This window comes from Chiloscyllium plagiosum, unplaced genomic scaffold (genome assembly GCF_037043375.1).
Source record: "Chiloscyllium plagiosum isolate Xiang-an unplaced genomic scaffold, Cpla_swu_hap1 HiC_scaffold_22, whole genome shotgun sequence".
NCBI classification, from domain to species: domain Eukaryota; kingdom Metazoa; phylum Chordata; class Chondrichthyes; order Orectolobiformes; family Hemiscylliidae; genus Chiloscyllium; species Chiloscyllium plagiosum.
This window is the reverse complement of record NW_028270160.1, coordinates 62,965,942-63,038,030: the sequence shown is the minus strand read 5'-3', so window position 1 is coordinate 63,038,030 and position 72,089 is coordinate 62,965,942. Positions and strand designations below refer to the sequence as shown.

The 72,089-nt window shown below is 41.8% G+C and overlaps 3 protein-coding genes across 6 annotated transcripts in view; 1 reads left to right on the top strand and 2 right to left on the bottom strand.

The window, feature by feature from the left end:
• Window positions 1-11,553, top strand: part of herc4 (HECT and RLD domain containing E3 ubiquitin protein ligase 4) — a 107,048-nt gene extending 95,495 nt beyond the window's left edge. For 2 of the 3 annotated variants that reach the window (XM_087999123.1, XM_087999122.1), the window contains exons 22-24: window positions 1,592-1,775; window positions 9,280-9,382; window positions 9,504-11,553. In XM_087999123.1, coding sequence (XP_087855249.1) covers window positions 1,592-1,775; window positions 9,280-9,382; window positions 9,504-9,712 — 496 coding nt within the window. In that variant the 3' untranslated portion in view covers window positions 9,713-11,553. Of the gene's footprint in view, window positions 1-1,591; window positions 1,776-9,279; window positions 9,383-9,503 lie in introns of those variants that run through there. The other variant, XR_015760967.1, reaches the window with a different exon arrangement.
• Window positions 11,554-21,793: 10,240 nt separating this feature from the next.
• Window positions 21,794-30,287, bottom strand: cox5b2 (cytochrome c oxidase subunit 5B2). Its single transcript, XM_043712273.2, has 4 exons — window positions 30,151-30,287; window positions 29,297-29,367; window positions 25,812-25,911; window positions 21,794-22,030 (listed from the first exon to the last, which is right to left on the bottom strand). The coding sequence occupies exons 1-4, from the start codon at window positions 30,257-30,259 to the stop codon at window positions 21,918-21,920; spliced, it is 393 nt and encodes a 130-aa protein (XP_043568208.2). The 5' UTR covers window positions 30,260-30,287; the 3' UTR covers window positions 21,794-21,917.
• An 11,034-nt stretch (window positions 30,288-41,321) lies between these two features.
• Window positions 41,322-62,479, bottom strand: sirt1 (sirtuin 1). Of its 2 annotated transcripts, none has more exons than XM_043712271.2 (8): window positions 62,278-62,479; window positions 59,048-59,289; window positions 57,226-57,378; window positions 52,229-52,376; window positions 51,281-51,360; window positions 49,700-49,886; window positions 46,836-47,426; window positions 41,322-44,073 (listed from the first exon to the last, which is right to left on the bottom strand). In XM_043712271.2, the coding sequence occupies exons 2-8, from the start codon at window positions 59,258-59,260 to the stop codon at window positions 43,748-43,750; spliced, it is 1,698 nt and encodes a 565-aa protein (XP_043568206.1). In that variant the 5' UTR covers window positions 59,261-59,289; window positions 62,278-62,479; the 3' UTR covers window positions 41,322-43,747. The 2 variants fall into 2 exon arrangements, with proteins under 2 accessions (XP_043568206.1, XP_043568205.1); XM_043712270.2 differs by having other exon boundaries at window positions 62,284-62,479.
• Between the last annotated feature and the right edge of the window lie 9,610 nt (window positions 62,480-72,089).

The window sequence follows — 72,089 nt, the reverse complement described above, 5'->3', positions numbered from 1 at the left end:
CTTCACCTTGTTCACAAATGTTCTGTTAATTACAATAATTGTATAAATGTAAGCAGTCACTAAAATAATGTGTTGATATTTGGCTGTTTAATTTTACTAATTTTTGTTATGGATATTATCAGTTTTAAATGTATTCAAATGATAGGGAAAGGCAAATGATAAATGTTTTACTTCACTGCATTCTCACTTGCCCTTGGAAATTTACATATAGTCAGGAGACAAGTGTACTATATTCTGGGGATGTTTAAGAGAGTGAGTGAGTAGTGCACTTAATGTTGTTTAAAAGGAGTACAAGAACTCCTCCCCTGAGCTAATCAGGACACTATCCTTTACGTTTGCCTTTATTTCTCAGTGATCTATCTTAAGCCTTTGGATTTTTTGAGCTGGCTCTCCAAGCATCCCATCTCTACCAATCTTAGCTCAAGTAATTGAAAAATACAATCTAACTTTAATTCAAAGTTGGTTACTTCAATGTGTCTGCTAGTTAAAATTGAAATTATGCAATGTGTGTTTGCTGTGTTCTTAACTAGGTCATTTTAAGTCCAATAATCCTTTGGAAGCACAGATTTTGAGTATTGCTGGAAAAAAAGACATGCAGATAAAGCTTTTCAGCTTGCACTTATCAGGACAGACTCAAGAGTGCCGAATGACAATTTATTCTTCATGAGGAAGGCAAATCTGACTGCTTGTGATGTTGCCCAGGTGAAAGCACCAGGGCGTATCTCAAACATTTGAGCTACTATACAATAACAGCCACACAAGTGGTGGTTTCCATTAATAGGATGCTTCATAAGACACAAACATATCTGGACTGCCCACAAATGAGCAATGTCTGAGAATTTTAGTGCCAGTGTGATACCAGATCTGTAGGTTGTTCATTCCAACGACTGGCAGATTGTATCAAGCAGCACATCCCTTCAGCTATTTGGAATGAGCAGGGAACTGCCCATAGTCAACCAATTCTTGCTTGTAAAACTCAATCTAATTTGAGTTTATTCTGTGTTTGGGTAACATTTTTTGATAATTACGCAATCAGCCAATTTGTGCGTTATCAATTGGGCTCACCGTGTAGTTCATTTATAATTGCTAGAAGGTACCTGTGTATTCATACAAAGTAACCAGTCCTTTAGGCAAAGGAACATGTCTAAACCATCAGTGGGACCTTTTCAATGATGATCAGGTGATCTCTACCAAATCTTTCTTTCCAGAAATGTGGTCACTACTGCTGAGCACTGACACTAACTGGTTCAGATTTTAAAGAAAATCTAGTGGCAATCATTTGTAATAGGAAAGAGATGATACCATCATCTATTTGCCACTAAAACTTTGGCAGGTAGAGATTCAAATGTGCAGTTATGAAGTTTGCAGCCACTAGGCAGTCTAACATCTCACCTATTCTTTAAATGTTTTCACACCAATACATATTGCACAGTTTTACAAGTCCAGTGGGCTCAAAATTAAAATTTGAATTGAGATCTTTGAAAGCTTCTTCATGAAAAGAGAAATAGTCTGCTTACATAGATAAACACAGACACTACTGACAGCATTTATACATAAGCCACTTTAAGAAATGTTGCTTGTATGCTTTCAGACAGGAATTTGTGGATGCATATGTGGACTATGTGTTCAACAAGTCGATTGCTCCTTTATTTGACGGTTTCTATGAAGGTTTTCACAAAGTGTGTGGTGGAAAGGTACTTCAGCTCTTCCAGCCTAATGAATTACAGGCGATGGTGATTGGAAATGCAAATTATGATTGGAAGGAATGGGAAAAGGTGAGTATGACCATTCCATAAAAAAGCACGTTTGCTCAGTGGCAAACTTTTGTAATTTTCCAATGAAAATTTGGTGAGGAATGTAACAGATTTATTCAGTACTATTCAAATAAAATTCTAACTTTGAATAAGTGTAGTACTACCAAATAGCATCACTGCTTTTTATCTGATGTTTAAATACTAAATGTGTAATGCTTGGCAATTGCTAATATCCACAACATGTGTTTGAAATAGCACAAAGATGTTGTGGTTGTTGGTGGAAGTCAGTCATCTCAACGCTAGAACATCACTGCCAGACTTCAGGGTAGTCTCGTCGGCCCACTCATCGTTTTCAGTAACCTTCCCTCCAAAGTAAGACCAGATGTGAGAAGTTCATTGATACACCATGTTAAGCATCATTTGCAATTCCTTGAACAGCCCATTTCCATAGCTGCCAAGATTTGGACAATGTTGAGAGTGTGGTGCTGGAAAAGCACAGATCAGGCAGCATCCAAAGAGCAGGAGAATCGATGTTTCACGCAGGAGGCGCTGATGAGGAATGAGGCTGGGAGCCTTGGGTGTGTTGAGATAAATGGGAGGGTGGTGGGACTGGGGAGAACGTAGCTGAGTGCAAAAGGTGGATGGAAGTGGGGGTAAAGGCGTACGTCGGAGAGGAGGATGGAATGGATGGTTGGGAAGGAAGGAAAGAAAATGGACAAGTAGGACCGGTCAAGGGAGCGGTGCTGAGTTGGAGACTTGGGACTGGGATAAGGTGGGGACAGAGGAAATGAGGAAACTGGAGAAACTCACAATGATCCCACGTGGTTGCAGGGTCCCACGGCGTCAAGTAGAAAGGATTTGGCAATGGAGGCGGCTTATGGCCTGCATGTCCTTGGTGGAGTGGGAGGGGGAGTTAAAATGTTCAGCCACGTGGCGATGGCATTGGTTGGTTTATGGGGGTGTCCCAGAGATGTTTTCTGATATGATCTGCAAGTTGGCATTCTGTCTCCTCGATGTAGAGGAGACCACATTGGGTGCAATGGATACAGTAGGTAACATGCTTAGAAGTACAGGTAACTTTCTGTTGGATGTGGAAAGATCCTTTGGGGCCTTGAGTGGATGTGAGGGGGGAGATGTGGATGCAGGTTTTGCACTTCCTGCTGTAGCAGGGGAAGGTGCTGGGGTGAGCTGGTGGTGGGGAGGAGGGGTGGGGGGGGGTGGATTTGACAAAGGAGTTGAGGAAGGAATGGTCCCTTTGGAACGCTGGTAGGGGTGGGGCCCAGTACCAAAGGTTGGGCTGTTAATGACAAGTAACATTAAAGCTGCATGTGCCAGGCAATGACCATCTCAAACAAGAGGGAATCTAATGCTCTCCCACCAGTCCACCACTCTCAACATGATAATGATTGCAATTGACCAACGGCTGAACCTGCCATATGCAAGAGCAGGTCAGAGGCGAAGAATTCTATGGTGATTAGCACCTTCTGTTGCCTATGTCTGTCCATCATCAACAAATTACAAGTCATGAGTGGTGGAAAACTCCCTATTTGCCTGGAGATGTGGTTCCAACAACACTCGAGGCTTGACACCATCCAAGATAAAGCAGCCCATTTGATTGGTACCCCATCCAACAGGCCCTTACCAGCCATGTATATGTTTTACAGTGCAGCAGTTTGCCAAGGCTCCTTTGGTAGTACGTTCCAAAGCTGCAACCTTTGCCACCCATTAATAAAAGAGCAACAGTTGCATGTTAGTACCACTGCTTGTATTTCTTCATTAGACCACAAAACCACCCAACTTAGAATTATTTCACAGTTCCCTTACTGTGGCTGGTCAAATTCCTGGAGCTTTCTTTTTACTGCACCTCATGGACTGCAGTTCAAGAAGGTAGGAAAGTTATCTTTTCAAGGGTAATTAAGGATGGGCAATAAATGCTGACCTTGCCACTGACGCCCATGACCGTGAATGAATTGAGAAAGATATACCTCATCGTAAAATATCTTATTAACTTTAAAAGGAATTCTCGGTCTGTACCAGGTGGTTCTTAAAACACAGTATCTATTCTGCTGGTGATGATATCTACTCAAGAAGCCTGGACCTATTCTGCACCACTTGGTATCTTTAAATTGATCTGATTGATCACCATCTGATGGCTGTGGTCGTTAATTAATTTGAATTGATGCTAGCTGATGCCATCATCTGACTGACAACATCTTCTGCCTCTTGCATTAAGATACCACACTAACTGGTTCAATCTGTGACTTCATTAGGGGCCAAACTATTGCCTTACTAGTGCTTCCAGTTCTTGTGTTCTTTTAACAAGCCATCTTCAACAGCAACACCTTGCAGTGAATATAAAATACATATACTGTATATAGATATAAAATTCATCTAATGCAGCAAAATTTCAAAAGGCACTTAAGAATATTATGAATAAAAAATACTTTTGGCACTGACAGAGAGATATATATCAGGACACGCAACCAAAGTCCTGGTCAAAAATCACATTTATGGACAGTCTTTCTGTTTCTGTTCTTAAAGGAGAAGATCAAGGCAAAGGGTTTAGGGCAATACCACAATGGTGGAGTAATGAGAATTGGAGAGCCAGAGGAGCGCAGAGATCTCAAAGTTCCATATACCATTTGGTACCAGCACCGATGGCTGAACTGGAAATGAGATTTTGCTGAAAGACTTTGAACAGTTAAATGCCAAATTAAAAAGCAGAGCCTTCAAGATGATCTTTGGATTTCCATGTGAGTCACAGGCAAACTGGCATAGGGTAAATGAAGCCAAAGGAGTAAATTGTGTGGCTTGAAAATTGGTGTGTGTGGAATGGGTTACAGTTTGTGTGACATTGACCAGAACAGGGTAGAAGGAAGCTGTTCTGGTGGGATGGGCTTCACTTGAACCTTGCTGGAACCAGTGTCTGACCAAATCAAATAATTAGGTCTGTAGAGAAAGACCTAAATTAATAGCAGGGGTGGGTAACTGTTTGGCAGGGGAAAATGTAGGCTTTCGAAGGAAACAAATATAGTATCACAGAACAGCTATTTAGATAATACCCAGAGTAGGACAATAAGGGACAGTGTACAGACATAGAAAAACAGTAAATAGGGTCAAAAATTGGAAAATAAAATCGTAAAAAGACAAAATTAACAGCCCTTTACACCAATGTAAATAGTACTTGGAGCACAATAGATTAATTAACTGCACAAATATGTGTTAACCCTATGTTACAGATGTGATCTCATAGCCATTACAGAAACATGGTTACCAGGGATCAAAGCTGGGAACTGAATATTCAGGGGCATGAGAGACAGAAGGAGCAGGTGATTTGGTAGCATTGTTGGTATGGGATGAAGTAAGTACGATAGCAAGAAATGATCTTGAATCAGAAAATGTAGAATCCAAATGGGTGGACATAAGAAATAAAAAGTGAAGACACTGTCAGAGAAGTCTTTCAACCCCTAACAGCTATACGGTAATCAGAGAATGCATCAGTAGATAATGAGGGCATGTAAAAAATCTGTACATTAATCATGGGTGACTTTAATCTTCATGTAGATTGGGATAGTCTGGTAGAGGAAAGATTCATAGTGTTCAGAACAGACCTAGACCACTATGTGGTGGATCTGGTAATATGTTCTGAGGCAGGTGTAATAAATAATCTGAGCAACATCCCCTAGTAAATTGTGATCCTAACATGTAGAATTTAGTATTTAGTTCATGAGGGAGGAGGTTGGGTTGTTAAATGGATTGGCAACTATTATAGTGTATTCAGATGAGGTAGAGGGGAATAGAAGGGGAGGTGGAGTCACAGTATTGATCAAGGAAACAATTATGAGGAGAGTCGATATCTTGCAAGGATCATCCAATGAGGTCATATGCGTCGAAGTGAAAAGCACAAAAGAGGCAAACAAGAGTATTGGGTTTTGCCCGAAACGTTGATTCTCCTACTCCTCAGATGCTGCCTGACCTGCTGTGTTTTTCCAGCACCACACTCTCGACTCTAAGCTCCAGCATCTGCTGTCCTCGCTTGCACCTATTGGATGCATATCTAAGCCCCCAAGCAAATTCCAGGCCTGTCAGTCTAACTCTATGGTGAGGAAGTTATTAGAAAGAATTTGAGGGGCAGAATTTATCTGCAGTTGGAGAAGCTGATTACTTGGAGATAGTCAGCATGGAATTGTTAACGGAAGGTTGTGTTTGACAGATATGATTTTTTGAGCAAGTTACCAAGTATGATGACAAGGGCACTGCATTTCTTGTGGTTTAAATGGATTTTAGCAAGACTTTTGATAAAATCCCTCATGGCAGACTGGTCAAAAAAAGAACGTGTGGATCCTTGGGTTCAGAGTGGCACATTGGATCCGAAAATAGCTGAGGAGCTGGAAATAGAGGTGGATGATAGAAACATGTTTCTGTGACTGACGGAGTTCCATGTGGTTTGGTGTTAGGGGACTTTTTGTGGTGTAAATCAATGATTTGTACTTAAATGTAGAGGGTATGACCAAGATGTTTGTAGATGTACTAAAATTGGTAGGGATGAGTGGCATTATGGCTCAGTGGTTAGCGCTGCTGACTCTCAGCATTAAGGACCCACGTTCAATTCCATCCTGTATTGAGTTTGCACATTCTCCCCATGCCTATGTGAATTTCCTCCGGGTGATCTGGTTTCCTCCCACAATCCAGCATTGTGCAGGTTAGGTGGATTGGCTATGCTAAATTGTCCATGGTGTCCAGGGATGTGCAAGCTAGGTGGATCAGGGTTACTGGGATAGGGTAGGGGGTATGGATCTGGGATGGGATACTCTTTTTAGATGATTGGTCTGGACTCAATAGACCGAATGGCCTGTTTCCACGCTAGAAATTCTATGAAATAGTGAGACTGATGCAGCAATACATCAATAGATTGGTCATGTTGGCAATTCAGTGGCAAGTAGAATTCAATCCGGAAGAGTTGGGGAAATGTACTTGGGAGAGCTAAAAAGACAATGGACCACGACATGGTAGGACCTAGGAAAGTCATGAAAATTAGAGGGAACTAGTTATTCATATTCAAGGACCCTTGAAAGTAGATTAGAGGGTTTTTTAAAAAGGGATATTTGCCTTTTTATTGGCCAAAGCATAAAATAAAAGAGTAGAGAAGTTATGTTGAATCTGTACAAAATGCTGCTAGTGGTTACTACATTACAGGAAAAATGTGATTGTATCCAAGATGCTGCAGAGGAGATTTACCCGATGCTGAATGAGCTGGAGGGTATGAGCTATGAGGAAAGCCTGAATTGACTGGGATTGTTCCCCTTGAAGCAAGGACCTAATAGAGATTATCTGGTCATGAAGTAGATACGTAGACTGTTGCTTACCTTGCAGTGGTTTCAAATAGGAGATGGAAATGTGTTGCTGGAAAAGCGCAGCAGGTCAGGCAGCATCTAGGGAACAGGAGTATCGACGTTTCGAGTTTCAAATACTAGAGCAAGGATGCAAATCATCTGGCTGAACTTCAGGAGTGTTTCCAGAGTAGAGGTTATAGCTGGAGAAAGAGGTTGGTGGTGGAGACTTCAGTCTTTGTCCCTCCTTTTAGTTTTGAGATGAAGGAAATGTTTGCATTCTGCAGCTATTTTTTGGCAGCAAAAACAACAAATTGCAAAATTTAGATTTGTGTACCAGACCAATTTCAGTAAAAGCTGAAAATATGTTGCTGGAAAAGCGCAGCAGGTCAGGCAGCATCCAAGGAACAGGAGAATCGACGTTTCGGGCATAAGCCCTTCAGGAATGAGGAAAGTCTTTAGCAGAGGGATTGAATTCAAGAGTCGTGAAGTGATGTTGCAGCTGTACAGGACTTTGGTTAGGCCACAGTTGGAGTACTGTGTGCAGTTCTGGTCGCCTCACTTTAGGAAAGATGTGGAAGCTTTGGAGAGGGTGCAGAGAAGATTTACCAGGATGTTGCCTGGAATGGAGAGGAAGTCGTACGAGGATAGGTTGAGAGTTCTCGGCCTTTTCTCGTTGGAACGGCGAAGGATGAGGGGTGACTTGATAGAGGTTTATAAGATGATCAGAGGAATAGATAGAGTAGACAGTCAGAAACTTTTTCCCCGGGTACAACAGAGTGTTACAAGGGGACATAAATTTCAGGTGAAGGGTGGAAGGTATAGGGGAGATGTCAGGGGTGGGTTCTTTACCCAGAGAGTGGTGGGGGCATGGAATGCGCTGCCCGTGGGAGTGGTAGAGTCGGAATCATTGGCGACCTTTAAGCGGCATTTGGATAGGTACATGGATGGGTACTTAATCTAGGTTAGAAGTTCGGCACAACATCGTGGGCCGAAGGGCCTGTTCTGTGCTGTATTGTTCTATGTTCTATGACATTAAACTGCTTTCTGATTCTTAAATGGATATTTTGCAGTTAATCTATTTGCAATCTATATCTTTTTATACGTTTTTTATTAAATAATACTATGGTTATGGTTTTTACAAGTCAAACCCATGTCCTCCAACAACTGGAAAGACAAAAGCAGAAGGCGCAGTGGAATATTTCTATTAGTGTCACTGTTTCAACATCCTAGCTTCTAATTGTGTTCCCATTCATTTATATTTTCTGTGTGACTGAAGAAACTTCCGGAATCTTTTTCCAAAACTGAAAAATGTGAAGATCTATCATGTGTTCTGAAGGGATGAATCTCAGCGTTTAACTACCTCTCTTCACAATCCAGCCCTCGGGGTCAACCTTTAGCCCTGATCTGAACAACTTCCTACAAGGCCTCAGTCACACCTCAGTGTGATGGAGTCCTGTGTCCTGGCCAGAATTTATCCCAATATGATTTTTTTTTTGGAAAAAAAAGATGATTTGGTAACTTTTTTGTGGTGTTTTTTGAGATGCTGCTATGTAAATGGGCTATGGCATTTCCTGTATTTCAATAATTCAAAGTCTTTCCATTAGTTATAAAGCACTTTGGAGCATTCTGTGATATGAAAGATGTGTAAGTAAATGATTGTCTGCCTGTGTGGAATTCCTCAGGTAACTCATTTCCATTAGATATTTCTCTACATATGATAATTGTGCTCTCTACCTTATGAGCACATTCCTGATGAAGGGCTTTTGCCCGAGACATTGATTTTCCTGCACCTCAGATGCTGCCTGACCTGTGCTTTTCCAGCACCAGTCTAATCAAGACTCTGATTTCCAGCATTTGCAGTGCTCACTTTTGCCTCTCCACCTTATAGCCATATGTAATTCAATATACCCTATATACTTGGACACCTTTACCTCAGAGGACTGGAGGAGCAATCATTGAGTATATTCGAAACAGAGATGTATAGATTTACAAATTCTAATCGTATGAAAGGATATGGGAATAAGGCAGAAAATTGCATTGAGGTTGATGATGAACCTTGATCAAAAGTGATGAAGTAGGCTTGAGGTCTATTCCTTCTCTGTTCTTAACCTAATAGTTGTTTCAAATTGATTCAGTTTGTAACTAAACTTCTTGGTTTTGCAAATAAGCAGCTATGTATGTTTTCTGTATAGAATACTGAATATAAAGGAGAATACTGGGCAGAGCATCCTACCATCAAATTATTCTGGGAGGTATTCCATGAACTGCCTTTGGAAAAGAAGAAGCGTTTTCTGTGTAAGTCTTTAAACTAACTAACTGACTTACTGTGGAACTCACCTGTTTGTGATTTTGTGTTTTTATCTTCTCTGCTCACTGAATCTGAAAATGACACTTTTTTTTTGCAATTATTTTGCAGTGTTTCTAACTGGCAGTGATCGTATCCCAATTATTGGGATGAAGAGCCTAAAATTTATCATTCAGCCAACTGGAGGTGGGGATGAGTATCTTCCAGTTGCACATACCTGCTTTAATCTTTTGGATCTACCAAAATACACTGACAAAGAAACCCTTAGGACCAAGCTAGTTAAAGCCATAGATCACTATGAAGGCTTCAGTTTGGTGTAAAACTGGCAACTCTTAATTACACATCTTTTGCTTTTTATGTTCAGTAAAAAGCAGCATCCTTGGAAACTACACGTTTAGCAAGAAATACTGTGTTGTGAGAAATTGAACTGAACAATTACAGTGTTAATTTTAGCAACTTGTATAGAATCATGTACACTTGATGCTACATATTAAAATTATATTTACAGATTATGGGTGAAATGATCTACAGTGATAACATCAGAAGAGTCCTTCATACATTGCCTTATTGATACAATGTCAACTAGGGTATAGGGAGACTAGAGTGCAGATGCATGGGAAATTCACCGAAAATCTTTTCATTACTTGTTGGCGAGTGTAAATTAAGTTGTCTGTACGATTACATTGTTGGTAAATAGTGTTAAGATTTTTGTAATACAATCATTTTTTGGTACGTAGACAAAACACTGAGAAAATATACATATGGCAGCACTGGCATGCTGTACATAACAGCATGTGTTAACAAAGTCTACTTCTAAACCCCTTGTTCATACCTCTTCAGTGCTATAAATTATCATATACATAGTGATTGAATTATGGCCCGAAGTTAAATTAGACAGATTCTTGGCCAAAGGAATTTTAATCAGTCTAAGCCAAGATGCAAAAATAAGTGACAGACATAGTGTCAAGGATGTGTACAATCCAAGAAACTTGCCACAAAACAACTGGAGGGATCAAAAACTAAGATTGCAATTTAAAGGGACCCTCTTCTTCCATAAAATTAATTTGCATTACAATTTTGAATCTTAGAATTATTTTTGTAGGACTCCATCACAACAAAGGGGTAACTTTAGGTGAAGGCAGAGCTGCTGGGTAAAGAAATAGCTTAAAATTATTTTTGTAATAGATACAGACGTAAGATTTAAAAATTTTGGATTTAAACCTAAGCCAACACTCCAGTGTCTTTAATGTCACCTGATCCAGTAGTCTTATGTGACTAGCACTGTTTCAATAGCCATTGCTGTCTTGTAGAATTACAGAATAAAATATTTCTACCATAAAAAAATGCAATGTATTTGTTCATAGGGTGTCTTGGCTTGATTTTGAAATGTCAATATTCTGTAACTTATTTTCTAGTTACTTTTGGAAAGTTATTGAATTTTATCTTGCTCCATAAAAGAAATGTTACAACCTTGAATTGAAGATTTCATTTTTCAGTAAAGATAGTAAATGCCTTAATTAAGCTTGTGTGTATTTCTCTGAAAACAATTATATAATCATTAAATTTCCTGTTGTAATGCTGTGATTTTAGTGAAAATGTGGCATCAAGAGCTAGAAGTGGGCCATTCCATACAATGTGTATTTAGCATTAATGCCTGTGGACATAAGGTATTTGCATATGAGAGAATTGTTGTAGCTGCATGCATGGAAGTGTTCTCTGATTTCAAATAATTAGATAATATTATGTAATGTGAGAAGTAATATTGGCAGACCTCAAAATATAAATATTCTGCTTGTGAAATCTCCCAATTTTCCAATTTGAGTAGTTTACTTGTCCCAAAAATGTGCTTTATGCAGTTTGATATCAGAGTGAATTGCATCTCCACAGCTAAGTCTGAGTTATGAGAAATGCTGAGCAGTTTGGCTGAGAACTTGTAGCATAATATATGCCGATGCATGGGGTTCTGTATTTGATTCCTGAGACTTGTATAGTAATTTGTGAAAAGCTGCTTTCCTTTAAGCATTTAGTATTTTTATTACAATAAATGTACCAAAAATAGATTCCAATTTTGTTACTTTTTAACCAGAAATCTCAGTGCCTCAATGTTCATTTACCATTCTATTTTGTAGCGTTTGGGGATCAATAAAGGGGATGCTGTGTTTTTGTGGTGGTCATTTTGATTTTTTGATATGTTGCTGATAGACGCAGACTTAAACCAATACATTGCTTTCTGTTAAGATGTCTCCATTTAGTCCTTTTCTTTCCAAAATTGTGGACACGCTCATGATCAGAAAGAATACCAAGTCTTTGACAGGGGTCCTGAATATACGAGAACAGCCTGGAAATCTCTTTCCCTTTATCCTTGCTTTTGATCTTTACCCCAACAGATGGGTCACCCATAATCAGAAGCTCCAAGGTGGCTTTAAGAGTTTTTGTTTACTACTACTGTTTATTAATAAATCTGCAAAACAATTTCAACTATGCTTTGCTTTCCCTACAGTAACATTTAAATATATTGCAGATGCATTAGTTTATTTTTGGAAATTTGCATAGAGCATTATGAATAAAAAGTAATTGCACATTGTCCTGAGATAGAATTTTCTTGTTCTGTAATACCTGAAAGGTTAATGGCTGTCATACAAGACTCAAATGCTTATTATTCTGAAATTACCTCATTAGCATAATTTCTTCTGGGTGAAGGTAGTAAGTGTTCTCGTACTAGTTCTTCTAAACTATCCTGGGACCAGTGCTCTGGCACATTGTATAACTAAGGCTGTAGAACTTTAATCTAAATAATGAGGGGACTGATGGGAAATGAGGTAAATTAACAAAAAAGAACAAGGCAACAGGGCTGTATGGCAAAAAGAGGCAAGCATATATAAATTTGAGTGTAGCAGAAGGCCGATGTTTCTAAAAAGAGTATACTATCTGAATGTATGTGACATCCTTAAAATGGATTGTCAGCTGAAATACAATAAAATATGCATGACCTGACACCATTACAGAAACATGGCTGCAAAGTGACCAAGGCTGAGATCTGAACATTTAAGAGGACTTTACATTCTGGAAGGACAGGAAGCCAAGAGAGAGGATTAGCTCTCTGAGTTGAGGTATATAATTTATACAAAAACAAAAAATCATCTTAGTTATAAAGCTTAAGATGTGAAACCATTTTAGGTTCATGCTTCATATATCTAAGTCATTTATTGGTGTAGTCTCTGTCTCCATCAAACTGCTGTAAGAAAGTATGCAGGAATATTGGGGGACTAGAGAAAATGCTCATAAGCATAGATTATTATTAGGTACATGGTGTGGATAGGTACGTAGCATTGTTTTCAGGACAATTTCTTGGATCAGCAATGTCCAGCAAAAACAGTGTAAACTATTCTGGACTTGATAATGTGTAGTGGAACAGAACTTCATAATAATGGAGCATCATGGAGCATCTAGGTAGCAGGATCATAATGGTTGAAATTTGAATTCAGCTTAGTCAAAGACAATAACGATTTTTAAAAACAAAATCTTTTCAAGGATGCTCAGCCAGCTGTATCAAACTGGGAATTTAAGTAGGACAGGTGGTGTACTGGCAGACTAATGTAAGAGATTTCAGAACACTCAAAGATAATCCACGAGAAAGACTTTTAAAAGGTTGCACCATATGTTGCTAATTAAGCAAGTTCAAATGGTATTAAATTGAAAGTAACAGCATATATTCCTGCAAAGGTTAGCAATACTTAGGCAATACTAAAAATCTGAATGATTAAAGAATTAAGAAACATGAATATGACAGAAAGCTCGCTAGAAATACAAGTTCCTACAAACATTTATAAAGGAAAATGATACCTAAAATGAGAGTTTTCTTAATACTGATTACGGAATGGGAAATAATGAAAATAGAGTCAGAGTTATACAGTACGGAAACAGGACCTTCAGCCCAACATGTCCATGCTGACCAGGTTTCCCTTGCCAAACTAGTCCTATTTTCTTGTGTTTGGCCCATATCCTTCTCCACCTTTCCTATCCATATACCTGTCAAAAATGTCTTTAAAATGTTGTAATTGTATTCACCTCTACCACATGCACTGGCAGCTCATTCCATGTACGCACAACCCTCTGTGTGACAACAATCGCCTCTCCGGTCCCTTTTAAATCTTCCTCTCTCACCTTATGTCTATGCTGTCTAGCTTAGACTCCCCTACCCTGAGAAAAAGACCTTTCTATTCTTATCTATACCCCTCATGATTTTATAAACCTCTAAGGTCACCCCAGACCCCCCTCCACTCCAGGGAAAAATATTCCCAGTCTCTCCTTATAACTCAAACCTTCTAGTCTCAGTAACATCCTTGTAAATCTTTTTCCACCCTTTCCAGTTTAATAGTACACTTGCAGCAAGGTGACCAGAATTGTATACAGTACTCCAAGTGTGACCGTACCAGTTTCTTGTGCAGCTGTAACATGATATCCCAACTCATGGTCTGACCAATGAAGGCAAGTCACCAAAAGCCACCTTCATCACCTTGTCTACCTGTGATGCCACATTCAAGAAACTATGTGCTTGCACCCATAGGTATCTTTGTTTGACAATACTCCCCAAATACTTACCATTACACTAAGTTCTGCCCTTGGTTGTCTTAACATAATGGAATACCTCGCATTTATCTGAATTAAACTCCGTATGGCATTCCTTGGCCCAGTTGATCAAGATCCCATTGTACCTTAAATAAATTATCTTGACGTCACTGTAGAAGATAAAGAACAACCTAGAAATATTTGTAAATCAAGAGGTGAAAGGACAGAAGGATCTTAAAACAATTACAATCACCAAAACTATTAGAGTCATATAAAATAGAAACAGACCCTTCGGTCCAACCAGTCCATGCTGACCATAATCCCAAACTAAACTAGTCCCACCTGCCTGTGCTTGGCCAATTTCCCTCCAAACATTTCTCATTCATGTTCTTATCTAAATGTCTTAAACGTTGCAACTGTATCTGCATCCGCTACTTCCTCGAAGTTCATCCCACACACAAACATTCTCAGTTTAAAAAAACATCAAATTGCCCCCAATCCTTTTTTAAATCTTCCTCCTCTCCTCTTTTAAAAAAATATGGTCCCTAGTCTTGAAATCCCCTATCCTAGGGAAAAGACCCTACCATTCACCTTATCTATACCACTCATTATTTTGTAAACTTTCAGCCTCCTACACTGCAATGAAAAATAAATCTTAGACTATCCAGCCTCCTCTTAAAACTCAAACCCTCCATACCCAGCAACATCCTGGTAAATCTCTTCTGAACCTCCTCCAGCTTAATATCCTTCCTATAATGTGGGCGGCACGGTGGCACAGTGGTTAGCACTGCTGCTTCACAGCGCCAGAGACCCGGGTTCATTTCCCGACTCAGGCAACTGACTGTGTGGAGTTTGCACATTCTCCCCGTGTCTGCGTGGGTTTCCTCCGGGTGCTCCGGTTTCCTCCCACAGTCACAAAGATGTGCGGGTCAGGTGAATTGGCCACGCTAAAATTGCCCGTAGTGTTAGGTTAAAGGGGTAAATGTAGGGGTATGGGTGGGTTGCGCTTCGGCGGGTCAGTGTGGACTTGTTGGGCCGAAGGGCCTGTTTCCACACTGTAATGTAATCTAATCTAATAGGGTGACCAGAACTGGATACAGTACTCCATAGGTGGTGTCATCAGTGTTCTGTGCAACCTCAACATGATGTCTCAACTCCTGTACTCAAAGGTTTGAGCAATGTATTAAATGCCACCTTAATCAACGTTTCTATACGTGATGCAGACTTCAAAGAATTATGTACCTGAATCCCTTACTCTACTAAGTTCCAGTGGACAAAAACCTAGCCTATTCAATTTTACCCATTAAAACAAATTGTCCATTTCAAGTATTAGTCTACTCAACTTTCTATAAATTTCTTCCAATGCATTTACATCGAGACCATTACTCCAGATTTGCCTTTGAAAACGAAATTATGATGGCCTTATTTTTGTATTAACTTCCCCTTGCAATAGGATTCTATTAGCTTCCTTAATTACTTGTGTCTGCATACTAACCTTTTGTGATGTATTCATTATGTTGACCAGATCCTTCTGCAGTTCAGAACTCTGCAATGTCTCAGCACTCAGTTGACGCATTGAATTGAAGAGTAGGGAGGTGATGCTGGAACTGTATAAAATGTTGGTAAGGAGGAGGGATGTGATTTCACTGGATAGCCCAGTCCAGCCAGCTTTCCCTTCATTAACTTTGTCTGCACTTCAGCCAACAAAGACCCCTGTCATACAATCCTCCACCTTCTTCTGTCAGACAGAAGATAAAAAAGATTGAAAACATATACTGACATAATGAAAAACAGCTTCTTCCTCACTGTTAAGACTTATGAATGGACCTCTTATACATTAGATCTTCCTCTGCACCTTCCCTGTTGCTGTAACATTATATTCTGCATTCTGTTGTATTGCCCTGATGTTATGTAAGGTACGATTTGGCACGTGACAATATTCCAATCATTCTGCTAAACTGCAGTGAGTCGTGTCCTGTTCAGCCTCTGCTCATAAGAGGGATCATCCTAGTGAACCTTCTCTGAACTGCCTCCAGTGAAATATCTTCAGTGAGGGGATGAAAACTGCCCACCGTATTCCATCTATGGTATTAACAGCACCTTGTACTGTTACAATAAGACTTCCCTATATTCACTCTCCAACCCCCTTGAAATAAGGGCCAAAATTCCATTAGCCTTCCTGATTATCTGCTGTATGTGTGTGCTAGCTTTCAGTGTTTTGTGCACAACAATAAGTCCCTTCATATTGCATTTCCTCCATTTAAATAATATTTTTTTACACACTGTTGCAAAGTGAATAATTTCACCATTTCCCACATTATACACCACCTAGGAGGGGAGATGGTGAGATAGGGAGATGCAGGGGTAATGGAGGATAAGGAGTAGGAGGTGTGGGAGATGGAGAATGGGGAGGTGAGGATGTGGAGTGTTGGAGGGGGGAATTGACTTGATCACCAATTACCCTATCCCCAAAACCTGGAATCAACACATCCTCCCCAAAGTTTCACCCTATGGTCATGTGAAGACAGAAGCACATTGTGAAAAGGATTGGAAAACAGTAGCTTAGAAGTTAGTCTGAGCAAATCAGAAAAGCTTTAACAAATTTGGGTTTTTTTCACTCTGTTCTAATGCTCTTCATCTTCCACAGGAAGGCAGAGTAGGTTCTGTAACATGTAAATTTACCTTAAATGATGGAGTTGGGACAGCTGATGTTACAGGTAGTGTCAGAGGATCAGGCTTCACTCACTCACCCTGTGCGTTCCAACTCTGTCACTCCTGGTTATAGTTGTTCTCCACATATTTTCCCCTTCCTTTAAATCTTACTCTCTTCATTCTCAGAACTGCTGACTCTGCTTGGGATCGAGTTCCTTTGGGGAGGAGTCATCAGACCAGCTGTTTGGTGAGGCAAGTCAGGGGAATAGAGCATTCTCACCTCAGCAGTGCAGAGTATTGATTGTGGCTCAGTGGGTACCTCTTTTTCCTGCCTCCTCAATTGTGGGTTCAAGCCAAACTCCAAAGACTCAGGTGCATAATCCACTGCAGAACTGCAGAAGTGTGGCACTGTCAGATGTGTTGTCTTTCAGATGAGAAGTAGTCAAGAAGGTGGATGTGGCTCTGTGATCCGATGTGAAAGGGAGATGTATTGCCCTCTTGTTCTAGCCAATGTTTATGTCAACTGACATCACTAAAAGTAAACTAGCTGCTCATTTGTCATATTCCTATTTGTGGGAACTTCAGAAAAAATAGCTGCCATTATCTTGCATTGTAACTTGAAGCATGCATTAAGCAGTGACTGCAATTCATTGAACTGGGAGGTGTATTGACAAGGGGTGTGACAACTGCTCCATAAATGAACACGTGTTCATCATGAGGATATTCTTGCAGGTACAGGACTGTCACTGTATAACACTGATACACTGGGGACTGGCCTATTTCTGTGTAAGAAAGATCTTGGAGTTCAGTTTCACAGTTCTCTGAAAGTGGAGTCACAGGTAGACTGAGCAGTGAAGAAGGCTTTTGACGCACTGACTCTCATCAGGGGACTGAGTATTGAAGTTGGGAAGTTATGTTACAGTTATACAGGACATTGGTGAGGCTGCACTTGGGGTATTGTGTTCAGATTTGGTCACCTTACTTTAGGAAGGATGTTATTAAACTGGAAAGAGTGCAGAAGAAATTTACAAGGATGTTGCCTGAATTCAATGGTCTGAGTTTTCAGGAGAGGTTGGACAAGCTAGGATTGTTTACTTTCGAGTGTAGGAGACAAAGGGGGAATCTTATAGAAGTGTATAAGGTTATGAGAGGCATGGATAGGATGAATGTATTCAATGATTTACCCAGGGTTGGGTAATCGAGGACGAGAGGAGAAATAAAAGGGAACCTGAGGGGCAGTGTTTTTACACAGAAGGTGGTACGCATATGGAATGAGCTGACAACGAAAGTGTTTGAGGCGGTTACATTAATAACATTGGATAGAAAAAGATTAGAAGGATATGGGGCCAAGTGCAGGGAAATGCAGTTAGCGTGGATGGACAGTTTTGTCAGCATGGACCAGTTTGGGCCAAAGGGCCTGTCTCCATGCTGTAGGACTCGATGATTGGAGTACATTACTGGTGGGTACAGGTCTGTCACTGTATAACACTGCGGTACATTACTGGTGGGTACAGGTCTGTCACTGTATAACACTGGGGTACATTACTGGTGGGTACAGGTCTGTCACTGTATAACACTGGGGTACAGTACTGGTGGGAACAGGTCTGTCCCTGTATAACACTGGGGTACAGTACTGGTGGGAACAGGTCTGTCCCTGTATAACACTGGGGTACATTACTGGTGGGTACAGGTCTGTCACTGTATAACACTGGGGTACAGTACTGGTGGGAACAGGTCTGTCCCTGTATAACACTGGGGTTCATCACTGGTGGGTACAGGTCTGTCACTGTATAACACTGGGGTACAGTACTGGTGGGAACAGGTCTGTCCCTGTATAACACTGGGGTTCATCACTGGTGGGTAGAGGTCTGTCATTGTATAACACGAGTACAGTACTGGTGGGAACAGGTCAGTCTCTGTATTACACTGGGGTACAGTCCTGGTGGGTACAGGTCTGTCACTGTGTAACAATGGAGTACATTACTGGTGGGTACAGGTCTGTCACTGTATAACACCGGGGTACAGTCCTGGTGGGTACAGGTCTGTCACTGTATTACACTGGAGTACATTACTGGTGGGTACAGGTCTGTCACTGTATAACACTGGGGTACAGTACTGGTGGGTAAAGGTCTGTCACTGTATAATACTGGAGTACAGTACTGGTGGGTACAGGTCTGTCACTGTATAACACTGTGGTACATTACGGGTGGGTACAGGTCTGTCACTGTATAACACTGGGGTACATTACTGGTGGGTACAGGTCTGTCACTGTATAACACTGGGGTTCATCACTGGTGGGTACAGGTCTGTCACAGTATAACACTGGGTTGCATCACTGGTGGGTATAGGTCTGTCATTGTACAACACGATTACAGTACTGGTGGGAACAGGTCTGTCACTGTATAACACTGGGGTACAGTACTGGTGGGTACAGGTCATTCTCTGTATTACACTGGGGTACAGTCCTGGGGAGGTACAGGTCTGTCACTGTATAACACTGTGGTACATTACGGGTGGGTACAAATCTGTCACTGTATAACACTGGGGTACATTACTGGTGGGTACAGGTCTGTCACTGTATAACCCTGGAATACATTACTGGTGGGTACAAGTCTGTATGTGTATACCACTGGGGTACAGTACTGGTGGGTACAGGTCTGTCACTGTATACCACTGGGGTACAGTACTGGTGGGTAAAGGTCTGTCACTGTATACCACTGGGGTACAGTACTGGTGGGTACAGGTCTGTCACTGTATAACACTGGGGTACAGTACTGGCGGGTACTGGTCTGTCACTGTATAACACTGGGGTACAGTACTGGCGGGTACTGGTCTGTCACTGTATAACACTGGGGTACAGTCCTGTGGCGGTACCAGGTCTGTCACTGTATAACACTGGGGTACATTACTGGTGGGTACAGGTTTGTCACTGTATAACACTGGGGTACATTACTGGTGGGTACATGTCTGTCACTGTATAACACTGGGGTACAGTACTGGTGGGTACATGTCTGTCACTGTATAACACTGGGTTGCATCACTGGTGGGTATAGGTCTGTCATTGTATAACACAAGAACAGTACTGGTGGGAACAGGTCTGTCACTGTATAACACTGCGGTACATTACTGGTGGGTACAGGTCTGTCACTGTTTAACAATGGAGTACATTACTGGTGGGTACAGGTCTGTCACTGTATAACACTGGGGTACAGTCCTGGGGCGGTACAGGTCTGTCACTGTATAACACTGGGGTACAGTACTGGCGGGTACAGGTCTGTCAGTGTATAATACTGGGGTACATTACGGGTGGGTACAAATCTGTCACTGTATTACACTGGAATACATTACTGGTGGGTACAGGTCTGTCACTGTATACCACTGGGGTACAGTACTGGTGGGTACAGGTCTGTCACTGTATTACACTGGAATACATTACTGGTGGGTACAGGTCTGTCAGTGTATAATACTGGGGTACATTACGGGTGGGTACAAATCTGTCACTGTATTACACTGGAATACATTACTGGTGGGTACAGGTCTGTCACTGTATACCACTGGGGTACAGTACTGGCGGGTACTGGTCTGTCACTATAACACTGGGGTACAGTACTGGTGGGTACAGGTCTGTCACAGTATAATACTGGGGTACAGTACTGATGAGTACAGGTCTGTCACAGTATAACACTGGGTTGCATCACTGGTGGGTATAGGTCTGTCATTGTGTAACACGAGTACAGTACTGGTGGGAACAGGTCTGTCACTGTATAACACTGTGGTACATTACTGGTGGGTACAGGTCTGTCACTGTGTAACACTGGGGTACAGTCCTGTGGCGGTACCAGGTCTGTCACTGTATAACACTGGGGTACAGTACTGGTGGGTACATGTCTGTCACTGTATAACACTGGGGTTCATCACTGGTGGGTACATGTCTGTCACTGTATAACACTGGAGTACATTACTGGTGGGGACTGGTCTGTCACTGTATTACACTGGGGTACAGTACTGGTGCGTACAGGTCTATCTCTATAGAACACTGGGGTACATTACTGGTGGGGACAGGTCTGTCTCTGTATAACAGACTAAATGCACTTAAGCCACACATCCCTGAACACTATGGGCAATTGAGCATGGCCAATTCACCTAACCTGCACATCTTTGGATTGTGGGAGGAAACCAATGCAAACAGGGAGAATGTGCAAACTCCAAACAGACAGTGACTCAAGGCGGGAATCGAACCCAAATCCCTAGTGCTGTGAGGCAGCAGTGTAACCACTGAGCCACCGTGTTGCCAATACAGATTCCACTTGCCCAAGTGCCCCATCAACCAGTGGTCACTCGATGCAATCACTTCTCTAATCTTATTTGCCTTCTGCCGATGTGCAGATGGCTCAGGTAAGAATCCAGAGATTGGTTTTGGAGGTTCTGCTTTTTAAAACCTGGGGGTTTCGCTCCTCATTGATGATGCAGAACTGCTGTCTTTGTGGTACCTACATGACAACTGATCCTCCCACTCCAGCAGACAGAATGTCACAAATCCTAACACCAGGCAAGAATACAGCCAGCTGAACTGGCCCTCGAATGCGGAGAATATCAGATCCTCTTACTGTCAGTAGACCCTACTTCCTTTACAACTGAATGATTTCCTGCAGTACAGTGCCACGATCAATTGGCTCATCCAAACAAGCTGAAAAAACATTGCACCTGTTGAGCAATAACGGTCTGAGGCTCCTGTGCCCATACCTGCCTCACCAAGTATTCTCTGAACACTGACCAAACTAGAAGACACAATCTTAAGGGCTGTGACAACATCTTGGTACAAAGAATCCAGGGAATCAGGATCCTCAGTTGTTTAGTCCGTAACCCAGCCTCCAGCTCTGAAGCTCAAGTATGTCCAGCTCAAAACCACTGCAGGAACATTTGCCTGGATGATACTGGCATCCAGGAGCTCCCATGTACTGCAGCTATGACATGTGCTCTGCCATGCTTAACATGTTGATTGACCCAGTGAGTGGGATGGATTGTCCTGGCAATTTGGGAACTTTCAGGGGGTGATCCACTTGTCACCTGTCTATTTTCAACATTGCTGGTACATCAAATACAATAAAACCTCCTTCAATGCAAGAGATCACAATACCTCAAACCAACCCAGTGAACAGTCAAAAATAATTACTTTGTAATTATAGGTCATTATTCAGTGTTTATTTTTAAAGTGCACATAATCCAGTATTTTTGTTTCTAGTGATAAAGACATTTAAGTTAAAACAGATTATTGAAGAAAATCCATAGCACATTAACAAAGATCTAATGAGGAAGTTCGTGATGCTCAAGTTTATAGTGAGATCCGCAGGACGGACAACGCTGGGGGCTCCCTGAATGCAGCCAGAACCAAACAATTGCAGTGTTATCCTCTTCACCTGTAGTTAGAATAAAGAGTAAAATTAGACTTCTGCTAATTGCAACACTTGCATCATTTGTCTGTAAAGTTATGGAGAGCATTGTCATTTTAAATTTAAAAAAGCACTGTGGCTCAATGGTTAGCACTGCTGTCTCACTGCACCAGAGACCCAGGTTCGATTCTAGCCTCAGGTGACTGACTGTGTGGAGTTTGCACATTCTCCCTGTGTCTGCGTGGGTTTCCTCCAGGTACTCCGGTTTCCTCCCACGGTCTAAAGATGTGGAGGTCAGGTAAATTGGCCATGTTAAACTGCCCACAGCGTTAGGTGCAATAGTCAGAGGGAGAGGTGTCTGGGTGGTCTACTCTTCGGAGAGTCAGTGTGGACTTGTTGGGCCGAATGGCCTGTTTCCACAATGTTGGGGAATCTAGCCATCTAGTCAAATAAAGATGACAAGTGGATCATTGACTTTGACCTCTGGATTCTGTCTTGGTCCATGTCGGTCATATTCTGTACAGTCAAGACCTAAATGTCTCTGGAAAGTCATAAGTGTAATGACTGTGGATAGAGTACTCTCCCATGAAGAGGTATACTGGACAGGATGACCACTTGCAAATGTACAGCTACCATCTGGCTACTGAGACATGTTTAAGACTTCTCTCATCTTGAGAAACCAGAGTACAAAAGAAACCAATTTATCACTAGTAGCGAGATGTCACCATTATCCTCCACATTGTGGCGGTGGTTTCCAAGAAGAACATCTGAGTGGACAATGGAAACTTTGATCAGTCATACGATTGAAACGTACTACAGGTAACATTATTCCAGAGAGAGACATCAGTCTAGAGACGAGAAGAAAGGGGAGGACTGCAGTTGCTGGAGATCAAAGTCGAGAGTGTGGTGCTGGAAAAGCACAAAGATCAGGCAGCATTTGAGAAGCAGGGGAGTCAATGTTTCAGGCAAGAGATCTAAATCGATGTGTTTATTGATGGCGTTCTGGTCAGAATGCCATGCCTCGAAGAATTCTCTTGTGTCTTTGTTTCGCCCGTCCTAGGATATGCGTGTTGTCCTAGTCAAAATGGTGTCCTTCTTTGGCTGTATGTATAGAAAGTAGTGATAGTGGGTCATGTCTTTTGGTGGCCAGCTGGTGTTTATGTATCCTGAGGCAGGCTTCCTGCTAGTTTGTCCGATGTAGGTGTACAGTTCTTGCACGGTATCTTGCAAATGACATTAGTTTTGCTGGTGGCTTCTAATGGATGCTATAGCTTCATTAGTTACTGCTTAAAAGTGTGTTGGTAGGTTTATGGGCTACCATATGCCAAGGAGTCTGATTTGTCTGGAAGTCATTTCTGAGATGCCTTTGATGCAAGGCGGCGTGGCTATAATTTTTGGTTGCATTGTGTCTGCTTGTTAGAGTTGGTTCCTGTGGAATCAGTGGATTGTGTTTGTTGGGTACCCGTTTTTCTTGAAAACGTTGCATAGATATTTTTCTTCTGCTTTTTGTAGTTCTTGGATGCTGCACTGTGATATACCTCATTAAAATAACATCTTCACATTCAATAATAAAACCTACAACAAGTCTACAGAACACCTCTGGGATCCCCAATATCAGGGCTCATAGCGAAGCAGTAATGCAGAGATTTGAACAAGCTGCCCTCCCATCTATCCCGCCCAAACTCAGGGTCCGCTACGTAGATGACCCTTTGTCATCACATAACAGAACAAATTTGAGGAAACATACACCACCATCGACAATATCCTGATGGGTATAAAACTCACAAAAAGAGAACAAGAACAGACTCCCATTTCTGGACATGACAGTTGAACGTACACAGTTAACAGAGAGCTTCAAACCAGCGTCTACAGAAAAAACAACAGACATGGACCAAATACTTAACTTTAGAAGCAAAGCACCCCAACACCCACAAACAGAGCTGCATCGAGACATTATTTCAACAAGTTCCATCACACTGCAGCACCCAGGGACTATAAAAAGCAGAAGAACAATATCTATACACTGCTTTAAAGAAAAACAAGTACCCAATAAACCAAATCTGCCCATTGCACAGAAACAAACCCAAACAAGCAGGCAACGCAACCAAAGTCTATCGCCACACTACCTTCCAAAGGCATCTCAGATGGCTTCCAGACTATTCAGACCCTTTGGCGTCCACAAACCGCAGCCCCAATACACTGAAACAGTAACGAATAAACCTAAAGGATCCATGAGATACCAAAGATACAGTGCAAGAACTATAAAAAACATCACATCAGACAAACTAGCAGGAAACTTATCACTAGGATACATGAAGACCAACTGGCCACCGAAAGACACGACCAGGTGAATTGGCCATGCTAAATTGCTCATAGCGTTAGGTGCATTAGTCAGAGGGAAATAATGGGTCTGGGTGGGTTACTGTTTGGAGGGTCGGTGTGGACTGGTTGGGCCGAAGGGCTTGTTTCCACACTGTAGGTAATCTAATTTAATTATCACTCGTTTCTATACAGGCAAAGGATACCATTTTGACTCGGATAACACACACCACCTAGGATAGGCAAAACAAACATTCTGGATTAGTGGTGCTGGAAAAGCACAGCAGTTCAGGCAGCATCCAAGGAGCAACACACACGTGAAGTCTAACCAGAACTCCATCAATAAACATCGATTTAGATCCTATCTACTTTCCCTTGAAACAAGAAAAAATGACATCACCCACCTTAAGAAACCAAGACCTATAAAGAGAGGCGGGACATACCACCAATGTTTCAGAGACTCTCACTGATGTCACCTAGTATGGTGACAAAACATCTGAAAACAAACCTTCAAGCTCAGTGAGCAAACTTAGAGTTATGGATTTACATGTTAAACATTTTAAAATTGGAAAAAATACTTACCAGAAAATACTGTGTTTCTTATCTATTCTTTAAAGTCCAAACACCAAGTATAAAACACAAACAGAACTAGTAGCCAAAAGGTGGCAAGGATAAAGGGGAAGGTTATCTTGCATCTCACCTTATCTGTCACATACTATTTAAGAATTTCATTTGAAAGTTATCTTTGGAGACACTGATGCAGACAATTGGTACATAGCTAGAGTGGGGAACAACTGAACAAGGTCCTGAAAAACAAAGGTTTGAGCGAGGATCTGGGATTAGAGAAGGTAGCTCCAGTTGAACAGTTAGTGACAGCACAGCTAGTTGAGGAAGAATGGCCTCCTGAGCCATTACTGCAAAATGGTTTTACGAACTGCTCTTGGCTGTTTCTGAGATAATACAGCATTCCCCACAACTATTCAAACATTAGTTGCAATAATAAGCAACCATAACAGCGATTCCACATGGCCCCCTCCACTGACAGGGTGGCTTGCTGGTATGGGTTCAGAAAGGACATCAACTGGACATTTGCCCCAAGCTAGATTAGATTAGTGTGGAAACAGGCCCTTCGACCCAACAAGTCCACACCGACCCGCCGAAGCGCAACCCACCCATGCCCCTACATTTACCCCTTACCTAACACTACGGGCAATTTAGCATGGCCAATTCACCTGACCTGCACATCTTTGGACTGTGGGAGGAAACCGGAGCACCCAGAGGAAACCCACGCAGACACGGGGAGAACGTGCAAACTCCACACAGTCAGTCGCCTGAGGCGGGAATTGAACCCGGGTCTCTGGCGCTGTGAGGCAGCAGTGCTAACCACTGTGCCACCCACAAGCTAAGATTTGATTTTGGTGATGCATTACTCAGCTACTAGAGCAAAAGGTCAATTCAAGTAAATATCTTCACTAAAAATCTAACTTACAGATGCAACCAACAAGCCTCTTCTCAGTGATTGAAGGAACGATATGAGGATCCTCTTTGGTGCCTGCATACTCTTTAGGTTTGAAGATACTGTAGGGATCCTAGGGAAAAAATTAATTGAAGAGATTTTAAAAACTTGAAATAAAAGTAAAATCAGAGCAACATGATATCTAATGGGTAGAAATTCTGTGAAGAAAGCCTGGAGATTAAAATTGCACTGTTATGGTTGGCAGCTTTTTCCAACTAATTCTCGAATATTTAATTCTATTTTAAAATCACTTTCACGAGTCTTGATTCCTCATCTTAAAAAAGACTATTTCAAACAAACTGGAATTCCTCACTGCAGTTACCCTATCCTTTATCATCTAGTTTACAAATCAAAATAGTTTACAATACCACTGATCAACTGTAGGTGCTTAAAAAAAATAAAATCTTATGTACACACAATAACTTTCCACCTTTACAAAATACATTTCCACAAATAGAGCTGATCCTTTGTAAAATCTCATGAGATTCCAGGCTTTTTCACCCTTCATGGGATTTGATATCCTTTTATGATTTTCTTAGCTGTCTCTATTAGACTCTATATAAAAAAAAGAGATGCAAGCTACTGAATAGAAGACCCCAAACTTCACAAGGAATATCTGGTCCTGCTGAACCAATCGCAACACATTGTTTGAGCTCTCCATGACCATCACAAACATTATCATGTTACACTGTTAAAAGTACACAAGGTACAGCAATTTAACATGCAGTGGGCTGGCATTTCCTTTGGTGATCCTGACCGTATTCTCTAACCACGATATTAAGACCTGCAGAAACAAGGCAAAATACTGTTAGATGTTCACATGCACTATGTACACAAAACCTGGGCAGCACAAGAACTGTGAACCTTTGTAAACCAAACACCACTGGTGAAGACTGACATGATCGCATGAGAGCGCTACCAAAATACTTCAAGTTGACTAAGACTGAGAAACAAAAGCCTCAGACTTTTCAAAGGATTTAATGCTAACCCTTTTAAAAAAAAAGAAAAGTCTTGATCAGGCCTCAGGAGTGTTGTTGAACAAAGAAACCTTGGAGTGCAGGTTCATACTTCCTTGAAAGTGGAGTCACAGGTAGATAAGATAGCAAAGGCAGCATTGGATATGTTTTCCTCTATTGGAGAATGCACTGAGTCACATTGTACAACTCTAGTCTCCCTCCTCCAGGAAGGATGTTGTGAAACTTGAAAGGGTTCAGAAAAGATTTACAAGGATGTTGCCAGGGCTGGAGGATTTGAGCTATAGGGAGGGGCTGAACAGGCTGGAGCTGTTCTCCCTGGAGTGTCAGAGGCTGAGGGGTGACCTTATAGAGGTTTATAAAATCATGAGAGGAATAGATAGGGTAAATAGACAAGGTCTTTTCCCTAGGGTGGGAGAGTCCAGACTAGAGGGCATAGGTTTAAAGGTGAGAAGGGAAAGATTTGAAAGGGACCTAAGAGGGTAACTTTTTCATGGACAGGGTGGTGAGTGCATAAATCGAGGCTCGTACAATTATAACATTTAAAAGCCATCTGGATGGGCATATGAATAGGAAGGATTTAGAGAGGTATGAGGCAAGTATTAGTTTAGGATATCTTAGTGAGTTTTGAGAAGATTTGTAGCTCAGGTTGAGGTTTTGGATGTAGGTTTGCTCGCTGAGCTGAAAGGTTCATTTCCAGACGTTTCATTACCTTACTAGGTAACATCTTCAGTACACTTTATGCAAAGCAATGCTGAAACTTCCTGCTTTTATTTATATGTTTGGGTTGGTGATGTCATTTCCTTTGGTGAAGTCAATGCCTGTTCTTTTTCTCAGGGGGTGGGATCCAACTCAATATGTTTTCTGATAGAGTTCTTGTTGGAATGCTATGCTTCTAGGAATTCTTGTGCATGACTGTTTGGCTTGTCCTAGGATGGATGTATTGTCCCAGTCAAAGTGGTGTCCTTCCTCATCTGTATGTAAGGATACTAGTGAGAGAGGGTCATGTCTTTTTGTGGCTAGTTGGTGTTCATGTATCCTGGTGGCTAGTTTTCTGCCTGTTTGTCCAATGTAGTATTTGTTACAGTTCTTGCACACTATTTTGTAAATGACGTTAGTTTTGCTCATTGTCCATATAGGATCTTTCAAGTTCACCAGCTGCTGTTTAAGTGTGTTGGTGGGTTTGTGGGCTACCATGATGCCAAGGGGTCTGTGTAGTCTGGCAGTCATTTTAGAGATGTCTGAGGTACGAGAGAGTGGCTAGGGTTTCTGGACATGTTTTGTCTGCTTGTTTGGGTTTGTTGCTGAGAAATCAGCAGACTGTGTTCCTTGGATACCCATTCTTTTTGAACACACTGTATAGATGGTCTAGTCAGCATGGATGAGTTGGACCAAAGGGTCTATTTTCATGTGGTACACCTTTATGACTCAGTTAGACTACTGAGCATTTGAAGAGGGCTGTCAAGACTTTAGTAAATTGCATCTTCCACCCCACCTAAAAGGGAGCAGACTTCAATGATCTACAGAAAATGGGAAGTCAGGCTGTTCTCCTTAATATAGAGCAGCTTTAATAGAGTTCAAATTCCAGAAGAGTTTTAACAGAATATGTTAGGAGAACAGGCAGCACAGTGGTTAGCATTACTGCCTTACAGCACCAGAGGCCCAAGTTTGGTTGCACCCTTGGGTGCTTGTCTGTGTGGAGTTAGCTATTCTCCCAGCGTCTGCATGGGTTTCCTCTGGATGTTCCAGTTTCCCCCCACAGTCCAAATACGAGGGGATTAGGTGGATTAGCCATTGGAAATGCAGAGTTAATGAGATAAAGTCAGGGTGGGATGCTCTGCAGAGGATCTTTGGACTCAATGGGCCATTTGGCTTGCTTCCTCACTGTAGGGATTCTATGATCCTAAGTTGTGGTTGGGCAGAAAAGCTAGTTGAAGCAAAATGGATAAAATGGTAACTTCATAAAAAAAGGGAATTGGATAAATATCTGAAAAAAACAAATTTCAGGGCCATGGGTGGAAAAAAAAAAGGAGTGGGTGTTAACTGCAGCTCATTCAAGCCTATGCTTTGTGTTGTGTATGAATATATGAGACAACAAGCAAATTTTTCTCTGAAATGAACACAGACTTATCACTTTATTTAAAATAGAGGGCAATAATTAATGTAACTGCTCAAAATATCATCTACTAAAGTCAGCTTTTGTAGCACAGTGGTAGTATCCCTACCAAGGGCTAGGAGACCTGGGTTCAATTCTCACCTGCTTCAGAGGCAGGTCATAACATGACAGAACAGGTGAACTGAAATCACAGCAAGAAATCAAATGGTTTCAAATCAGTTCCAGCAAATGGAACAAAATTAAATCTAAAATTATTTTCTGATCTTATTCAGTATGTTTTTCAACATCATAAATGAGTTATAAAACTTGAGACCATACAGACACATTATCAGCTGTTTTGTTTTACTTTTAAAATAAATTGAGCCTACCATCCCTTTCTTCATAGCTTGCAATGTTTTCCGCTCAAGCCCAGTTGATTGTTCTTCATCTGTAGGAATACCTATTGTAGAAAATCTAAAGTAACTTGCAATATCCTTACAACACTGCCTCAAACTGAGTAGACCATGAAATGCTCTCTTGCATGTGGTTATGCAGTCTTCAAACTAACTCTGGGCCACAATTTTCAATTACTTTATTACCCACTGTTCTTTAACATAAAAGAAAGACAACTTCCCATGAATCAGGTTGTAGAATGTTGGATTCTGAAACAAAACAGCTTAAGTGGTTTCCAAAACATGGACTTTCTCTCAGCCTTTTATTCCATTTAATTTTAAATCATGTCAAAATGATTCCAAAAATAAACAGCTGCAAATCCTCTCTGCCAGGTGTAGGGACTTATCTGGTTAACTCAAGAGAACCATCACAATCATAGCATTTATTAATCTTGAAACATCTCTAAAGGCTTTACAATTTTAAATGCATTTGTCCTGAAACCTTGTTTTCTATTCAACTACCCTCTACCCCCCCCAAAAACAAACAAACAAACATTACACTGGACAGCGGATATTTGACTTTAAGTGGGAAGGCAAAGCCCCTATTAGATTGAAAGCTCCCCCAGGTGACCTTTCACCTCCCCCCCCCCCCCAAGAGAGATACCAACCCACATTCCTCAGGGAATAGTTCCGCCTGCTCCCCCTCCCCCATCCTCGGAATGGACCATTCCACAGCGGGAAGGTCACCCAGGGGTCACAGTCAGCGCGGTCTCACGGTCACACTCGTACCCTCTGGCTCCACCCCCAACGCCCCCCGAACTCCGCTGGTGGACCCCAGGAAGCTTCTTTACCCGAGGTGGCCATAGGCCTAACGACAGCGATCCTCGCTGCCCCCAGCCGGCTCAGGCCGGTACCGAGCCCGCGGATCGCACACAACCGCCCAACCAGAGTCACGGCCATTCTAGTGACGAGTGAGTGACCGGGACCGCCCTTCATCCGCTTAATACCCGGGGGTGGAACGGAACGCTGATCGACAGCGGAAACAGCCAATCGGGGAACGGGATGGGTTCCCCAAAACCGTGGTGGACGAGGCTAACCAATCAGAGAACGGATCGTAGCAAGGTCATTGGGCGGGGGGGGCAAGTCAGTGGGGGGGTAAAAGATAGTACACTGATGGACAGTGAACTTGGCCAATTATAAAACGGTATGTGGACACAATGTCCGTGAAACTCACCAATCAGAGCGAGGAGGATTGAAGGCAATGATAGACTGGAGGATGCCCTAATCGGCGTGAGGAAGGTGGGATGAGACAATGATAGACAGCAGGAATCCACCACCCAGAGTGCGGAGGGCGGGGTGAAACAATGATAGACAGCGAGGTGCATCCATTAAATTGAGGAAGGCCGGATGAATCAGTGATAGACAGCTGACTGAACCAATCAGATGGAGACAGGAGGGTGGAGACAAGGTCGTCTGAACCACACACCAATCAGAGCGATGAGGGTGGGATGAGACAATGATAGACAACAGGATGCACCAATCAGAGTATATCCGAGAATGAGTACTGCAGGTCAGAGTCAAGAAAGTGTGTCGCTGGAAAAACACAGCATCCGAGGAACAGGAGAGTGGATGTTTCAGGCATAAGGCCTTCAGCAGGAGTGTTGTTAAGATGAGGTTTGACCCGCTGGTCTTCATTGTTCAGTCCTTTGCCCAAAAGGAGTTGGGAAGTCATGTTGAGGTTGTACAGGACATTGGTGAGGTCTGTTCTGGAGACTGTGTCCAGTTTTGGTCACCTAGTTACAGGAAGAATTTACTAAGCTGGAGAGGGTGCAAAAGGATGATGCAAAAGGATGATGCCACCAAGTGTGGGAGGTTGAGATTTTGACATTGTCGAAAAGTCCCATTGATGGTTATGAAAGAGCATGATCAGTTTGAACTGGAACTGACCAACTAAATTGCAGTAGTTTTTAAGTTAACTTCACTCAATCATGTGAGTTAATTCTGGCCTCCCTGCTATAGGAAAGATGTTGTGAAACTTGAAAGTGTTCAGAAAAGATTTACAAGCATATTGTCAGGGTTGGAGAGGTTGAGATTTAGGGAGAACCTGAATAGGCTGGGGCTATTTTCTCTGCAGCATTAGAGGCTGAGGGGTGACCTTTATTGAAGTCTATAAAATTGTGAAAGACAAAGATAGGGTGCATAGTCAAGGTCTTTTTTGCCGGGGTGGGAGAATCCAAAACTAGAGGTCATCAATGAGAGGGGAAAGATTTTAAAGGGACCTAAGGCACAACTTTTTCATGCAAAGAGTGGTGCGTGTTTGGAATACACTGCCAGTGGAAATGATGGAGGCTGGTACAATTACATCATTTAAATGACTTCTGGATGGGTGTATGAATAGAAAGGGTCTAGAGGGATATGGGCCAAATGCTGGCAAATGGGACCAGATTAATTTAGGATGTTAGGATGTTTATAAAATCATGAGGGGTATAGATAGGGAAAAGACACCTACCATTAACCAGAGGATGTGGGATTTCAAGATGAGAGCAAAGGGACTTTTAAAAAGACATGAGGAACAAAGTTTTTGTTTACACAGGGTAGTTTACTTATGGAATGAAATTTCTGACACAGTTACAATGTTTAAAATACATGGTGGCATAGTGGTTAGCACTACTGCCTCGCAACGCCAGGGACCTGGGTTCAGTTCTAGCCTCGGGCGACTGTCTGTGTGGAGTTTGCACATTCTCCCTGTGTCTGTGTGGGTTTCCTCTGGGCAGTCTGGTTTCCTCCCACAGTCCAAAGATGTGCAGGTTACATGAATTGGCCATGCTAAATTGCTCACAGCATTGAGGGACATTGTAGGTTAGGTGCATCATTCTGGGAAAATGTAGAGTAAAAGGGTCTGGATTGGGTACTCTTCGGAGGGTTGGTGTGGATTTGTTGAGCCAAAGCGCCTGTTTCCACACTATAAGGATTCTATTCTATATTTGGATAAGTACAAGAATATGAAAGATTTGGAGGGATATGGACCAGGAGCAGGCAGGTTGGATTAGTTTAGTTTGGGATTAAGTTCAGTGTGGACTGGTTGGACCGAAGGGTCTGTTTCCATGCTGCATAAATCTGTAACATTATAATTGACCTCATGAAGTTGAGGAAATGAATTAGAGGCTCCTGTTGCTCTATCTGAATCTAAATCTGAAATTCTACTATGTTGTGATTCCCATTCCCTAGAATATCCTAAGCACCAAGATGTTTTATTAATTCCAGTTCACTACACATCACTAGATCTAAAATAGCCTGTTCCTCAGTATGATATGCAACATACAGAAACAATCCCAGATGTGCTGTACAAACGTATAGTCAGCATGCAGTTAAAAATCACCCATGACAAATCTTACATTTGCCTTCTTACCTGCCTCTATTATTTCCCAATTTATCCTATGTTCTATCATGAGAGAACTCTTTGAGGCCCATAGATTACTCACACTCGTGACCTCCACCCCTCGGCATACCTTATTTCCATTCAAATTGATTCCATATTATATTCTGTTGTACCGACATCACTACTAACCACAATCATCCAAACTGCATAACCTCATATTTTCCTGTGTTTATTCCATCTGCCAAGATTTTGCCCACTTGCTTAACCTGTCTATAATCCGTTGCAAACTACAGTATTTTTGTCATCCTCACCGTTTGCTTTTCCATTTGTTTTTGTCATTTGCAAACTTGGCCACAGTATGTTCACATCCCTTGTTCAGGTAATTAATATATAAGTAATTTTGACCCCAGTACCAATCCCATGGTAGGCTATTGCACAGAATATGGAGGCATGGGATTGAGGGTGATTTAGCGGTTTGGATCAGAATTTGGCTAGCTAAAAGATGACAGAGGGTGGTGGTTGAGAAATGTTCATTCCTGGAGCTCAGTTACTAGTAGGGTACCGCAAAGATCTGTTTTGGGTTCAATGTTATTTGTCATTTTTATAAATGACCTGGATGAGGGCATAGAAAGATGTATTAGTAAATTTGCGGATGACACTAAGGTTGGTGGAGTTATAAATAGTGCCGAAAGATGTCGCAGGTTACAGATAAGCTGCAGAGCTGGGCTGAGAGTTGGCAAATGGAGTTTAATGTGGAAAAGTGTGAGGAGCAACTTTGGAAGGAGCAACAGGAGTAAAGAGTACTGGGCTAATGGTAAGATCTTTGGTAGTGAAGATGAGCAGAGAGATCTCGGTGTCCATGTACGTAGATCCCTCAAAGTTGCCACCCAGGTTGATAGGGTTGTTAAGGAGGCATACGATGTGTTAGCTTTTATTGGTAGAGGGATTGAGTTTTGGAGCCATGTGGCCATGTTGCAGGTGTACAAAACTCTGGTGTGGCCGCAGTTGGAGTATAGCATTCAGTCACCACATTATAGGAAGGATATGCAACCTTTAGAAAGGATGCAGAGGAGATTTACTAAGATATTGCTTGGTATGGAGGGAAGATCTTATGAGGAAAGGCTGAGAAAATTGAGGCTGTTTTCATTAGAGAGAAGGTTGTAACGCCACTGTTTAAACAGGGAAGTAGACAAAAGATGGGGAATTATAGACCAGTGAACTTAACCTCTGTAGTGGGGAAGATGCTTGAGTCTATCATCCAGGAAGAAATAGCAGGGCATCTCGAAAGAAATTGTCCCATGGTTTCATGAAGTGCAGGTCATACTTCACAAATCTTTTGGAATTTTATGAAGACATTTCAAGCAAGGTAGGCAACGGGTCCCAGTGGATGTGGTGTACCTAGATTTCCAAAAAGCCTTTGATAAGGAGCCGCACATGAGGCTGCTGCATAAGATAAGGATTAATGGTGTTTGGGGTAGAGTATTAGTATGTATAGAGGATTGATTGACTAGCAGGAAGCAAAGAGTGGGAATAAATTAGTGCTATTCTGACTGGCAATCAGTGACCAGTGGTGTGCCTCAGGGAACAGTGTTGGGACCACAGTTATTTACAATTTATATGGATGATTTGGAGTTGGGGACCACCTGGACGGTGTCAAAATTTGCCGATAACAAGATGAGTGGCAGAGCAAAGTTTGCAGAGGAGTGTAAAACGTTGCAGAAGAACATTGGCAAATTGAGTGAGTGGACAAAGGTCTGGCAAATGGAATACAATGTTAATAAATGTGAAGTCATACATTTTGGTAGGAGTAACAGTAAAATAGATTATTACTTGAATGATAAAAAGTTGCAGCATACTGATTTGCAGAGGGACCTGGGTGTCCTTGTGCATGAATCACACAGGGTTGGTCTGCGGTACAACAAGTAATTAGGAAGGCAAATGGAATTTTGTCCTTCATTGCTAAAGGGCTTGAGTTTAAAAGCAGAGAGGTTATGTTACAGCTATACAAGGTGCTGGTGAGATCACACCCCAAATGCAGATTTGGTCTCCTTACTTGAGAAAGGATGTACTGGTACTGGAGGGGGTGCAGAGGAGGTTCACTGGGTTGATTCTGAAGTTGAGGGGGTTGGCTTAAGAGGAGAGACTGAGTAGATTGAAATTATATTCATTGGAATTCAGAAGAATTGGGGGGGGGGGGGGGGGGGAGTGATCTTATAGAAACATACAAAATTATGAAGGGAATCGATAAATAGAAATAGAGAGGAGGTTTCCACTGGTGGGTGAGACTAGGACAAGAGGGCATGGCCTCAAGATTAGAGGGAGCAGGTTTAGAACTGAACTGCAAAGGAACTTCTTCACCCAGAGGGCTGTTAATCTATGGAATTCCTTGCCCAGTGAAGTAGTTGACATTATTTCAGTAATCGCTTTTAAAGCTAAGGTAGATACTTTTTTGAAAAATAAACGAATTAAGGGATATGGTAAAAATGCAGGTAAGTGGAGGAGCTGAATCCATAAAAAGATTAGCCATGATCTTATTGAATAGTGGAACAGGCTCGAAGGACTAGACGGCCTACTCCTGCTCCTAGTTCTTATGTTCTTGAGAGGTGGCTTAATTGAGAAATAAGATAATCAGAGGGTTAGATAGGGCAGATAGTGAGAGACATTTTCCTCGGATGGTGAGCATGAGGCTAGCATGAGGGACATAGTTTTAAATTGAGGGGTGATAGATATAGGACAGATGTCAGAGGTAGTTTCTTTACTCAGAGTAATAGGGGCATGGAACACCCTACCTGCAACAGTAATAGACTCGCCAACTTTAAGAGCATTTAAATGGTCATTGGATAAACATATGGGCTTCAGATTGGTCCCACAGGTCAGTGCACCATCAAGGGCCGAAGGGCCTGTACTGCGCTGTAGTGTATTATGTAATCCCTGTGGTACTCCATTACAGGTTGCCATTCATCACTTAGCCAATCCTCTATCCATGTAAATATACTACCTCCAGTACCATGGATTCTTATTTAAATTAGATTAACATATGGTACTTCATCAAATGCCTTCTGAAAATGCACGTGTATCATATCCCCGCTTACTCTTTATCTATCCTGCTTGTTACTTCCTCAAAGAATTCTAACAGATCAGTCAGGCTTGATTTCCCTTTTATGAAGCCACGCTGATTCTGCTTGATCTTATCATGTATTTATATACGTCCTATTACATACTTCATAATAGACTCGAACATTTTCAAATAAAATGTGTTATTGTCTTCTTCCCTTTTTGAATAAGGATGTTTACATTGGCAGTTTTCCAATCTTGTGGGACTTTTCCTCAATCCAGGGATTCTTGGAAGATTAGTATATTGCATCCACAACCTCTGACGCTATTGCTTTTCACTCATTGAAGTTGCAGAGGATTCTAGGTCTTCCCCATCTGTTTGCCTAGTATATTCTCTCGAAGGATAATTATTATATTGATTTTGTCGCTACTTTTTGCCCTTGATTACTTAATATCTTTGGAATGCAAGTCATCGATCTTGTTACAAATGCTGTGGGCACTCAGCTGGAGGCATGAGTTTTAACATTATTACTCATTTTGGTTCTAATTCCTACTGCATGCTTCTGCTTACTTTTTCTGTTCATTCCTTCACACTTTGATTCATGTTCGCCTCTTTACTACCATGCACCTCTGGTCTCTCACTTCTTTTTGAGTTTTTAAGACTTCCTTCAATGGAAACCTCCTCCCTTCCCTACCACTGCTTAATTGAGAACCCTCACTAGTTATTCAGTTCGCTGGTCCCAACACTGTTCAAGTGAAGCCCAACCCACAGGAACAGCTCTGTCTTTCCCCAGGACTGGTGCCACTGCTCCATGAATCAGAACCTTTCCACCTCCCCCCACCACCCGCCAACACCAATCCACACATTTACATCATCAGTCTTACTTACCTGACACCAACTTGCACATGGCCTAGGTAGTAATCCTAACATTACTATGTCCGTAGTTCCAGTTTTTTATTTAGCCTTGAGCTGTTTGGAATCCTGCAGCAGAACCTCTTTGTCCCACAATCCCTTCTTGCTACCTAGATGGATAGCAACGGCTGGATCCTTCTCCTCTCCCCATTTAAGTTCCTCCTCATCACATTGGGAATACCTCACATCGTGCTAAATGGGACAGACTTCAAACATGCCAAACAACAGAACAATGTGAGATAGCTGAAGCTAAGAAATTGAATTAGCTTTATTGTCACATGTACTGAAATGAGTACAGTGAAAAGCTTACAAGTTGCCACTTATGGCACCATCTTAGGTACAAGTTCTTAGGAAAAAAATTGGAAAAATAACGCAGTAAAACGTCCAGCATTACAGATTGTATGAATAAATTAGAAAATAGAGAAATAAGAAGTTCAGAACAACAGTCCTTCCAACCCAGTCCTCGCTGGTTCCTAAGTCTCCAGTCAGCACTGGGCCTCGACTCCTGACCACATTGGGCTTCACCTTGGGAGACCACTCTGGATTCACCTTGGAAGTCCTCACAGAGCCAAGAGACCGCCACTCTGGCTGTGTGCTGAGGCTGAGAGTCCGTATCCATGTTGAGGCCGGGAGTCACCAAAAAGAAGGAAAAACAAAGAAGAGGAAGATGAAATCAATGAGCTCCAGCTGAAGTGTCCTACTCTGCCGCCATCTTGGAGGTGAGTGCACAAACAATAAATTAGATCAAAGCTCCGCAGTCTGTTGCATCCAGTTATGAATGATACTGAACAATTAAACAATTAACCAGATGAGGCAGTCCCAAAAACATCCCTGTGCTCAATGGTGGTGGAGACCAGCAATTCAGAACCACAGATAAGGCTAGAGCATTTGCTGACGTCTTCAGCCAGAAGTGCAAGTCCCTGTATCGTCCTATAGTCCCCAGCATCATAGATGCCAATGTTCAGCCATGTTGGTTTCCCCCAAAGATTCCCAAACACTGTATCTGATGATGCTGTAATGCTCAGTCAAACAACTCAAGTTACAACCCAATGATACTGGCCACATCCCTTACATAGCACATTGTAATATGTTTAAATTCCAGCAATAATCCTTGTCTTCCAAAGGAGAATGCTGTTTGATAATGTCACAGAGGTGAGTAGAACAATACATGCTCACTAATGAAATTTGGCTGACACAAATGTAGAATATCACACTCTTGCAAATGTGTACCAGTTCGTGGGTAGGAGTCTTTTTAGAGATTAAGCCCATATGCAGTGGAGATGGTAGATGAGCCATGTAATCCTGTTTGAATGGAAACTTGTCGAAGACTTACCCAGTAACAGAGTGTTTTTTTTAAACTAGCTTCTTGTGAATAAATATTGTGCACTTTGCTCATTGTGCCTGGTCTTGTTTGCTCAGACTTCATCCTTACAAATATTCTCATGTAACATAGGGTTGCAGTATTTTATATTTCACCTCATTTGTTTGAAACCAAGAAATGTCCATTCTATAAATATTATCACTTAACAGCACACCATATTATTTAATGATTTTGTTCAAGTATTTGGAACTTTTCATTGATTCCCTCTGATTGACAGTCCAATATTTCTTGGGAGTTTACTTGCATCTTGCACTTTCCTGATCACTTTGGAATTCTGCTACAAAACTGGGGTAATGCAGACAATCAATTTGAAAACCATCAAATGTAGGAGCAGGAGGAGGCTATTCAGCCCACTGAGTCTGCTCCACCATTCAAGAGGTCATAGCTGATCTGAATCCTCAACTTCAGATATATTACAAAAGACTCAGAGTTTCACTAGTTTTTAATCAGCACCGTTGCATACTAAACCTTATTATTACAGCCTTGTTCTGAGTAAGGATTGCCTGAATCCTGAAGTCTAAGCAAAAATGCCTTTCCCTGATTTGTGTGAATCATTTGAACTGGACAGCCCTAAGGAACTGAGTCTCTCTCAGAACACAACCACAAGACATTCCTCAGGTCAGTGGCTGAGACTCAACTAACTTCAGCTGTTGCCCAAGTGACTTTCCCACTCAGGTTAGAAATGCAGCTGTTCCCTAAAGGCCAGCTCACGGCTGAGGACAGGTCTTGTGGCTGCACAGAAGACAGGTGCAGCTCAGAGGAGCATCAGAAATTGTGTCAGTTCTTTTTAATCGTAAGGAAGGTTGCAGCCTTCTCTTCCATTCAATAAGATTACAGCTGTGTCATGGGAAATCATGTCTCACAAACTTGATTGAGTTTTTTTGAAGTAACAAAGAAGATTGATGAGGGCAGAGCAGTAGATGTGATCCATATGGACTTCAGTAAGGCGTTCAACAAGGTTCCCCATGGGAGACTGATTAGCAAGGTTAGATCTCATGGAATACAGAGAGAACTAGCCATTTGGATACAGAACTGGCTCAAAGGTAGATGACCTTTGGTGGTGGTGGAGGATTGTTTTTCAGACTGGAGGCCTGTGACCAGTGGAGTGCCACAAGGATCGGTGCTGGGTCCTCTACTTTTTGTCATTTACATAAATGATTTGGATGCGAGCAAAAGAGGTACAGTTAGTAAGTTTGCAGATGAGACCAAAATGGGAGGTGTAGTGGACAGCGAAGAGGGTTACCTCAGATTACAACTGTATCTAGACCAGATGAGCCAATGGACTGAGAAATGGCAGATGGAGTTTAATTCAGATAAATGCGAGGTGCTGCATTTTTGGGAAAGCAAATCTTAGCAGGACTTATTCACTTAATGGTAAGGTCCTAGGGAGTGTTGCTGAACAAAGAGACCTTGGAGTGCAGGTTCATAGCTCCTTGAAAGTGGAATCGCAGGTAGATAGGATAGTGAAGGAGGCATTTGGTATGCTTTCCTTTATTGGTCAGAGTATTGAGTACAGGCCACTGTTGGAATATTGCATGCAATTCTGGTCTCCTTCCTATCGGAAAGATGTTGTGAAACTTGAAAGGGTTCAGAAAAGATTTACAAGGATGTTGCCAGGGTTGGAGGATTTGAGCTATAAGGAGAGGCTGAACAGGAAGGGCTGTTTTCCCTGGAGCGTCGGAGGCTGAGGGGTGACCTTATAGAGGTTTACAAAATTATGAGGGGCATGGATAGAATAAATAGATGAAGTCTTTTCCCTGGGGTCGGGGAGTCCAGAACTAGAGGGCATAGGTTTAGGGTGAGAGGAGAAAGATATAAAAGAGACCTAAGGGGCAACTTTTTCATGCAGAGGGTGGTATGTGTACGGAATGAGCTGCCAGAGGAAGTGGTGGAGGCTGGTACAATTGCAACACTTAAGCAGCATTTGGATGGGTATATGAATAGGAAGGGTTTGGAAGGATTTAGGCCGGGTGCTGGCAGGTGGGACTAGATTAGGTTGGGATATCTGGTCGGCATGGACAGGTTGGACCAAAGGGTCTGTTTCCATGCTGTACGTCTCTGTGACTCTGATCAGATTATGGCCTGAACCCTTCTTTCCTGTCTGCTTCTCACGACCCTAGTCTATCTTATACATCAAATATCTATCTCACTGAGCTGCGAATAAAATCAAGGACAGCCTCCAATGCACGTGGGGAAGAGAATTGAAAAGATTGGGATAAAGAATTTCTAATCTCCATCTTAAATGGGAGATCTCTTATTTTCAAACAATATCCCCCTCCCCATACCAGATCTCAGACTCCCCTACGAGGGGTCTCAGCATCTATCCCATTAAGCCTCTTGGCGTCTTAACAGACTCCACAAAGTCAACATAATTGATGGCTTTGTTGTCACTTCCCTGCAGGTCAACCTTGCTGTGTTTTTGGCTGTTTCTCTTTCTGGGACAAGACTCCCCCCTCCACCACTCTTACCACAGAACACATCCAAGTCTTGAAAACTGCAGAGGTTACAGGCACTGAACAAATTGTCACGGAAAAATAGGCAGTAATGCTGACAGGTGAGACGTGAAACTGAGAAAATCCTGAAGCTTGTTTAATTATGGAACGGTGCTGCACATCCCATTTCCAAACAAAATACAAGAAAGGGAATAAAAACACCATTTTAGTCTAATGGGTTTTCTTACAGACTCCCTAACTCCTATAGATTACATTTCTAAAACACTTGGGAAAGAAAAGGAAATAATGATTTGGAAAAATTTTACTAAGTATATTCCACACATTTACGGTGGCTCAGTGGTTAGCACTGCTGCCTCACAGCACCAGGGTCCCAGGTTTGATTTCAGCCTCGGGCGACTGTCTGTGTGCAGTTTGCACATTCTCCCAGTGTCTGCATGGGTTTCCTCCGGGTGCTCCGCTTTCCTCCCACAGTCCAAAGATGTGCAGGTCAGGTGAATTGGCCATGCTAAATTGCCCGTAGTGTTAGATGCATTAGTCTAGAGGGAAATGGGTCTGGGTGGATTACTCTTTGGAGGGTCGGTGTGGACCTGTTGGGCTGAAGGGCCTGTTTCCACACTGTAGGGAATCTAACCTATTCTATTTTTGCTGTATCTTTACAATCATTTTAAATAAAACAATGGAGAGCAAACAGCTCGCAGACTTTCATGTCCTAGCAGTAAAAGAGATTCCTCTATGAAGTGAAAAATTGACAAATTAAGATTGCAATTCAGAATCCATTAATGATCTTACAATACACCAAGACAGGTCCTCAAAGGTAGTTTAATAATGAACCTGAAACCAAATAATTTATGAAGGAGATTTATTGCAATATATTATCCATCCAAATACATCTTTAAAAGAGAAGCACAGAGAACAGAGACTGTGGTATATGGAAGAGGAACAAGCTTTTAAAACTTTAAATTCAGCTTCAACTGGCAGAACATTTCCATTAGTCACAGTATTCCAACAGTCCGGTTGTCAATTTCAAAAAGCATTTCTCTTGTAAAAGCTTGTAAATTCAAATTGGAGGATTTTAAATGCATTAAAAAATTCAAGACCCAAAACTTTTAAGTATGAAATTGTTTTTGTATCTGAAAACATGTTACCTTTAATAACTGCTCCTTATAAAAGTAGTTTGAATACATTAATTATTCAGTATGTACAAAAAGAGAAATAATTTGAACACCATCCTGCAAAGTAACAGAGCAAATATAGCCTATATTCAATACCTTAAAATTTGTTGATCATAAATTAGATCATGTCACAAAATTTCTTCAATGATATTGGTAAGATACTTATGGTGCTGTCAGAGCAGGGAATGAACGTAAGAATTTTTAAAGTATGTCCCGTGAATGAATTTGACTCCCATTTCACTATTCCAGGGTAAATCAGATTGGATATGGACAATCTGGCCTATATTGTTTCTCAGCTGCAGAACAAAAAGAATGTAACCACAGGATTAAAACTTCCAGAGTGCTGGAATTACTGTCAAAGCCAAGGTCAGCATCACTGAAAACAGTGTGGTCACATTTCACCAAACTATTTTGACATTGCTTGAAGATTATAATCAATGCTTCTCTTTTTAATCACCATCTATCAGCTGACTCATGTCCCTTCACCCAGTGAAAACTAAGAAGAGTTCTGCACGTGAGCAATAGTGAACATTATCTGCAGAAAGGAAGGTACAGAATAAAAGTGTGACTTTATGGAATATTAAAAAGAATTGAGAAAAATAATTGCAAATGTGGTGAAATGACAGTGTCCCAGGTACGGATGGGGGTGAGGAGAGAGAAATTTGTGTTGACATGTTGAACTGCTCATGTTTAACTCTTGTACCATGCAAAACTAATCAATTCTTTAGTTGTTTCACCAAACAAGTACATACGCATAATAAGACCCTTTACAGAGTTCAGACATCCTCAGCTTATATGTTCTAAGCAAAATATGCTGCGCCCACTTTAACATCCAAAGATTTCTTCAAGACATCAGAAGACTAGTTACACTATTTGTTCTGCAAATTACAGAATTTAAGTCTCATTGTTGCTGGACCAACACTTTATAAAGGGCCTCTGGAATAAAGCTGTTAATAAGTTGCATAATTTTTACCTGGCAGACAATAAGATTTTATTAAATGCTAAGCTTATTTCACGTAATTAACAGTCAAAATACTTGAAGAAAGTAATTTCCAACACAACAAGGAAGTGGAACGTTGGCACATCAGCAGAAATTAGAGCTCAGTATTGTGTTCCTTCTTCAATTCTGCAATGGTGTTCAAATATTTCAGTTTTTAAAAAAATTACACTTTACATCTCATTTCCACAGGAAGAAAATGCAAGGAACAACATGAACCTGCTACATACCAAACCCGAAACCAGGCCTGAGCAGAACCGGTACAGGAGCAAACTCTACTAATCTCTATAAGGCAGCATGTAACTACAAGTGCTACATCTTGTAAAAGTTATCTTGAATCCACTCAAGTACGCCTCAAAGGTACTTACCTGGTTTCTAATATACAGCTTAAGCTCAATGAAAACAACAAGTAACTTGGTATATAAATTAGCTGCCAGCTCATCTCATAGAAAACATTATGATCTTCATGAGAGAAGATACAAACTGGAAATAAAATCTGCAATACGCTTCAACAAACTGCCCACCACCCAAAAATAATTTCTGCAACACAACTTCTTCAACCTCTGTCGCAGCTGTAGTCGAGATCACCCACTGTTCTTTGGTCTTATTATTCTCTTTGCTCCCTTTGTATCCTTTTCAGCAAGTAAATGGCTTTTGAACAAGCATCCACAAAAATATATACAGAAGATTCATTTTAACTTCTGAGGAACTCTATTAAATAGCTGTACAACTCAAAGCATTTAAGTCAAAACAAAAAAAAACTAAAACAAAGTGAAACATTTTGGCAGGGAAGAGAATCCATCCCAGTAAAAATAAATGCTCAACATAAAGGCAATACAAATGAACTCATGTTAAACAATTGTCCAAAAATGCAAAATTTGTATTTGGTAAATGTACCATGTTCAGTGAAAAGGAGTTAGTAAAGGTGGCCTAGTGTTTCAGTGTGTAATAGGCTGAACAAGAAGTTTCAGACTGAAGTTCTGCATGATCAATACAGCCACTGTACATCCAGGAAAGCACACTGGCTGTAAGAAGTTTCCTAAAAGTGGCTTAATGCTGGTATATAGCTTAACAAAACAATATCATGCAATTATGTCTTTTATTCCAACAGATTACCATCTTCACATTCACTTTGCATGGGGTTTTCAACAGACTCACTCAACACATTGCCACCTGCGAGATGCCCAGTCTCAAAGTACATCCCCAAAGCTCCATAATGAGCACCAACTCCTTCCTCCTCTATTCCATGAGGAAATTCTTCAATCTCACTCTCCTCCTCCCCATCACCAACACTTTGGCTGCTGCAGGATTCATTGTTGCTAACACTGTTGGCAGAAGATGAGCCGTCATCTCCCTCAGAATCTGAGTAGACTTCAGCACCATGGAAGATGTACCGACTGGGCGCCAAGAACAGATACTGGGAATCTGAAAATTGAGAAATGAAAATGTTGTAAGGTCACTGTGCTAAGTTACAAATACGCAATAGTCAGATATATCCCTTCCCCAGCAGCTCAATTTGCAACATACAATGTGCAAAGCTTAGCCCTGAGGAGTTCCACAAAGATACTGGGATTTGATTATTGGGAGGTAACATAAACTCTTAGACAACAAGGCACAAAGTTCTTTGTTACTTTATTTATAGTACATTGCACCAAACTGTAAGATTTGGATGTGCAAAAACACATTCCAGAGACAGAAGAAATCTGCTTGTTTCATGGAATTGTAGAATTACAGCATGGAAACCGACCCTTCAATCCAACTCATCCATGCCGGCCAGATATCTTACACTAATCTAGTCCCATTTGCCAGCATTTGGCCCACATCCCTCAAAACCCTTCCTATTCATATTCCCATTCAGATGCTTTTAAATTTGTAATTGTACCAGCCTCTACCACTTCCTCTGGCAGCTCATTCCATACACACACCACCCTCTGCGTGAAAAATTGCCCCTTAGGTCCCTTTTAAATCTTTCCCCTCTCACCTTACACCTATGGCCTCTCTGGGAAAAAGACCTTAGCTATTCACCCTAACCATGCCCCTCATGATTTTATAAATCTCTATAATGTCACCCCTCAGCCTTTGATGCTCCAGGGAAAATAGTCCCAGCCTATTCAGCCTCTTGCTGTTGGTCAAACCCTCCAACAGCAACATTCTGTAACCTGACATTTTAACCTGCAGGATCCATACATTCCAGTCTCACGGAGAATAACCATCTTTGAGACTGGGAATACCTTTGGAAAGTTTGTCACTTTATTTCCAATCTTTGTTTCCACTTAAAAGTCACCAAACTAACAGATGTCCTGCAAATGTGTAATCATTCTTGGAGTTAACTGTAGATGAGAGTCTTACCTACCTACTGGCTGAGCTAGGTCACGAAGACCAACAGCAGAAACCTGAGCACAAAATCAAGATTGACAACACACTGCAATAGGGAGGGAGGGGTACCCTGCCTGAGAGGCCAGCTTTTGGATTTGTTGAAAACTTAGGGATCCATCTGTTTGATCAGGAGATACAAAAACATCTAGTGACACTTTTGCAAAATTGGGAGCAGTTTCTTCTGCTGGACAATGGCCCTGAACAAATTTGACTGATAGTCATCTTTTCTCGATTACCCACTTACCTGCTGGTATACAGCTGGTTAACATTCAGAGACCAGTCTGTCCTGGATATTGGAGTAAACTAGTAAACTACTTAGCACAGGAGCAGCAATTCAGACATAGCCCTTTTTTGTTCACAGGACTGAACGGTGTCAGTTGTTTAAAGATTACAGTGAAAAAGCAAAGGCAAGCAACCAGGTGGATAGGATCTGGCAGATTGGGGAGGATTGAGGGTTTTGGGTTGGGTGGGAGTGGTTGATGAGGGTTTGCAGTCAGCAGTGTGTCAGAGGTTGAGTTAATAGTTATAGGGAGTCAGACTAGGTATTGAATCTTCGAACTTCTTCTGGGTAACTATTAAATTAAGTCAGAACCCTCTGAATTTTCTAACTTTAAGTCCTTTCTCAGAAGATTCCAGACATGGGGGGAGTTTCCTGTGTACTTCCCTTGAGTCAGGTAGGTCAGGATTTCCACATGGTCCCAATGCACAACACAAGGCTGTGCTGGGAGCCATTCAAGGGCAGGAGGAAATGAGGATTTAGTTGTGGTAGGGTACAGTATAATTTTGGGGACAGACACTGTTCTCTCCAGCTGTGAGTGTCCTGAAGGCTTGTTGCTTGGTACTAAGGGCCAAATGGTCTCGACCTGCACCATAACTATCCTGTGATTCTATGATTTTGGCTGCGTTAACTTGGGTCACTCACTTGAGGCAGTGCTATATTCTGTCACACTGTATTGGGTATTATTCACATCTTGCTGCTTGTGATGACATCAGTGAAGTATAATGGTTTTGTAGTTTGGTTCGGACACTCAAACGAATTTTCACAAGCATGAGTTACCAATTCACCATAACTAGGGTGAACCACCAACAAAGGGGCATGCTCAGATTCATTAAACGCCTCAGTTTAGACAATGGCTGCAGGCTGTCCTCCTTATTAACACAAACTCTTTTCTCATCCCCTGCAGCAGGAAACTTTGCTATCGTTATTTTTTGGCTGAACTATATTCTCTGCTGCTTTCAAAGTTCTTTCACCAGCAACTTGGTCAGTTACATTTGTGGTGCAGTGGTAGTGCTCCTATCTCTGAGCCAGAAGGTCTGGGTTCATGTTCCACCTATCCTAGTCATGTGTCATAACATGGCCAAACACACTGATTGAAAATAATTAAGACTGGTCCCTACTCTCCACTCCCCTCTCTCACATACAAAGTCTTGTGGTTACCAAGCTCAACTAGTGGAACTATTACAACTGGTATCATCTCGGTTAAGGATGGGCAAGGAGGGCAACAATAAAGATGTGCACTTCTAATTGTTATCCAGTGTTGGAAGTGAGGATAGTACTGATCCTGGCTGCTCAAATATGCTCAAATAGCTACAGTCAATGTCCAGGTCCATGTATTTATAAATACAATACTGAACATGGACAAGGTAATCACCAGCAATCAGCAGCTCCCGAAGCTGATTTTATACATTGGTGTGCTAATATTTCTGGTGGGTTGCTGGTGAACACAGCATTGGTCACTGTCCTTTATTGTCCAGTGCATGGAATATATCAACAGTCAAGGACACACAAAACGTCTACAGGCAAGACTTACCACCTAATCTTTTGCTGATTTGTTCTTTTGGATATTTATTGCTCCATTCTCTTTTGAAGACTTCTTTAGTATGCTTTATATTACTTGGAACATGATGCCCTGGGTTTGGACAATTATCCTCAACAGGTTCGTCAGTGCAATTTCCAAAACTTTCCTCCACAGAACTCTTGCTCTCCAGTTCCTTCTCATGAAGATCTTTTTCTACCTCAGATTGCTCTGGATTTTCATCTGCACAACTTGTAGTAGATTCTCCAACAGGTTCACAACTTTTAGTGATAGAAACTTTTCTTGCGGTCAATCTGTGAGACTCTATTTCTTGTTCACATGAACTAGAATCTTCTGTTAAAATGGGAGGCGTGGGTGGAAGATCAAACGAGGGACATTTTGACTCTTTTTGCAATCGTGGGGGCTTTTCAGTGATTTCTGTCAGCTTTATGGGATTGCTGCAAAGTTCTTCAAACTCTCCACCCAAACGATGAAATAGCTCATTAATGACAACATCACAGTCGCCCAACAGTTCCACATCAAAGTTCAGGTGATTCAAGGGCTCCCTATTAATGAGTATCTGAGGCACATGGTGTGGTACAGAGCCTGTATAAAAATCGAGAGAGCGAGTTAGGATCATACTACATAGAAGACTACAAAAGTACACAACTAAACAATGGAGGTAATGCCTGGAAATTCTGACCTGTACAGAGAATGCCAAATTATCATTTCAAGGTGTATATCGGAGTGTGATGAAGGATTCATACTTGAAACTTCAATTTGCCTCTTCCTTCCACAATACTGATCAAAACGGTTAGATTTTTCCAGCTTATCCGACTTTTCTTTCAAAACTTCCTGTACCTGCAGCTCTCCTTCCACTCACAAGTAGGATTTGGAAATACACATAACCATTTGCCAATTTCAGATCATAAATTACAAACTGAAACAATTGCAATAAACAAGTGTTACTGTCATTCCTTCACTGCCGGGGGGGGGGGGGGAGGGGGTCAAAATCCTGGAACACCGTCTCAGGAGCACTGTGGGTGCCCCAACACCATGGTGACTGCAGCGGCTCAAGAAGGCAGCTCACCACAACCACCTTCTGGCTCGGCTACGAATGCTGAAGATGCCCGAGACACCTGTACCCCATGAGCAGAATACAGGAAAAGTAACTGGCTTCAGTTTGAAGCAACCCATTTTCTTTGATAACCCCTTAAAGTGACACTGAATTGCGCGTACCTAAAAACACTAAAACCATTTCTCAATACTACTAAATTGGCTGGACAGTAGCTGAAGGAGTTAATTTATCTCATTTCCCAAGGGCCAGGGTCTAAGCAAGTTATAAACCAAACTGAAAACCTGGCTGACAGCATATACTCAATAATGTATGACAGATGTGGAGAAACTCAGCAAATCTGGCAGCATTTGTAGAGAATGAAACTGAATGAATGTTTCAAGTCCAATATGGCTCTGTGACTTTAGGTTGTAATTTGTTTCACCTTCAGCTGTAAATAGTCACAATGTGCCACATGTACTGCTCACACTTTCAAAATTGGCCACCAGTGCATGCCAACATAAATCACTATATTCTGAAAAGCAAAGACATTTAAAGCTCAATTTCATCAACTGCACATGCCAACCACCATCAACAGAAGGAAAACTTCTGCTGAACCTTGTAACAAATACACAATAGACATTAAAACAAAGTAGGTGGATATTTTCCACAGGTATCCTCTCTCTCTCTCGCTCTCACTGTGAGAGAGAAAGAAACAAATCAGATTTCCAATCAGCAATTCATACAAAGAATGTGAAATTACTTTCAATGTTCATTTTGGACTTGCACAATTTGCGTGGAGTGAGTGCTCCAATTTCTGAAGAATACATCTCCCTTCACTCAGCATTAACAACATCCCAATGTTCAGAACAGCATGGCACAATTGTAACAATATCCCTCTTGCCCACACATCTGTGAGGCCTTTCTGCCCTCTCAAATTAAAATATTTAATCATAGGACATGGGTGTCCAGGCTAGCATTTATTACCTATCCCATAGGTGTGGGTGAGCTACCATTTTGAACCATTGTTATACTTGGCAAGCAGGGACACACACACTGGCGTTAGCAAAGGAGATTTTCAGTTTTAACCCATTGACAGTGAAGAATGAGCAGTACAATTCCAAGTCAGGAAGCAGTGTGGCTGGGTTTGGAGTTTGCAGGTAGTGTTTCCTACATGGATCTGGTGCCCTTCTCCTTCAAGGTATGACCATGATTTACTAGCTTGAGATCACCAAAGCTCATAAATGCCTTATAGCCAAAAGATATATCAGTGTAAGTGAGAAATCCCAAATTCTACAATTGACAGACTACTGACCAGTTTTGAACTAAGATTTGTTGAAGCGAGTTGATTAAAAACAGAACAGCATTTTCATCTACTTCAAAGTTTATGCAAAAAGCAATGACTAGCAGACTATGTAACGGTTGCAAAGCCATATGTAACATGACATAAACCAAATACACTTCTATACAGAACATGCCATACGAAGAACCCAAGCTTTGAGTGCAAATTTAACTAAGTATCGAAAGCTAGACTTTTGTTGAAAGCAGTAGAGGGATGGGTCTTGGACACAAAAAGCACCACGTCCAAGCAGGCCCTTATGTACCATGTGGCACTGTTTGAAATGTTTTGAATGTGATACCCAACTTCAGTATTTCAAATATTAAGAGAATACTGGAAGGTCAGGCAGTTGCTGTGGAGAGAATAGAAGTAATGTTTCAAGTCAGTGACCTTCAATTTTCTGGATTTCAAAATGTATTGCCTATAATTGCACCTGAGCAGCACAAGCCATCAATGTGGATCTAACTGAAGGGTGGAATTTCTTACTTGGTATGAGGGCCACTGGCCGCACTTTTAAGGAAGATCCGATCACAATTAGGAGATCAACCTCGTCTTTGTCATATTTCATACTTCTGTGGAATTGCTCTGGTAGATTTTCTCCAAAGAATACTATATCTGGCTTCATAATTGCAAGAGGAACATCAGGTGGACATTTTGGGCACTGGGGCACTACCTGATGAGGAATGGAATACACAAATTAGTTCCACATGACAAGCTATTCTGCTTATTTAGAGATACACATTTCTCAACAAAACATGTACTGGTCTCTAAATTAGCCCTGGTATAAAAATTCCAGCCAATCCAGTGCGGCAATATATTAATGCCCTGGAGGAAGGAAGCGAACACACTTTAGCCACATTTGCAGTTAACACTAAATTAGATGGAAAGATAGGTTGCAAGATGCATACAAACAATTTACACAGACTTTTGACAGGTTAAGTGAGTGCAAAAATTTGGCAAGTGGGAGTTGTTCATTTTGGAAGGGAGAACAAAAGAACTGAATATTACTTAATTTGAGAGAAACTGCAGTAAGCTGCAATATAAAGGTATTTGTGCATGATGCGCAGAAAGCTAGCACACAGGAGCAGGAGATAATCAGGAAGGCTAATGGAGTGTTGGCTCTTATTTAAGGGGGTTGGAATATAAGAGTAGTGAAGTCGTATTGCAAGTGTACAAGGTGATGGTGAGACCACATCTGGCATATTGTCACCAGTTTTTATTCCCTTATTCAAGGAAATATATTGTTTCATTGGAAGCTGCTCAGAAAAAGTTCGCTCAGATAATCCCAGATATGGAGGGATTGTCTTATCAGCAAAAGTTAAACAGATTGGGAGTCTACTCATTTGAGTTTAGAAGAGTGAGAGATGATCTCATCGAGACATATTGGATTCTTAAGGGGCTTGACAGGGTCAATGCTGAGAGATTTATTTCCCCTCATGGAAAAGTTTAGGACCAGAGGGTATAGTCTCATAATAAAGGGGTACATTTTTAAGACTGAGATGAGGAGGAACTTCTTCTGTGAAGGTTCAGTGTCTCTGGAATGTCTTGCCACACAGAGAGCTGTGAGGCAGAGTCCTTGTGTATATTTAAGGCTGAGATATAAAGAATCTTGATCAGTGAGGGAATCAAGGGTTATGGAGAAAAGGCAGAAAAGCGGACATGAGGAACATTGGATCAACCACGATCCTATTGAATGGCAGAGCAGGCTTGACGGGCCGAATGGCCTATTCCTGTTCCTATTTCTTATTGTCTTATGGTTTAAAATATTAGAAGATAGAATGGGGTTGACCATGTGAACTGTGGTAACTGTCAAGTCTCCATATTTAGCAACCAAACAGTAGATGAAAAACCAGTGTGATGTTATCTGTCCCCCCCCAGTCTCGTATAAAAGCTGCACGGACAGCAGTCCAAAATCAGCCAGGGTCCTGGGCAGGGAGAAACTTCAAGCCAGTGCATCTCAACTTTATTAGTTGAGGAAAGGAGAGGCAGGCCCAATTACATGCCTCAACCCCTGATGATTTCAAACACTAACTATAATAAATATTCAACAAACAGGCTTATTCTTACCTGGTTGAAAACATCTTTCCTGATTGCTTCGCAATCAACTTTATATTTGCACATCAAACAAGAAGCCATCGCAAATGAGCCTGTGGAAAAGTTTCCAGAAAATAAAGCAACAGTTTTGCTACTAATCAAGAACAAAAATTCACACAGATTTAATAATGCCTAAAAGCTTAGTCTGGAAAGTATTGCCAATCCAAAGCTGTAAACTGATCCAAATAATGGTTCCTCTAAAGTGATGTTAGGATAAAGTCATCCAACATTTCACACATAAAATTTACACCATCACTTCAGCAATATAACATTTTCAAAATAACATTCTTGGATGTAGAATCATAAAGATAGTCTCTCTTTAACTTTTGCTAAATCCTGGCTCTCCTCCAGTACATTAAACTCCAAAGAGGGCTTTTGTGGCACAGTGGTAGCATCCTCTGAGCCAGGAGGCCCAGGTTCAATTCCCATCTACTCCAGAGGTGTGAGAATACATCACTGAACATGTTGATTACAAAATATCTGTAAGCTCTAATGTGTTTAAAGAGCCTGGCCCCCTAAACAATCCTATCATCTGCCAGGCCAAGCCAGAAATAACAGAATATAAATGGCACAATGCCAAAGTGGTGTGGAATGCTAGCTTTCAAACACATGCCAGTGACTGGAGCCATGTAACCTTGTACTTGAGATGCAAGGTCACAGAGACAATGTGCTTAACAGCAGTGCAACACATTCCCTGACTTGTAATTGTTCAGAACTGCTTTTATTATATTTGGATCTTACCAAACAAAAAAGCAGCAAACAAACTACAATGCTTTCTGCTCATGAAAGCATGTAATTGCCCAGGATGTGGGGGATCAGCAAGAGATATCTTGGGTAAGGGAGCAGAGTTGGATAGGGTATAGTGGAGGAAGACTCATTCAGTAATTTTAGTACCTAGTTAAGAGATTATCCTCAACTAACCATGACACTCGACAATCCTGCCAATGCCAGCAACCTGTTCCAGGGTGTCGATGTTCTGGGTGTAATTCCGCAGCAGCTTTTCTTGCTTATCCAGCAAAGCTATAAATTTGTGGCAAAGAGATGGCTGGAACTGGCCAGGATAAATCTCCTGTGTAATAAAAATACAAGGAATTGTTCTCAAATTTAAGGAGTTCAGATATTAATATTGAATTAACATATACTTAATACACAATTTCATCAAGGGTGAGATTTTTATCTGACTAGGCTTCTAAAATTCTGAGTATATTGGGTGAGCCTATTCAAGATGCTCAATGAACTCCCTACTCTTTAAACTGTTTACCTCCTCACTCCATGAATCAATTTTGCAGCAAATCCTCCTTACATTTAATAAGGACAGAGTTTGCACTAATTCAGCGGAAGCTTATTTAAAAGCTAGTAAATCAACAATTCAAGTGCTACCACATCATGGTAAGCCTTCTGGATCCATATTACTGAGAGTAGGTCACGGAAAGGGGTGCAATGCTGAATAGATCACATTGTTCTACCAGTTACTGTAGCAAACAGGAGTCAGTGTTTTTTTTAAAGCAGTATACTGTATACCAATTGTTTTGGGGGAGAGGCGATGGCTTAGTAGTTGTTTCACGGGACAATTAATCCAGAACCGCAAGTTTATGGTTCTGAGGACGCAAGCTCAAATACCACCATGATAGATGAAGACATTTAAATTCAATTTAAAAATTTATGAAATAAAAAAGCTAGTCTAATGGCAACCACATAATCACTGACAATTTTTTTTTTTTTAAATTCTGGTTCACTAATGTCCTTTAGGGAAGGAAATCAGCTGTCCTTGCCTGGTCTAGCCGACATGTCACTCCAGACCTACAGAAATGTGGTTGACTGTTAATGGCCCTTTGAACAATAACACTAGCCGAGCAAGTGACCCACATCCCATGAGCAAATAAAAGAAAAAACACAGCAGTGGAAAGGATAGCAATTAAGGATCTAAACAGGTAATGCCAAACATCGAAAGAGGTAAAGCATGGACTCAAATGCAAGTCCTCAGATCTTTGATAGGCACAGAAGGATGCCAATCAAGTTTGAAAGTGCAGGAGAAAAGGCTTATCATGATGGTTCAATGAAGGCTGTGAAGATGAGAAGCAGACAAATATGTGCCTGCAGCAGAGAAAACTGGGAGAAATATCGGTGAATTTGGATGAAGCCAAAAAGGTCTGAGAATTATTTGTGACAAAGAATCATGCACACATTATAGTATAAAGCAACAAAGTCATTGCAGGGTGACTGTACAGAAAATTGTGCTCTGCAGTGAAATACAAAGACTTTTAAGCCATTTCCAATGAATGAAGTTATTAGTTTTCAACTGGAAGTATTAGTTTTCCATTTGTTTACTTTTATCATCATCAAGACAGTGGACTTATGCATTTATACTAATGCAAAGTAACCTCAGCATTACAGCATTCAAATTAGTAGGTGCAACACAGGATGAAGTTTATACCTCTAGAACATGACTCTGCTGGACTGTGCAAATCTGAAGCAAAGCAAAGGACCACCCAGAGGAGGCAATGACCGAGTGGTATGCTGCAAAGGCTACGAGCCCTGACAACATTCTGGTAATAGTACTGAAGACTTGTGCTCCAGAACTTGCTGTTCCCCTAGCCAAGCTGTTACAGTACAGTTATGTATTGACAATGTGGAAAATTGCCCAGTTATGTCACAAAAAGCAGTTAAATCCAACCCAACCAATTACTGCCTCATCAATCTCCTCTCAATCATCAGTAAAGTGATGGAAAGCATCATCAAGTGCTATCAAGCAGCACCTACTCAGTGATGGCCAGTTTGGGTTTTGCCAGGGTCACTCAGCTCCTGACCTCATTACAGCCTTGGTTCAGACAAAAGAGCTAAATGCCAGAGGTGAGGTGAGCGTGACAGCCCTTGACATCAAGGCTGCATTTGACCGAACATAGCATCAAGGAGCTCTGGCAAAACTGGAATAAATAAGAATTGGGGGGGGGGGGCAAACTCTCCGCTGATTGGAGTCAAACCTGACACATAGGAAGATGGTTGTGGTTGTTGGAGGTCAGTCATCTCAGCTCCAGGGCATCTCTCTAGGAGCTCCTTAGGGTAGTGTCCTAGATCCAACCATCACCAGGTGCTTCATCAATGTCAGAAATGGGGATGTTCACCAATGAATGCACAGTGTTTTCAGAATTGCACCATATGTGACTCCTCAGATACTGAAGCAGTCTATGTTCAAAGGTGACAAATTCTGGACAATATCAAGGCTTGGGCTGACAAGTGCTAAGTAACATTCGTGGCACACAAATGCCAGGCTATGACCTTCACCAATAACAGAAAATCTAACCAATTTGACATTCAATGGTGTTACCATCGCCTGAAGCCAAAACAATCAACATCCTGGGGGTTACCGAGACCAGAATTTCAACTGGACTTGCTATAATAAATGCATGGCTACAAAAGCAGGTCAGAGAGACTCTGAATACTGCAGTGAGTAACTCACCTCATGATTCCCCAAAGCCCAAAGCCTGTCCACCATCTGCAAGCCTCAAGTCAGAAGTGTGACGGAATAGTTCCCATTTGCCTGGATAGGTGGAACTCCAACAACACAAGAAGCGTGACACCATCCAGGACAAAGCAGACCATGTCCACAAACATCCACTCTCTCCACCACAGATACTAAGTAACAGAAATTTACTAAAGATTCTTTCCAGCTCCTTCCAAACCCACAACCATTTTCATCTAGAAAGACAAGGGCAGCACATATATGTGAATCACCGCCTTCAAGTTCCCCTCCAAGCCACTCACCATCCTGACATGGAAATATATCGACGTTCCTTCTGTCGCTGGGTCAGAACCTTGGAACTCTCTCCCTAATGGTAATGTGGGTCTACCCACAGCACATGGACTGCAGAGGTTCAAGAACACAGCTCATCATCGTCTTCTCAAGGGCAACTAGGGTGGCCAATAAATGTTGACCAGCCAGCGATGCCCACAATTCATGAGTGAATTTAATTAAAGGCATAGAATTCCCAGAGGATGGGCTTTGATGCAGATGGGAACTTGGACCATGTAAAGCTACAAAAGGCAACACTGGCCAAGATTTAGATAGATTAAATTAGATTACTTACAGTGTGGTAACAGGTCCTTCGGCCCAATAAGTCCACACCGACTCTCCGAAAGAAGGGAAGAAGTTGAAAGAGTTGCGGAAGTGTATTAAAGCAAATATTGGGACCGATCATGTGGAAATGAAAGCTTCAACGTCATTCTATGTTCCATATCTTTGAGCAAAGAAGGAAACGGATTTGAAACTGGACAAATGTAGGCTTTGGTTATGGTTGTGTCAGCATAAAGGCAGAGGAAGTTCTTCTGTGACTTAATGCCAGCAAGCATTTGGAGATGGTGCAAAAAAACTAGAGGGTCGATTCGGGTACAGTCAATTCTGATATGATGTGATAGTTCTGATCTTATGTTGTAAGAAAATTGTATAATAGCTGCCCCATTTACAATAATGGGGCCGGAATCACATTATAGCCAATTAAATTCTACAAGTAACGGTCTAAATTCTTCAATCGCATTAAAACCAATCGCGTTGAAGGAAACATAGGTTATAGCAGAACAGACTGAAGTGACGAGATCATGCTCAGTGCCATCAACATCCATGAAACTGACCCCATGGACTTGGATAACACCATAATATGCACCAAAGGTTATGCAAAATCAGCAGGAGACACTACCTGAGGAGGCATAAACTCAACATGAAACTAGGCAAAAGCAGCAACTTGGAGATAAAGACAAGATATGCAACCAAAATGTGTGAGGAGAATGGAGCAATCCATGACAATGAATAAAGGATGAGATAAAGGGAGGGAGAAGATCAAATAGACAGCAAGAGAGACTTGAGACAGTAGACAGTAAGGTTAAAGCAAAAAGACAGATACATAAACACTGTAATCCAATTACAGTTTATAAATGTACATTTACCAACTTTACCCCATTAATTATGAGTGAGCATGATTAATGGGGTAAATGAGATTACCTGCATCCCCACATAAACATTGCTGCTTAGTAGTACAGAATTTTGTTTAACTTTGTTAAATATTGACAAGCAGTTGAAGCTTCTTGTCTTGTCTTCATCAGAAATTGGATGTAAGAAACAGCCTTCCAAAAAGGAACATGATCTTATATCGAATGAGAAGAGGGCCATCAGTGACATGGAGATACAGCAATAACAGTGAACCAGCAATCTTAATTGTCAAACCAGGTGGATTCTGATTGGTCAGGGTATTGCCGTGTGGATGCAGAATAGATTAGTTGTCTCCATGATTCTTGTTTTATGAAAAAGGTGCACAATGTGTTTACAAATTCCTTTTGCATCCATAAAACCGGCATTTATGTATGTCACTTCTAGCCCACACAAATGCATCCCAATGCAAGCCTGTCTCATGGTTTTAAATTGACTTTTAATTTTAACGAGCACAGTCCGAATAAGTAATTAAATTATTTCCAATAGTAGAATCACAACCAATTGTGGATATACTTTTGAGGATTGCAAACACAGGCTGGTTGAGGTCGACCAGCATGCCAGCTGTGAATGTTCAACGTGTCGTCTGAGATAAGATGGTCCATCAGTCGAGGCTTATCACCTACGGACCCGGCATCACACTGGCATTGAAACTCATTGCAGCACGTCAATCATGCTCAACCTGTCTCTTTTTGTGAATGTATAAACATTGTTTTCATGCTCACTCAAGATTAATGGGGTAAAGTTGGTAAATGTACATTTATAAACTGTAATTGGATGACAGTGTTTATGTATCTGTCTTTTTGCTTTAACCTTACTGTCTACTGTCTCAAGTCTCTCTCGCTGTCTATTTAATCTTCTCCCTCCCTTTATCTCATCCTTTAAATCAATCATGATACTCACGTAACAAGTTTTTAAAGAATTCGTGTGAGATATTTACCTTTGCAAACTTAAAAAATGGCCGGGGGTCTTTTCTAAAATATTCAATATCAAACATGGCATGAGGATCTGGAAGGTCTGGGAAATCTATTGCTAATCTGGCGTAGATGCCATCTCTTGATCTGAAGTCTGGTATTCCACATGAAACAGAGACCTAGAAAAACCCAAAAATATATCAATCAACTCAAAGACAGAGAGCATATTTAACTTAGTTCGTTTTCCAACTATTACTTCTACTTAAAAGATTTAATAATTCAATCTTCTTTGCCAATACAATGGTTAAACATGAATCTTATACATAGGGACTGCTGAGCTAAACTGCTGAACAATGCAACGGCACTAAGAGACTGATGAAATACTGACACTTTTAAGATCACTGCAAACAAAATACAAACTTACTAAAAGATCAAAGGCCTTACTCCTACTCAATTTTTCATTATTTTCCCACACCTGGCACATTAATGTGCCACAACGTTTGGACATGTGTATATTTCTTCTTCGTTGCTCCTGTCACGTAATTTCATGCTCCAGTTAGAAAATGTGATGCACAGCAGTATCGCTAGCATGTTTCTAGCAAAGATTCAGTTCAAACGTAAGGAACCAACAGCATCAAACTGTACCAGTTTTTCACACTGTAACAGGAGCTCTTCTGACCACATATGAGCCACATGGGCCAACCATTAGGAATGAAGGGAAAAGCAAGTTGCTGGAAATCTGAAATAATCAAAGCATGAACGCCGGTTCTCTCTCCACAGATGCTGCCAGTGTCATTGAATTGTTCCAGCACTTTGTTTGTGTTACACTAGAGATAAGCTCAGGCTGATTAGCAATAATTTTACACAGAGAAGGGAACACGAGAGGCACAGATAAGGTAAATTATGAACAGCTTTTCGCCATGGTGGGGGAGTCTAAAACTAGAGGGCATAGGTTCAAGGTGAGAGAAGAGAGATACAAAAGGATCCAGAGGGGCAATTTTTTTCCACACAAAGGGTAGAGTGTGTCTGGAATGAGCTGCCAAAGATAGTGGTAGATTAAATTAGATTACATTACATTACATTACAGTATGGAAACAGGCCCTTCGGCCCAACAAGTCCACACTGACCCGCCGAAGCGAAACCCACCCATACCCCTACATTTACCCCTTACCTAACACTACGGGCAATTTAGTATGGCCAATTCACCTGACCCTGCACATCTTTGTGATTGTGGGAGGAAACTGGAGCACCCGGAGGAAACCCACGCAGACACGGGGAGAATGTGCAAACTCCACACAGTCAGTCACCTGAGGCGGGAAATGAACCCGGGTCTCTGGCGCTGTGAGGCAGCAGTGCTAACCACTGTGCCACCGTGCCGCCCATCCGGTAGAAGTGAGTACAATTTCGTAATTTCAGAAACAATTAGACAGATACATGGAAGGGATAGATATGGAAGGATATGGACCAAACACAGGCAAATGGGACTAGCTTAAACACGAAAACTGGGCAGGTTGGATAAGTTGGGCTGAAAGGCCTGTTTCCATTTGGCAGACCTCTATGACTTCAAACTGAGAACCAAGAAAAACCAATGCATTCTCCCAAACAGGAAATATATTTACACAATTGCAAACAGGTCAAAAAGGTAAGCTTGATAAAAACTACTATAATTCACACTACTAAAATATGGTAATTAAAAATGAACTCTTCTAAAATGACAAAGATCTTAGTTGTGAAAGACAATTTCAATTTGATAATAGCCTGCAGGTGCTACTCATTACATTTACAACAGGTAAGAGGATTGTAAAATTGTGATATTTTAGTTATTCAACACTTTTCCTTAATACTTACCCCAGCTCCAGTAAGGACCATGATTTTTTTGCTCTCTTTCAAGATCCTCACCACATCCTCGAGGGTGTTAATATCTTTGCGCTTCTTCCGTTTTGGTGGCTCTGACAAAATGTTCAGAACAATCTGCCACAGTGTCATGTCATCGAGATCAGGTGGAGGACTGCTCCCTCGCAACAGATCCTTCAGGATGGAACGTGGATCGGTACCCAGCATGAGATGCTGCTGGACAAAACTGTAAGGACCTAGTCAGAAAGGGGAAAGGGAAAAGTCAGGCATTTCAAAAATAAAAAATTCTTGAAAGGTAATCCAAATAGTGTCTAAGTTTTCTCATATCATCTGGGGGCCACAAATCCTTCCACCTGATCCCCACCAGCTGTGGAAGCACATACCAGTGAATGTCATGTGAAACGAGTGTACCCTTAGGCGTCTGCACTTAGGTTCATCACTCTCACCATTAAAGGTCATGGATCAATGTGATGATTTGAGCAGATTCTGAAAGCTTGTGAAATTGAAAATCATGAAGGATCTAAAATGGAGGACGACTGAGAAACATTATGCACAGGGAATGGAGTGTGTGTGTATAAATCAAACAGTGAACATGCAGTTATAACAAGCAAGGAGAAAACTAAGTGGTGTGCCAGCTTTTATTGCAAAAGGATCATGGAATCAAATAGTTACTGCACAGGTGGTGCCCATGATGGCTTGCTGCAAGAGCAGCTCATCTAGTCCTGGTCCACAGCCTTTCCCCATAGCCCTTTCACTGTCAGATAATTACCCAATTCTATTTTAAACCACATGACAAAATTAGCTTATGCTACACTCTGAGGCTTACGCTACATTCCAGATCCTAACCAGTCACCACATAAAACGCTTTTGTGGCTTTGGCTTCTGTTGACAATCAGCTTACATTGTGGTGTTCTGGTTTTGGATTCTTCCATCAACAGAAGTAGTTTACCCTGTACCAACAGCCCTTGGATTTGAAAACCTCTATCAAAACTTCTCCTAACCTTCTGAGGAACATTAATTCTGACTTCTCTTCACAGATGCTGCCAGACCTGCTGAACTTTTCCAGTAACTTACGTTTTTGTTTCTGGAATTCAGTCAGTCTCACTGGAAGGCATTGACCACTCAGGACTAGGACAAGAAGGAATTTATTTACTTCAAGGACTCTCTGGAATGCTCTAGTCCAAAAGGTGGGTGCTCAGTCAGCCAGCCAGCATATTCAAGATAGTGGTTGATAGATTTTGAATACTAAAGGAATAAAAGAATATAGGAGTAGGCTGGTAGGTGGAGTTGAGGTACAAGATCATCCTATTGAAAGATAAAGCAGAATTGAAGGGTGAATGGTCCACTTCAATTCCTACTTTGTATGTTCTTGACACGCCTGTATAAAAAAACAAATTCACGAGAGATAAGAAAAGACAACAAAATTAAAGTAGAGGATGCATTTTTCTTCACTGTTCAATAATGCTCACCTGTCTTGATATAGTTCCTTTAACAGCAAATTGTCCCAAGGTACTTCGTGGAAGCATGGGTCAGACTAAATTTGACAGTAAACCAAATAAATGGTTAAGAGGACAGGTGTCCATGACAGGCAGATAGAAAAAGAGAATTTCGAAATGTCAGAGCACAGCAACTAAAACATGGCTATCAATGATGAAAAGATTAAAACTGGTGCAAGAGATTGGAGAAATAGATAGAACTCAGAGGATTGCGTGACTGGAAGTGATTAAGGTCCAAGGACATGGAGCTATTTGAATACAAGGATGAGAATGTCCAAACGGCACATCTGCCAGACCAGGAGGCAGTGCAGATTAGCAAGCAAGAATGGGTGATGGATGCAAAATTTGAAAGAGAATGAAAAGGGATTGGAAGCTCAATTAAGGTGAAGTTTGTAAATGGTCTTGTTCAGTTCAAATTGTTTAAACAAAATTGTGGTCATTGCTGACTGAGCCAGCATTTACTGCCCATTCCTTATTGGCCTTAAGAAAGTGGCGTTGAGCTGCCTTCTTGAATTGTTGCAGTCCATGTGCTGTAGGGAGACCCACAATGCCATTAGGGAGGGAGTTCCAGAATTTTGACCCAATGACAGTGAAAGAAATGGCAATATATTTCCAAGCCGGAATGGTGAGTGGTTTGGATTGTTTAGCTCTATCTAGGCATGTAGATTCTGCAATTTGGCATGCAAGCAGTTCTGCTTTGTAGCTTCACCAGGTTGACCACTTCATTTTTACATCTGCTTGGTGCTGCTTGGCATGCCTGCCAGGATTCCTCACTGAACCAGCGTTGTTTCCCTAAGTTTGATGATGGTGGTACAGTGGGAAATATGCCCAGGCTACACGCCTGTATTTACAGATATGCTAGTTTGCTCAAAAGCATATAATCTGAAGGCTGTCAATCCATGTACCATTTTATAAATTCCTACTTTGGAAATAGAACCAGTCTGACGCAAGATTGGAATCCAGACAGACTCTAATTTCACACCTTTAATGCATTGCCTGAGCTGACATGTAACTTTCTTTTATATAAAACCTTTAGTTATCTCAGGAATGTGACTTGAAAGAAGTTCTGGGATTTACATATTAATGAATCGAAACCTGCAATCCATTCTAAAAGATGAAAGACTTAACAGGTTTGTTCAATATATTGTATCAGTTGCATGACACTATGATCGTATGCTATAAGTTCTGTGTCTTATGATCCTGGCCCCACTAGCTTCCTGAAAAAAGAGCAGTGCTCTGAAAACTTGTACTTCCAAATAAACCTGTTGGACTATAACCTGAAGTTGTGGGGTTTTTAACTTTGTCCACCCCAGTCCAACATCGGCACCTCCTCATCATGTATTTAACTGGATGCTGCAAGATATATTCACTGGTGAAGAGGAACATGACTACAGTCAGACATATACTCCAGTTGACACCATCAGTTTTTAAGATACACTATTTTAAAAACAAAGCTTGAAACACTAAAATCAAACAGTTTCACTATGCTAAGCTGCACGCTGTAAAACAGGGAGTTTCAGAAGAAAATATTAGAGCGCTTGACAACAGAAAGAGGTGAGGTAGGAGAGAATAGGAGTCAACAGCAAGAAAATGAATTGCACTCTACTGAGCACACCTAGTGCCAATAAAATCATACTATATAGAGATGAAAAGTAACTTGTGCATGAATTATGCATTTGAGCTTCCAGCTCTTCGCTAAGTAAAATAATCCATTAATTACATATTAACCTGTACCTATCCGGGTACGTGGAGTCCAGTCACTTGAGCTTGCATGGGATGTTTTGTCATCGTCATCACTTTCCCAAGAACGAACCCCATTTGGAACAATTTCCTCGGAAGCAGCATTTACCTCATATCCTCCAGATAAGCTGGCTGAAATTTAAAGAACAAACACTGTAAAACTACACTTAACAAAAGTTAGTTTTTATGAGAAAATAATCAACTGGCCATCCCAATCTTATGCCAAGCAGGATCAAGTAATATCATCAACGAGCTGACGGTTTGTGGTTTGGAGTTACCAAGCTAAACGTCTCATTTCTGAGTAGGTTTTTGAAGGAAACACTGGGGGGGGGGGGAAAGAGGGGCTGTTCATCTGGCTCCCCATCCTGGTGTGCTACTAACTGGGTCATCTACTGGAATCTCATTTTAAGGTGCAACTTTAACCACAAAAATACTTAATTTAGTATATGCTCTAGCCACAAATGCACAAATTGGGCACTGTCACTCAGCAGACGTTACAATTGGACAGAGAGCTTCTCATTGTGTGGTTATTTGAGGAGAAAATAGATCATGCAAAAACTCAAAAGTAACACACACTCAGCATATACACATAATAGGTCAAAACAATCATTCTGCCTGGCAGATGACTAATGAGAAATATTGGATGATCTGGTAAATTACACAGCAATTGTAACTCCATCCAAAACTTCAACCTGTTCAACAGAAAGCTAATGACAGCCCATCATGTTGATTAGTTTGTTGGATCCAATAAAATTCACTGTTGTGAGCATAGAAAGCAAGTTAATAAGATTCGCATTGATAATGATCAGACCTTCCTAACCAATGTGTTAGCATTTACTGCAAGTGAAGCATATTTAATATGAGCAGGAGTTGGCCATGGAGCCTGCTCTGCTATTCAATCATGGCTGATGATCTCCTTCAATGCCACCTTCTTGTATCTCCAATCTCAATGTATCTCGTAACTAGAATCTATCAATCTCTGGTTTGAAAAATGTCAGTGACTCAGTGTAGACAATTTCAAAGATTCACCAGCTTCAGTGAAGAAATTTCTTCTCCTCTTGGTCCTAAATGGTTTATCCCTTATGTAAAATATTAAACAGTCATAGTAAATAAGTTCATAATAAAAAATAGTTACAATTTTAAAACAATCAGGCTGCAGTATTGTGATTGAATATTTGATGAATATTCTGTTTCTACATATAAATTTTCTGTTGAATATTACAGAAACTGCTACTCAATTACAAGTACTAAAAATTGCATTTATAAAGTGACTTTCATAAGCTAAGGATGTTCCAAACTGTCCAATAATTAAGTACTATTTGAACAAGTCATTTGGTGATACAGAATTTGAAATTGTTGAAAGGACATATCTGGTCAAAGCTTTTCATCTTGAATATATCAGTGCAATTTGCAAGAAATACCAAAGTAAAGGAAAAACATTTATTGGGAGAGTAATGCTGAGTGGTTAGTAAGCACACTGACTGGTACAGGAATTGACACGGAGAATGCACAAGTCAATGACGGACTGTTAACTGCCAGGCTTTGTTTAGATTTTAAACCAGGTGAGTAGACTCCAAATTGATTCCATTTGTTTGAGAACCTACTAGAGAACGGTAGTCACCTATTTTGTTAATAGGAAACAAACATAGTGAGTGCACAATCTCTTTTTTGTTATTTCAAAAATACACTTTATTCATTAAATATTTTGATGATCTGTACAATTGGTCATGCCATACATACGTAAGCATTCCATTTCTTTGCATACAGAGACAGAGTAATCATTCTTTTATATAGGTCTGTACGACTACTATCCACATATTTAGCTGGGGGGGTCAGCAGAGCCCCCGTACTGCGTCGGCCCCCTGTGCTTAGGCAGGCAGACACCTCCCTTTGCCTGTAAAAGCAGCACGATGGATCACTACTTAGTACTGCTGCCTCACAGCACCAGGGACCTGGGTTCGATTCTACCTTTGGGTGACTGTCTGTAGGCAGTTTGCATATTCTGTGTGTGTCGGTTTCCTCCCATAGAGGATGCAAATTAGGTGGGCTGGCCTTGCTAAATTGCCCATGATGTGCAGGTTAGATGAGCCAGGAGAAAAGACTGAAGCCAGTCTTAGTGGGCGGCCCGGTGGTTAGCACTGCTGCCTCGCAGCGCCAGAGACCCGGGTTCAATTCCCGACTCAGGCGACTGACTGTGTGGAGTTTGCACGTTCTCCCCGTGTCTGCGTGGGTTTCCTCCGGGTGCTCCGGTTTCCTCCCACAGTCCAAAGATGTGCAGGTTAGGTGAATTGGCCATACTAAATTGCCCGTAGTGTTAGGTAAGGGGTAAATGTAGGGGTATGGGTGGGTTTCGCTTCGGCGGGTCGGTGTGGACTTGTTGGGCCGAAGGGCCTGTTTCCACACTGTAATCTAATCTAACCTAATATAAATGTGAGATGTTCTTCATTGGGTCACTGCGGACTTTATTGGCTGAATGGCCTGCTTCCATACTGTAGATGTTCTAGGAACTAACCTTATGTATTAATGAACATAGGTTCCAGTACATATCATGAGCACCTGACTAGATGTCAGTGTTTTTTTTTTACAGAATATTAGTAAATGCTGTCCAATCATATAATCACATTTAATGCTGGACCCTTATTAATTTGGAAGTGCAAATTGGTTGGGTATAACTAATCTCAACAAAATGTGCATTTTTTCCAGCAATACGTTATGAAATGTTAAAACAGAAGAAAGCTGGCAGCCAATTTGCAAACAGCAATCCAAACAGTTTTTGATATCAACCAAGATTTGTATTTCATGGTAATTCTGGGGAAGAGATAGTACAGTATTCAGAATTTTCTGCACCTATGATCTATGGGGCCTTTTATTTCCTACTGTGGTTTAAGACTGTGTCTAAATTGGAATCGTACATTCCCACAGCTTCGATTCTATGCTCGCATCACTGAAGAAAAAGACTGAAGCCAGACAGTGATAGAGGTGAGTCATATCCCAGGTTATGCAGCAGTCACCGAAAAGAAGCTTTCTATATATTAAATACAACATTGAACATGCCTCAGAAAGTGTTAATTATATTTAAGTATACATCTGCCACTGTTACGTGTTCTACTTTGTTATATGGTGGACTTTACAATCTAATAATGGTTGTCATAAACCTAGCACCCATTCTGGATGAGGCACATGCCAAACAGCTGGGGAGATCATGTCGAATCAATTTAATTGAATTTTTCATAGTGGTAACAAGGTGTATAGATGAGGCTAGTGCAGCTGATGTAGTCTGCCTGGACTTCAAGGCTTTTGGCATGAATTTACAGGGGAGAATGGTCGCAAAAGTCAGGATCTGCAAGGATCCAGTACAATTTGATAAATTCAAGGCAGAGGGTAATGGTTGAAGGGTTTTTTTTGGTGACTGCAAGTCTGTGCCTAGTGGCATACCACAGGGTTTGGCACTAGGTCTCTTGCTGTTTGTAGAGTACAAAGATGATCTAGACATTAATACTGGAGGTGTGATCAGGAAATTTACAAATGTCACAAAAATTGATGGCACGGAGGAAAGTCTTAAAAACTAGGGACGATATGAACAGGTTGGTCTGTTGTACAACAGCAAATTTGAGAGGAATAACAAGACAAGGGAATACACAATGAATAGTAGGACCCTAGGTAGTACAGAGCATCAGAGGGATCGCATGCCGATAGATCCTGAAGGCAACTGGCAGTTGGATAAGCTGGTTAAAGCAGCATATGAGATACTCGTCTTTATTAGCTTGAGGTACTGAATGTAAAGCAGGGAGGTTATGATGAAGCAGTATAAAAATTTGGCTAGGCCACAGCTGACGTACTCTGTGCTGTTCTGGCCAGCACAGCATAAAAAGGACATGACTGAATTAAAGAGGGTTGCATGGGCTGGAGTGTTTCAACTACAAAGGCTGGGGTTATTTTCCTTAGAGCAGAAAAGACTGATGAGGGAACTAGAGTGAAGTATGCAAAATTGAAGGGAAAGGTAGGGTATACAGGAAGAAACCTTTTCTCTTATTTAACAGGTCAATAGTCAAAAGCCATAGGAAGCAGCATGAAGATTTGAGGAAAATGTTTTTCAGAGAGGGTAATGGTTGTTTGGAACTCACTGCTTGCAAAGGTGATAGAATTCACACCTCAACATTTAAGAAGTATTTACATGAGTACAGTACTTGAAACACTATAGCAAAAAAGACCAAGGGACAGGCGCAGGAACATGGGATTAGAGTAGGTAGGTACTTGATGACTGGCACAGATAAGATGGGCTAAAGGGCCTCTTTAAACTCTGATAGTCATTCTGCACTGTACCACATGCACAGCACCCTCCCTGCTTCAAACTATAATCTAAAACAAACAAAGCTGTCCACAACCTTTAAAATGCAAACACTTTTAAAAATGTCTACTTTAGATTTTTTGGTGTGGACTTCAGTAGCATATCAATCAGCTTACTCCCTAACAATGGCCTCATTACATCTGCCCACCTTGTGTTCCTCTACTGATGACCAGAACTTCCTCTTGAAATTATTTCCCCTTGCTTTGCCGCTACCCATGTGTAAGTTTTATTAAAACCTATTTATTCAAGGGCATTATCTCCAATTCCTTTCCTTCAGCTTGCTGTCTATTCATAGAATCAACAGAATTCTTACAGTGTGAGAGCAGGCTATTCAGCCCATAAAGTCCACACCAACCCTTCACAAAGAGCAGCTCACCCAGACCCATTCCCCTATCCCTGGCTAATCTACATAGCCTGAACACCCCTAGACATTATGCAGAAGCAAAGAGGTTCTTCTGCAGCTGTACAGGGCCCTGGTGAGACCACACCTGGAGTATCGTGTGCAGTTCTGGTTTCCAAATTTGAGGAAAGACATTCTGGCTATTGAGGGAGTGCAGCGTAGGTTCATGAGGTCAGTTCCTGGAATGGCGGGACTACCATACGCTGAAAGACTGGAGCGACTGGGCTTGTATACCCTTGAGTTTAGAAGACTGAGAGGGGACCTGATTGAGACATAAGATTATTAAAGGATTGGACACTCTGGGAGGAAACCAGAGCACCCAGAGGAAACTAAAACAGACACAGGAAGAATGTGGAAACTCCACACAGACAGTTGCCCAAGAGGGAAACTGAACCAGATCCCTAGTTCTGTGAGGCAGCAGTGCAAACCACTGAACCACTGTGCTGAACCCATACTTTACTGTGAAGCATTCTCAGACATGTTTCCTCCTCACCTGGCAAACACCCAGTTAATTGAAGCCAAGCGTAAACAAATGAAATTACAAATAAACTCAAAACATCAATTCATTCTAACCTTAAAACTAAGTTTTGAGTTAGAATAGTTAGCTTATAAAATCTCACGATAGACATCAACTATTCAACCATCTTCCATGGAATTTTGCGGGTGTAGCACAGTGACAATTTGCTCTGCAACTTTTATAACTGAACTTTAACCATAGCTTTAATTTATGCTGGCACTGTTAAGTACAGGAGGAAGGAAGGAAGGAACAATATTGTATCATTGAGGTGGAGTAGGGAGAAAAGTGGTTGAAATGATGCAAATGCACTAGTTGGGCTGATGGCCTGTTTCCAGGTTGTGAATTCTGGAATTGTCGAAGAATGAGATGTAATCTAGAGGATTCCAAGAGGCTTGATAGGGTAAATGCTGAGAGGATGATTCCCCACAGGGGAGAGTCTAGGACCAGAGGGCATAGTCTCACAAATAAAGGAGAGCCACTTTAATGCTGAGACGAGGATGAATTTCTTCTCCAGCGATCTTTGGAACGCCTCGCCACAGAAAGCTGTGGGGGCAGAGCCCATATGAATATTTAAGGCTGAAATAGAAAGCATCTTGCTCCACGAGGGAACAAAGGGTTAGGGGGAAAACGCAGGAAAATGGACACAAGGAATATTTCATATTGAATGGCAAAACAGGCTTGATGGTCCAAACGACCCACTCCTGGTCTCATTGCTTACAGGTCATGCAAGGTATGTTTATATGCCATAATGATGAAACTGCCCACTTCTAGCCTTGAGAGATGCAGAAACAGAACCTGAAAGATATTCGTGCATGTAAGTATTGAACTCCTTTCAAAACCAGAAAAGGTAGATTGTTCATTGGTCAACAATTCAGTTCAGAAAGAAGGTCACAACACATTGTGACCATGCAGCTTTTGGGAGATTCAATTGCTGATTTAAAAAAAAATCCTTTCATGCATTGTGGGTGTCATTGGCTGGGCCAGCATTCATTTCCATCCCTAGTTACCCTTGAGAAGGTAGTGAGCGCGGTTAGGAAAGACATTCCTGGATTTTAACCCAGTGACAGGGAAAGACTGGCAATATATTTCCAAAGTGATGAGTAGTTTGGAGGGGAATTTGCAACTGGTGTTTCCACATGCCTGCTGTCCTTATCTTTCTAGATGCTAGCGGTTGTGGGTTTGGAAGATGCTGTCGAAGGAGGAGATTCATCCGAGGAGCAGGACAATTGACGTTTTGGGCAAAAGCGCTTCATCAGGAATAGAGCCAGGGAGCCTTCAGGGTGGAGAGATAAATGGAGGGGGGTGCTGGAGAGAAGGTAGCAAAGAGTACAATAGATGAAGGAGGGTGGGGATGAAGGTGATAGGTGGAAAGGAAGGTAGGCAGGTAAGACAGGTCACGGGGATGGTGCTGAGCTGGAAGTGTGGAACAGTGGTGGTGGGGGGGATGAAGGGGAAATGAGGAAGCTGGTGAAATCCACATTGATGCCCTGGGGTTGAAGTGTTCTGAGGCGGAAGATGAGGCGTTCTTCCTCCAGGCGTCTGGTAGTGAGGGAGTGGCGGTTAGGGAGGCCCAGGACCTCCATGTCCTCGGCTGAGTGGGAGGGGGAGTTGAAACGTTGGGCCACAGGGTGGTGGGGTTGATTGGTGCGGGTGTCCCAGAGATGTTCCCTAAAGCGCTCTGCTAGGAGGCGTCCGGTCTCCCCAATGTAGAGGAGACCGCATCGGGAGCAACAGGTACAATAAATGATATTGGTGGATATGCAGGTAAAACTTTGATGGATGTGGAAGGCTCCTTTAGGGCCTTGGATGGAGGTGAGGGAGGAGGTGTGGGCACAGGTTTTGCGATTCCTGCAGTGGCAGGGGAAGGTGCCAGAATGGGAGGGTGGGTTGTTTGGGGGGCGTGGACCTGACCAGGTAGTCACGGAAGGAACAGTCTGTGTGGAAGGCGGAAAGGGGTGGGGAGGCAAATATATCCCTGGTGGTGGGGTCCGTTTGGAGGTGGCGGAAATGTCGTCGGATGATGTGGTTTATGCGAAGGTTGGTAGGGTGGAAGGTGAGCACCAGGGGGGTTCTGTCCTTGTTCAACCCCATGGCATCAATGTGGATTTCACCAGTTTCCTTAATTCCCCTTCCCCCACCTCATTCCAGCTCCAACCTTCCAGCTCAGCACCACCCTCATGACCTGTCCTACCTTCCTTCCTTTCCACCTCTCCACTCCACCCTCCTCTCTGACCTATCACCTCCATCCCCACCCCCATTCACCTATTGTACTCTATGCTACTTTCTCCACACCCCCACTCCCCCTCTCATTTATCTTTCCACTCTGCAGCCACCCTGCCTCTATTCCTGATGAAGGGCTTTTGCCCAAAACATCAATTGTCCTGCTCCTCGGATGCTGCCTGACCTGCTGTGCTTTTCCAGCACCACTCTACTTATATGGCTAGTCCAGATCAGTTTCTGGTCTGTGGTAACCCCCAGAATGGTGAGTGAAAAGACTCAGGGTGGTAATTTCATTGAATCTCAAGAGGCGATGGTTAAATTCTCAATGTGTGACACAAATGTTACTTGTCACCTTTTAGACTAAATTTACATATTGTCCAAGTTTTGCTTCATTGAAACATGAACTACTTCAATGATAGGAATTATGAATGACTGTACAATGATCAGAACCATCGACAAATATACCTCAAATCATAAGGACAGAAGTGCATATGGTCATTTAAGAAGCAGCTGAAGATGTTTGAGCCAAGCATCCTACTGCAAAGAGATCTTAGAATGCAGATGTCTGACCACCAAGAACCACAACCAACATCTTTTGTGCCAGCTATGATTCCAACCAACAGAGAAATTTTGTCCAATTCCCACTGACTCCAGTTTTGCAGGGTATCTTGATGTAACACCCAGTCAAATACAGCCTTCATTTCAAGAGTAGTAACTTTCACTTCAAGATTTCAGCCCTTTTGTTCATATTTGAACTAAGTCTGTAATGAACACAGGAGTTGAATGGCCCTGGTGGAAACCAAACTGGGCATTACTGGGCAAGTTATTGTTAAGCAAGTACTGCATGGACAATGACACCTTTGATTTGAGAGGATGAAATTGGTGAGGGTGAGGTCAACTATGTTTTCCTTTGTTGGTTCCCTCACAACCTGCCAAAGGTTCAGTTTAGCAGCTATGTTCTTTAGAACCTGACCTGATCAGTAGTACAGCTGCCAAGAAACCCCATACCCAGGGTACACTTTGCCCACCTCATTCCTTCCTCCAAGTATTGTTCAACATGGAGGAGTACTGATTCATCAGCCAAGGAAGGAAGACATATGATAATTTGCAGGAAATGTTTTTGACCATGTTTGGCCTGGTGCTGAGGGACTTCATGGGGTTCAGAGTCAATGTTGAGGATTCACAGGGCAACTCCCTCCCAACTATACACCACTGTGCCACCTCTGCTGGGTCTGATGATGGGACATCATTTGGAAGATATGATTCTATGAGTGAGACTATGTCAGGCTGTTACTTGATTAATCTCAGAGATAGCTTTCCAATTTTGGCACCAGTCTTCAGATGTTTGTCAAGACGATTTCACAGAATTGGCAAAGCTATGTTTGTTGATGCCTTTTCTGGTGCCTAACTCAAAACCAGGTAGTCGCCTGGTTTCTGAGAGACTTTCTAATGATTTTCACAAGTCAGTTGTAGATGGCAGGGAAAAGTTAACCATATTGCTGTTGGTCTAAGGTCACATGTAAGCCCACCAGATAAGGACATTGGTAACTTTCCCTAAAGGACATTAGCGAACCAAACAAGTTTTTCAGTCAATTGACAATGGATTCACAGCAATCATTGGACTCTGGTGAATTCAAAGTTCTCCATCTGCCATGGTGGGATATGAATGCAGAACACTGCCTGTGTCTAGTGGTAATACCACTCAGCCATCTCCTGCCCTGTTCACTGCCTATCATTTGACAGTCATTCAGCAGCCATCCCCTTCGTTTTGCCAATCGTACCCCTGATTACCCCACCTGCATTTGGTGGCCCTCCACATTTGTTGCCACTCCACTCCTCTCCACAATGTCCAGAACCACCCCAGATCCTTGGCAAATCCTCATTTGCCAGCCCACCTTCCCTGACCACACCAAACTTGGTACCATCTCCCCATTTCTAAACATCTCTCCTCTCAAATCCCCATTCCCAATCTGTCTCAGCCATCCTCGCAGACTTCAATCACTCCCCTCCCACATACTCCCCACTCCTCCATCTATCCCCCACCTCTCCCTACCTCCTCCCCAAAGCCCCACCCCTCCTTCTCCCCCAATCCAGAGTCCTTACTCCCAATGCCCTTCCACCTCTCACACACCCCCACCCCCCTCACACACCCCCACCCCCCCGCACTCCCCCACCTCCCCGCACTCCCCCACCCCCCCGCACTCCCCACCCCCCTCGCACTCCGGCACTCCCTCCCCACCGCCACCCCCTGCCCCCCTCACTCTCCCACCCCCCTCGCACTCCCCCACTCCCTCCCCCACCCCTCTCGCACTCCC

What these genes read in the sequence shown, in the direction of transcription:
- cox5b2 (XM_043712273.2), bottom strand. Translation starts at nt 30,259, where the DNA reads ATGGCCGTGACTCTGGTTGGGCGGTTGTGTGCGATCCGCGGGCTCGGT. An exon ending in TAGGCCTATGGCCACCTCGG is followed by an intron (nt 29,368 to 30,150) that starts GTAAAGAAGCTT and finishes TTTCTACAATAG; the next exon opens with GTATTCCTACAGATGAAGAA. An exon ending in AAGCTATGAAGAAAGGGATG is followed by an intron (nt 25,912 to 29,296) that starts GTAGGCTCAATT and finishes TTTTTTCCCTAG; the next exon opens with GATCCCTACAGTATCTTCAA.
- sirt1 (XM_043712271.2), bottom strand. Translation starts at nt 59,260, where the DNA reads ATGCTGGGTACCGATCCACGTTCCATCCTGAAGGATCTGTTGCGAGGG. An exon ending in GCCAGTGGCCCTCATACCAA is followed by an intron (nt 47,427 to 49,699) that starts GTAAGAAATTCC and finishes ATTTTTATACAG; the next exon opens with GCTCTGTACCACACCATGTG. An exon ending in AATCAGCAAAAGATTAGGTG is followed by an intron (nt 44,074 to 46,835) that starts GTAAGTCTTGCC and finishes CTCAATTTTCAG; the next exon opens with ATTCCCAGTATCTGTTCTTG.